We start from the raw sequence: 72,089 nt of genomic DNA, 5'->3' as shown, positions 1-72,089 counted from the left end.
CCATCATTTTCACGAAAGACATTAAAAAGATGAAGCATATGAGGCACCCTCAATTCCAGTTTTTTTGTAGTTTTCTTTTATAGACTAAACAAGTGATAAAACAAGAAACTAAAAGATTCAATTGCAAGATCTAAAGATATACCTTAAAGCACTAACCTCCCCGGCATTGGCGCCAGAAAAGAGCTTGATGTCTACTACGCAACATCTTCTTGTAGACGTTGTTGGGCATCCAAGTGTAGAGGTTTGTAGGACAGTAGCAAATTTCCCTCAAGTGGATGACCTAAGGTTTATCAATCCGTGGGAGGCGTAGGATGAAGATGGTCTCTCTCAAACAACCTTGTAACCAAATAGCAAAGAGTCTCTTGTGTCCCCAACACACCCAATACAATGGTAAATTGTATAGGTGCACTAGTTCGGCGAAGAGATGGTGATACAAGTGCAATATGGATGGTAGATATAGGTTTTTGTAATCTAAAAATATAAAAACAGTATGGTAGCAAGTAACAAAAGTGAGCGAAAACAGTATTGCAATGCTTGGAAACAAGGCCTAGGATTCATACTTTCACTAATGCAAGTTCTCTCAACAATAATAAAATAACTGGTTCATATAACTATCCCTCAACATGCAACAAAGAGTCACTCCAAAGTCCTTAATAGTGGCGAAGAAATGAAGTGATTATGATTGGGTACGAAACCACCTCAAAGTTATTCTTTCCGATCAATCCATTGGGCTAGTCCTATAAGTGTCACAAACAACCCCAGAGTTCATAGTAAAATAACACCTTCAGACACAAATCAACCAAAACCCTAATGTCATCTAGATACTCCAATGTCACCACAAGTATCCGCGGGTATGATTATACGATATGCATCACACAATCTCAAATTCATCTATTCAACCTACACAAAGAACTTCAAAGGGTGCCCCAAAGTTTATACCGAAGAGTCAAGACGAAAACGTGTGTCAACCCCTATGCATAGATTCCCAAGGTCACGGAACCCGCAAGTTGATCACCGAAACATACAACAAGTGGATCAATAGAATACCCCATTGTCACCACGGGTATCCCACGCAAGACATACATCAAGTGTTCTCAAATCCTTAAAGACTCAATCCGATAAGATAACTTCAAAGGGAAAACTCAATCCATTACAAGAAGATAGAGGGAGAGAAACATCATAAAATCCAACTATAATAGCAAAGCTCGCGGTACATCAAGATCATGCCAAATCAAGAACACGAGAGAGAGAGAGAGAGAGAGAGAGCGAGAGAGAGAGAGAGATCAACTCTTTTGGATGGCTCGGGACTCTTCTGGACCAACTCTTTTACTTCGGGGGCTTCTTTTGGTCCATAAAAAATCCACAAAAATTGGCAGGTCAACTGGACTCCGTTTGGTATTCCTTTTCTGTAGAACTCAAAAACATGGAAAAACCAGAAACTGGCACTGGGCTTTAGGTTAATAGGTTTGTCCCAAAAATCATTTAACATAGCATATAAAACATCCAAGATTGATAATATAATATCATGGAACAATCAAAAATTATAGATATGTTGGAGACGTATCAGTCGTCATGGCGGTAGGCTATAGGGGTGGCTGCGACGGGGAGGGAGAAGGCATTGGCGTTAGGGTGCGCACCCACGTGCGGCCGCGCACTCTCGGCGGGCTCGGTGCGCGCACACGGGGGGGGGGGGGGGCATGGGCCGCACTCTCGGACACATGGGGTGGGCTACGACCGCGGCCGGCAAAAAAGGTTTGCGGACGCATGTTGTGCTCGTCCCGGAACCATGTATCCCAGAGGGGCGAGCCGACGGCATACCTGCGGTCGGCTTGGAGCTCGCACTGAATCTTGGCGCAAAGGCGGGCGATCTCCAGGAGGCGGGCATGGCCGGTCGCCGGGACGGGGGTATGGGCACTCGATCCGGGCTCAGATGCCCCCCATTGGGGAGGTGCACATCTGACCACGGCAGCACACTTCGACCTTGACGTAGGGACGGAAGCGTGGCGAGGCCGCCGGCGGGGAGATGCAGAAGGAGGCCGGCGAGGTGGAGTGGCTGGCCGTGCTTCCGTACGAGGCGGATGACAACCCCACCTCGCGGTCGTGCTTGCACTTCTTGCCGGGTGCCACTTCCAGAAGCCCATGACCGGCGGGGAGCGAGGTGGACGGCGGCTAGGGTTTGATGTCTCCGATGGAGGGGGCAATGGTGGGGAAGTGGATGGGGACGGGTAAGTGAAAGTGAAGTCCACGCCTTCGCCATAAAAAAGGATGTGGCCGGGGGCTGTCTGGGTGGCTGATTTGCGAGCCCAACCACCCGTGCGCATTGATTAGGGTCGGTGGGAGGTAGTTGGACGGTCGACACGCAGGCCCAAGACGGACGCCGAGACACCGCATGCCCAACGTTCTTTGTCCACGCGGCCGCAAAGCTCGCTCAACTATGCGCTAGGAATTGGTCAAGCCCGATAAAAAGCGGACGCAATTTGAGAATGAGGTTGCGCGTTGGCATGCTCGTCTGTCCGTTTGAGCCCAAACAGACGCGGCCAGACCATTTGAGGGTCTGAGTTGGAGTTGGTCTAATATTCCCCATTGCTTAATATGCTTGGATCTAAGACTTTTGAAACTTTGCCCCGGTGCCTTCGCCCATCTAGATGGCCACCTATGGCGTGGCGAGAAGATGGAAACAAAGGGCCTGCGTGGATTGTAACTATATTTGCCACATGTTGCCACACTATTTTACCCCATTTGCCTTACTTGAGTTGTTTAAATACTTAGCCACACTTTGCCTCGTCTTAGAGAATTTGCCACACTTTGCCTCGTCTTAGAGAATTTGCCACACTTTTTTTATCAATGACATGTGGGGTTTAGTGCTAACAAAAAAAATTGTTTTAGTTATGGCAAGAATCAAACACACACCTAACTTGATCAAATTTATCTAAATTAAGAGGTGGTAAAGTATGGCAAGTTGTGCCTTCGAACCAAACTCGCCTAAAGTGGAACCACTCATCATGGTGTCCGGAGCGGCTGGGCAGCCTGTGCATCTTAGGGATAGTGCGGTTTACACGTTCACCTTTGGATTTTTCTGTTCAAGAATCTGTTCAGGTTCCTCGATGAAAGAGCAGCTAGCGCTGCAGGCCCATTGTACCTTGACTATTGATAGAAAAGAGTAAATTGAAACGCTGTACTATGACTGGTCACTGATTTGCCCAGCAGGCCAGTATGCCGACCATCGTCGTGTCCAATCCTATTCGTCCTCTCCCATTGGAGGTTCTCCTTGGATGCGATGCTACTAGCTACGGAAAAAAATCTAGGGCCTTGGATGCTGCGGTGACGCCGGTGAATGAAGGAATTACTAGTACTACTGGAATAGACGGGGTGGAAGGTGTTCAAGGGTGTGTGTTTGGATGGTACCAATGTTTACCCTACCGACTTTCCGGTCATGATAAAAAAAATTAGTCTATGCTTAGTTGGTTGCTAAATTATTGACATGCCAATGGCTCAATAAACACTCTAGTTCAGTTTTTCATGTCAATTTTGACCAATTCATGGGCAAGCAAAGAGCTAACCATAATTTTGACAAACCAAATATTTGGTAGGGCAAATTTGGGCTAAAATCATACACACCCTAAATATGAGAAGTTACCGAGTGTGTGGTACGGGTTGTAATGCGAATGCTTTGAATTTCCATTACAAATGGCCTGTTTAGATAGCCTCCACAAAAACAACCTAACTCAGGCATGAATCTTAGGCGTCCGCTTTTGGAGACCTGAAGCAGCGATCTTTGCCTGACAGGCCTCATCCGAACACACTTTAAAATAAGGCTGAATTCACTATTTTTACTTTAAAAAAATTAATCATGATCAAACTCTGGTTCGAAAAAAAATTATGATCAGACCTTTTTCCTACCGTCGTCGTGTTTGACGATAGAGTTACACAACCTGCCACCGAGGTCAATAACGTTAGAATTTAACTACGCCGTCACATTAGTTTGACGTAGAAAATACCCTATCACCAGGCCCTTTGACGTTAGAGCAACTCCAACACACCGACCCAAATGGATGGCGATTTTGTCCGCTTTTCGTCCGTTTGGGTAGGCCGCCCGCTTGGTGTCCGTACTGTTTTTCTTTTGGGTCGGCCATGTGTCCAACGCCCACGACCCACTTCGTGTATGCACACAAATTTGAAAGACCCGCGACCATAGATCATGCCAACGGCCATATCATCGTCCAAAGTTCATGCCAGCACCATGCCAGCGGCCGGCATGTACAATGCTAGCCTTCAAAAAAAGCACAGATTGCTTGTATCAGCGTTCGTATTTCCACGAAGATGAGAGGATGATGCAACACAATAACGGTAAGCATTCCTCTCAGTTATTAAATCAAGGTATCAATCATGTAGGAGGATTCACCAAACTATGTAAGCAGTACCTTCACATAAATAACAAAAACTTGCAACTCAACATGTAAGAGTTGTCAATCCCTCCTCGGTATGAACCTGGATTAAATTGTATGAGATTGTATAACTAGATCAAACAAAAACACAAAATAAAATGAATAAAGAAAAAGTGCAGCAAGGTATTTTTGGATTAATAGATCTCAAAATAATATGGTAGAAAATAGATCCAGGGCCGTAGATTTTACTACAGGCTTCTCTCGAGAAAATAGCATACGGTGGGTAAATAAATTACTATTGGACAATTGATAGAAAAGCAAATAATTATGACGATGTCCAAGGCAGTGATTATATATATAGACATCACGTTCAAGATTAGTAGACCGAAACGATTCCGCATGTATTACTATTACTCCACACATCGACCGCTATCCAACATGCATCTAGTGTATTAAGTTCATGAAAAAACGGAGTGATGCAATAAGAACGATGACATCATGTAGACAAGATCTATTCATGTAGGAATGGACCCCGTCTTTTCATCCTTAATGGCAACAATACATGCGTGTCATGTCTCTTTCTGTCAATGAGATTGAGTAAAGATCGAACCCATCACAAAGCACCTCTTCCTATGGCAAGAAAAATCAATCTAATTGGCCAAACCAAACCAAAGTTTCGGAGGTAAAATATGAGTCTATAATAATCATGCATATAAAAGTTCAATAAAGAATAAAATAATATGCATAGATAGATTTGATAATAAACTCACAATTCATCGGATCCCAACAAACACACCGCAGAAAAGAGTTACAACAAATAGATATACAAGAACATCGAGGAGAACATTGTATTGAAGATCAAAAAGAGAGAAGAAGGCATCTAGCTACTGCCTACCGACCCATAGGTTTGTGGTAAACTGCTCATGTATCATCGGAAGAGCAAGGGTGATGATGTAGAACCCCTCTGTGATCGTTGACCCCTCCGGCAAGGTGTCGGCACTACTAGGGAAAACCCTAGCAGTAGCGCGGGTATTTTGCCTATCAGTAGCGCGAGATGACGCGCTACTGATAAGGCGCTACAGCTAACGTATAGCAGTAGCGCGTGTCGTCCCACGCTACTGCTATACATGGCTAGCAATAGCGAGCTTTAGTTCAGAGCGCTGCTGCTAATATCTACAGCGCTTTTTAGCAGGAAGCGCTACTAGTAAGGGAGCCCTACTACTAACTTTATTCCCCTCGCTACTGCTAGTTTCATTAGTTTCTATTTTTTTCTGCATATTTGTTTTATATTTGAATAGGCTTTATACAATAATCTTTACCATATCATACACATACAAATGTAATCATAGCATATACATACAAATAGTCTCATCAAATCATGTCATCATCATAATCATCATCCAACACAAAGTGGTCTCTCGTCATCATCTCGAAAATAGCGATACAAGTCTCGATTACTTGCAACTACATCGTCATCCATCTAAACAATGATATACGCGAGAAGAGCTATCACAATGAGTGAGAGCGGAACTATGCAGTACATAAGTTAGTATCCCCCTCTCGCATTAGCGTGAACCTAAACTAATTACTGGCTGTCGCTCGGAAACCGAAAACCGGTACACCTGGGCCTGACACTCCGGCCACTCGTCGTATACTCCTGGCGTAGCACTTCTTCGCCATCGATGATCTATGCACCTGCATCATCACATGAGTCGATGATATGCAACATATATAGTTGAGCAACAGAAAGAGACAGACTTGGCAAAAATAGAAGCAACATATCATAAGCATAAATAACAAAGTTCATCGTACCCAAAATGCCCTAACTAGAGTGATCTTTGCTAGTCGAGGAGGACGGTTTAATTACATCACAAATAAAGTTTCATCATGCATAACTCAAAGTTTTGTCATACAGAAAGTATGGACTAAACGGACATATTGTCATATATCGACAATCACTCCAACATGTCGTGTCATCCATCCATGTCAGGGAGATAGTCCCCGAGCTTAGTGAAAGGCTTCAGGTCGACACGCTGGGGAGCTATGCGTGTTCGGACTTCTTCCCGCGACATTTGTCCTTCTTCGTAGAACATCCCTGTTTTTTCGACGACCTCCTTCATGATGATTTGGGCAAGTTCGCGTTGGATGTGATAGAACTCAGCTCGAAGTCGATGATCCTCGATATCTCCTAACTTCTTTGCCCATTGCAGAACATGGTCATCGCCGGATCTAGGTGACATGTGAAGCTTCTGGTGATCCCGTCTGTACTCCAGCATTTGGTGTAGGACATAGAATCCATCATTAAGAGAATCACTCGGTTGCTGGATGCAACAGAAGTCGGTCTTATGGCCGAAGGCGGGCCTGCTGTCCCTTCTCTTCTTGTCCTTGACCTCTCCACCCCGCGTGTCGTAGTAAAAGATAGCACTGTCGAGAACAGACTTGATGTGGATGTAATCCTTTTTGTTAATGTTCTTCGACGAGTCCAAGTAAAGAGCGTGGGAGGTACAGGATGATAAGGACGAGGAGCCCGCCGCTGCGCAAAATAAGTACAACTCAAATTAATTAGCACTAGTGCAGAACCGGGCTTTAGTGCCGGTTCGTCGGCCTAAGTGTGGGGACTAAAGCCCCCCCCCCCTTTATTGCCGGTTCGTCACGAACCGGCGCTGAAGTGCAAACATGTGGCACGAGCCAGGCCCGTGTGCGTGTAGGACATTAGTACCGGTTGGTAACACCAACCGGTACTAAATGTTTGGGTGTTTTTTTTTAAATTTTGCTTTAATTTTGTGTTTTCAATTTGGCTTTATTTTCCATTTAATTCTTTTTTGTTTGCTGGTATTTCACGATACTACAAATTGTACATGTTATGCATATATATTAAATAGATTTTCTCGTACGTAGAACCGCATATATATATATATATATATATATATATATATATATATATATATATATATATATAATATCATCGAATGTCTCACAGCCAACACCATTAACTATTCACACATATACACATGTATATACATATACAACTTCTACTACATGTTGCCTTGGTGCCTTCGGAGCACGATGACAAGTGGTTCATGGGGGCGGTAGCAGGTAATAGTATTCTCCTTTCGGATCTATGACCTGGTCGAGCAAAAATCCGGCTATTTCCTCTTCAAGTGCTTGTATGCGGTCCGATGGTAGGAGCTTATCCCGCACCGATCTGAACTGTTAAGAAGGAGATCAATATGCATGTGCGTTAGTTGTGTGACTAGATATCGATAATGGTGTGAATAGTGTTCTGACAAAAAATGTACCTAGTCCTGTCTATCAGATCTGCTCCTTTCGCACGTCATCATGCGAATGTTCTCGCAAACGTAGAAGGCACACAGATTATTCCTCGACGCCTGCCTCAGGGCCTTTACGAGAATGGAATTGAATCATATAATGATTAATCAAGCATGATAATTAATTAATGATATTGAAACAAGAATTAAAGAGATGGTAGCTAGCTAGTACTACTTAATTACTTACCTTGGGTCGATGCCAAAACAACTTTTTTGGCCACGTGCCTGGAGTCACCTTGATGAACTTTGCCCATGCCCTCCCCGCCGGCAAAGAAAATTAATAAAGGGGTTATTAAATAGTTCATATCAGGAACTAATAGTTAATAATGATTGAAATTACCTGTTGACTATCCCCTTCACGATGGTGTAGTCTTTATCTTCTTTAGTTAGTGAGTCCAGTAGTTCAACTTTTCCTTCCTCAACTTTAATATCTAACAAGACCCAGTGCCAACTGCATACGCACACGTTTGCATGTCTTAATTATGCGGGCATGTGCATAAAATTAATCAACTATCGTAAACCGTATACACTTAATTATTAACATCGCCATGCTGGGGAACGCTAACGTTTTGCCCACAATAATATTTGGGGCGCGTACTACTCCTTTCATGTGTTGTTGGCACAACAAGCGGGGGGATCGCTTGCGCCGCTTGTTCTCCCAACTGGGGAATGGTTTTCCCGCATTTTTTTCCAACTGCTTGTTGGCTCGAGCTTGAGCTCGCTTCCTTCTGTAGTCGTGCTCGATGTGCCTTCCTGATTTGGCGCTCATAGTCCGAGTCAACAGGCTTGGGATCTGGTTCTCTAGCCATACGAATGAAGTGGTCAATTACTTTCTCAGGCACTTTCTCCTTTGGCGGCGGTGCCGGTTTCGGTCCAAAATGGGCGTCCACTTGGGCTTGCACTATGGCTGTGTTTTGCTCCTTAGTCATGTCGTAAGGCCTCTGAGGAAGAGGATCGAGGCTTGGACCATATTTATATTGCTTGCCTTCGCCTGTATTTCCTAAACTACCTCGACTCGTACCGCTATGCACCAAAGCTGCGGGATGTCTCTTCTGCGATTGCTGAGAAGGCGGAGGCGGCTGACATGGAGTTGGACCAGGAGAAGTTGCCTGACGATGTGCCGGACTTGAAGCAGGAGGTGTGGCCTGACATAGTGCCGGACTTGCAACCAGAGAAGTGGCATGACGCTGTGCCGGGCTTGAAACCGGAGGAGTCAGCTCATGCGTTCGGGGACTTGGAGGAGGTGGCGGACTTCGAGGAGGAGTCGTCTCACGCGTTCGTGGACTTGGAGGAGCGGGAGTCTACTGACTCGGTGGCGGACTTCGAGGAGTCGGCATACGACGCGGTGTCGGTGGACTTCGAAAGATGATGCAATCCTTTCTTCATAGGATGATACGATGTATGGCCTCTCCCAGTGTGCGCTCATCTTCACCTCCAGGAATGTCAAGCGTTAGCCCCGAATATGGGTCCACCACTTCATCAACCATGACACGAGCATAGCCCTCTGGAATCGGGATGCAATGGTAGGTTGCTTTGGGGGTAACTGGAAAAGGAACGCCGTCCGCCACCTTCATGGATATGTTCTTCATTTTGGAGTGTACCTCGCAGTTAGTGTTCTCTATGATGTCATCCACAAGATATTTATCTAGCAGTGTGTCGCCCTGGGCAGAACCAATGCTGCTTCTCGGCATGGATGGGACGGTGCTATCCAATGCTGGACGATCATCCGCTTGCTGCTGCCACTGCTGAGACCCCCTTTCCTGGCTAAGTGAGTCGATCTGCTGTTGCTGCTGCTGGAATTTGAGTGCCAGGTCCGTGTGCCTTGCTTCTAGGCCTTGAAGGCGTTCTGCGTCCTGCTTCCTCTGCTCCTCCTCCAGCTTCCTTTTCTTCTCCTCCTCCATACTCCTTCTTGCACGGCTCCTGTAGTCCTTGTTCCATTCTGAAAAGCCCTCATACCAGGGAATAACGCCCATGCCTCGTGTTCTTCCCAGGTGTTCAGGATTTCCCAGGGCGCGCGTAAGCTCGTCGTTCTCTCTGTTGGGCATGAACACCCCCCTTTGAGCTTCATCTATTGCGTCAATTATCTTTTGTTCGGCTCCTTTTAGACTTGCCTTCTTTGAAACTCCGCCTGTCTTCGGGTCCAACGCTCCCCCATGCGCATAGAACCAAGTTCTGCACCTGGGGGGGCCAGTGCCGGGTAACCGGAGTGACCCCTGCATCCTCCATCTCTTGCTCAGACTTATCCCACTTAGGAAATCCCACCGCGTAGCCACCTGGACCCATCCTATGGAACTGCGTCTTTCTTGCGGCATTTGCCTTGTTTTTCATCGACCGTTCCTTAGATATTTCTGAATCCTTGGAGGTCACGAAATCGTCCCAGTGCTCTCTTTGCTTCTCTAGTGTTCCCGTGAATTCTAGAGTCTTGCTTTCATTAGCGAGGTAGTTGGCCCATACAGTTTTCTTGTGGGTCTTGAATGCAATTGCCATCTTCTTAAGAGCAGCGGCCTTGACTTTGTCCACATCTGCTTTAGTGAAATGATCTGGTAGGGTGAAATGTTCCATCAGAGATTTCACCAGGTCTTCTTTGGCTCTTTTATCGACCCAAGTAACACCTGGACGTTTAGTCTTTGGCTCTTTCCATTCTTGAATGGAGATAGGGAGTTTGTCCTTCACAAGAACTCCGCACTGACGAGTCCACTTGTTCGCAATGTTCTTAGGCGTGAGGGGTTCGCCACTAGGTTTGATGGATTCGATGTGGTACTTTACACCATCCTTCAACAATCTGCTCGGGCCTCGCTTTGTCTTGCTGTCTGTAGAAGCATATTTGCTCGATCCGGAGGGCTAAAAGAAGAAAGATCGATTCGTTAATATATCTTCAATAAAAAAACATGTGATGATCACCATGATGCATGCTTATATAAATATACCTCGCCGGTAGTGTTTGTTATTTGAAGATCAGCATTGTCTGTGTCATCACAAACATTGTCTGTGTCATAATCATAATCATAGTTCATGACTTCATCAGCCCAGTCGTCGAGATCGAATATCTTTTCATCACCCTCTCCGGTATTGTTAAGATATTGGGAGCCGTCATCTGCTTCATTCAGATCATCTAGCCTGTGAGGGTTGCGTATGATGTCGAACAATCCCTCTTCTCTCTCTCTGCCGGTATTGTCCGCCATAGCTTTTACTTCACTAATAATGCAGAAGAAATATAAAACAATTTAGTATTCAAATTACAATGCCTGCATGCAATTAATCAATAAGGAAAATCTGAATCTCGAATACATCCTCTCGAATATATAATCTCGAATACATCATCGTCTTATTAAATATAATCTCAAATACATCATCTCGAATACTATATATCGAATACATCACTAGCTAGGTACCTAATAAAGATCGATTACTACAGAAGAATCTAGGGCGCCACTCGCGGTTCCTGGGGCGCGGGCGGTGCACACCCAAAGAGAAGGAATCATCACAGGATCATATCTCCGATCATCTGCCCAACGAACCCGCCAAGTAGTGGAGAACCTGACGTCGTCCATAGCATCCATGTAGCGATGGACGTGCTCATCTTCCTCCCTGACACGGCGACGCACCACCTCCGGCGGGGCCAGCTGCCTCTGCACCGAATGTGGCCCACGCGAATGCCACCAAAGAAGATCAGGGTCGATGACGGCACCCGAGGTCGGGTTCCTCACCAAGCGGCGCGCCGCTCCAGGTAGCACCTCCCAGTGCCAGCCCAGCGGAGCCCAGTCCCGGACATGGGTCCCCTCAAGCAGTACGTCGTCACGAATGGGTCAACGGCGAGGATGCGGGACGGGCATATCGTCGAGAACAAATACTATATGCCCGCAAAAAGTAACATTTTTTAAATGATTGGATTGTGATAACTAAAATTCTATATATATATGCAAATTCTAACAATTTGACATTAATCTAATTCATCTAACTAAAACTAATTCTAAAATTTCCTGATTATATAACTAACATTTCCATAACAATTCTAATATTTATATAACTAAAAAACAGAAAAATTGCTAACATTTCTATAAATATTTCTATAACTAAAAAACAGAAAACATTTATAACATTTCTATAAAACTAACATTTCTAATATTTATATAACTAAAAAACAGAATAATTTCTAACATTTTTATAACTAAAAAACAGAAAAATTATAACAAACAAACTAATGTGTGTGTGTGTGTGTGTGTGTGTGTGTGTGTGTGTAATGTGTGTGTGAGTGGACATGGCGGCCGGGGCCAGCTCACCGGCGAGGCGACGACGGGCCGGCGACGACGGGGCGACGGGACGGGGCGGTGACGACGGGGCGGCGACGACGGGGCGGGGCGGCGATGACGGGGCGGGGCAGCCGGGGCGACGGGACGGGGTGGCGACAACGTGGCAGGGCGGGGCGCGGCAACGGGGACGGGGACGGCCGGGGCGGCGACGTTGACGGGGCCGACGACGAGGGGCGGTGATGGCCAAGGTCGGCGACGAGGGGCGGGGGCGGCAACGATCGGGGCCGGCCGGCGCGACGGAGGGAAACAGAGGGAAGAATAGAGGGAAACTGAATTTTTTTCAAGTGTAGTATATATAGGATGGACCTTTAGTACCGGTTGGAGCCACCAACCGGTACTAAAGGTCTGTTTTGGCCAGGCCAAGCGGCGGGAAGCGCACCCCCTTTAGTACCGGGTCGTGGCACCAACCGGTACTAAAGGGGGGGGGTCTTTAGTACCGGTTGGAGCCACGACCCAGTACTAAAGGGGGTGCGCTGGCTCCAGGCGGTGCGCAAGTTTAGTCCCACCTCGCTAGTCGAAGGGCTACCGCACTGGTTTATAAGCCCCAGTGCGGTAGCTCTCTCGAGCTCCTCTCCTTACCTGGCCTACTGGGCCTACCTGTCCTCTTCGCCCAGTGGGCCTACTGGGCCTTTGCGGGCCTGCATCCTGGCCCAACAAAAGGTTGTGTTGCTAGTCGTATGCAGGCCGCTTTGGCCCAGTAGGCGGGCTTTTTTTTCTTAATTTTTTTCGCTTTATTTATTTTTGTTTTATTTATTTTTGAGTTGTTTTTTGCTGTATTTAGAGTTTCTTTGTGAATATTTTTGCTTTAGGTACAAAAAATTACAAACTTTCTGTTAGTGCCGGTAGTTTTCAAATTTGAATAGTTTAAATTTTGAATTATTTGAAATTTGTGTGAATCACTAGTTTGTGAATAACTTAACTTTGAAAAAAGTTTTTCAGTGATTCTTTTTTCTTATGTTTAATATTAGTGTGTTTTATCATTATATTCAATTTGGTAATGCTTAGGTTATTTAAAAAATGAAATGCCTTTGTAACAGTTCAGTTTTCGTCGGAAACCCTGATACTTCGAAAGAGATTGTCCATTTTATACACGAAGTGCATCCAGTTTTTGCCGTAACCCTCTCTACTTTCTTGCACATGCTATTTGTATGAAATTATGATACCATGCCAACTTTCAACCTTTTCTGAGTTCATTTGAAATGCTTTTCAATTTCAGGGTCATTTAGCTGGAAAAAATCAGTAAATGCATGAAAAGAATTTGTTTGCACATAAAATTTCTTCGCGTTTCAAATGCCAAAACACATAACTACCCTAACTATTACAGACATTCCCTCCTGGGTGTGAAACACAGAAGAAAGTGATGATAGTGAAGCCGATCACATCCCAGATCTTTCGGTGTGAAACTTTTTCTTCGCGTGTGTCCCTTTGCGCCGTAACCATGGAAAATCTTCATCATTTAACAGGATGCTCGTGTCAATATTCACTGTGAATGGAGCAATTTCATCAAACTTTTCATAATCTTCTGACATGTCTGTCTTGTCATCCACTCCCACGATGTTTCTTTTTCCTGAAAGAACTATGTGGCGCTTTGGCTCGTCGTATGATCCATTCGCTTCCTTATCTTTTCTTTTTCTCGGCCTGGTAGACATGTCTTTCACATAAAAAACCTGCGCCACATCATTGGCTAGGACGAATGGTTCGTCTGCATACGCAAGATTGTTGAGATCCACTGTTGTCATTCCGTACTGCGGGTCTTCCGTTACCCCGCCTCGTGTCATATTGACCCATTTGCACCGAAACAAAGGGACCTTCAAATCACCTGATCCATAGTTAAGTTCCCATATGTCCTCTATGTAACCATAATATGTTTCCTTTCCCGTGTTGGTTGTTGCATCAAAGCGGACACCACTGTTTTGGTTGGTGCTCTTCTTATCTTGGGCGATCGTGTAAAATGTATTCCCATTTATCTGGTACCCTTTGAAAGTCATTATATTCGAAGATGGTAACTGGGACAGCGAGTACAGGTCATTTTGAATATCGCCATCATTCAGGGCACGTTTCTGCAACCAACCGGCGAAAGTCCTCGTTTGTTCGCGTGTAATCCAGTCGTCAGACTTCTCCGGGTGTTTGGACTGTAGAAAATTCTTGTGTTCCTCCATATACGGAGCCACCAAGGCGGAATTCTGTAGAACTGTGTAGTGTGCTTCAGTGAGAGAATGCCCGTCCATACATATTATTTGATGCCCTCCTAGCGTGCCTTTTCCTTCCAGTCTGCCCTTATGCCGCGATTCAGGAACACCAATCGGCTTAAGGTCAGGAATGAAGTCAATACAAAACTCAATGACCTCCTCATTTTCATGGCCCTTCGAGATGCTTCCTTCTGGCCTAGCACGGTTATGAACATATTTCTTCAAGACTCCCATGAACCTTTCAAAGGGGAACATATTGTGTAGAAATACAGGACCCAAAACGTTAATCTCTTCGCAAAGGTGAACTAGGACGTGCGTCATGATGTTGAAGAAGGATGGTGGGAACACCAACTCGAAACTGACAAGACATTGCACCAAATCATTCTGTAACCTTGGTATGATTTCTGGATCGATTACCTTCTGAGAGATTGCATTGAGGAATGCACATAGCTTCACAATGGCTAATCGAACGTTTTCCGGTAGAAGCCCCCTCAATGCAACCGGAAGGAGTTGCGTCATAATCACGTGGCAGTCATGAGACTTTAGGTTCTGGAACTTTTTCTCTGCCATATTTATTATTCCCTTTATATTCGACGAGAAGCCAGACGGTACCTTCATGCTGAGCAGGCATTCGAAGAAGATTTCCTTCTCTTCTTTGGTAAGAGCGTAGCTGGCCTGACCCTGATGTATGCCGTCTTTTCCGTGCATACGTTGCTGGTCCTCCCGTGCCTCTGGTGTATCTTTTGTCTTCCCATACACGCCCAAAAAGCCAAGCAGGGTCACGCAAAGATTCTTCGTCACGTGCATCACGTCGATTGCGGAGCGGACCTCTAGGTCTTTCCAATATGGCAGGTCCCAAAATATAGATTTCTTCTTCCACATGGGTGCGCGTCCGTCAGCGTCCTTCGGAACAGGTTTTCCGCCAGGACCCTTTCCAAAGATTACCTCCAAATCCTTTACCATATCATGTACATCAGCACCAGTACGGTGGCGAGGCTTCGTCCGGTGATCCGCCTCACCTTTGAAATGCTTGCCTTTCTTTCTTACGGGATGCCTTGTCGGAAGAAATCGACGATGTCCCAGGTACACATTCTTCCTACAACTATCCAAATATATACTGTCGGTATCATCCAAACAGTGCGTGCATCCGCGGTATCCCTTGTTTGTCTGTCCTGAAAGGTTACTGAGAGCAGGCCAATCATTGATGGTCACGAACAGCAACGCCTTTAGGTCAAATTCTTCCTGTCCGTGCTCATCCCACGCACGTACACCTGTTCCATTCCACAGCTGTAATAGTTCTTCAACTAATGGCCTTAGGTACACATCAATGTCGTTGCCGGGTTGCTTAGGGCCTTGGATGAGCACTGGCATCATAATGAACTTCCGCTTCATGCACAACCAAGGAGGAAGGTTATACAAACATAGAGTCACAGGCCACGTGCTATGGTTGCTGCTCTGCTCCCCAAAAGGATTAATGCCATCTGCGCTTAGACCAAACCATACGTTCCTTGGGTCACCTGCAAACTCCTCCCAGTACTTTCTCTCGATTTTTCTCCACTGCGAACCGTCAGCGGGTACTCTCAACTTTCCGTCTTTCTTACGATCTTCTGCGTGCCACCGCATCGCCTTCGCATGCTCTTTGTTTTGGAACAAACGTTTCAACCGTGGTATTATAGGAGCATACCACATCACCTTGGCAGGAATCTTCTTCCTGGGGCGCTCGCCCTCGACATCACCAGGGTCATCGCGACTGATCTTATAACGCAATGCACCGCATACCGGGCAAGCGTTCAAATCCTCGTACTCACCGCGGTAGAGGATGCAGTCATTAGGGCATGCATGTATCTTTTGCACCTCTAACCCTAGAGGGCAGACAACCTTCTTTGCTTCATACGTACTCTCGGGCAATTCGTTGTCCTTTGGAAGCATATTCTTTATCATTACCAGCAACTTTCCAAATCCCTTGTCAGATACACCATTCTCTGCCTTCCATTGCAGCAATTCAAGTGTGGTGCCCAACTTTTTTTTGTCAGCTTCGCAATTCGGGTACAACAATTTCTTGTGATCCTCTAACATGCGCTGCAACTTCGTCCTCTCCAGATCACTTGCGCAGTTTCTCTTTGCATCGGCAATGGCCCGACCTAGATCATCAGCGGGCTCATCTGATGCCTCTTCTTCAGCTTCTTCCCGCATTGCCGGCTCAGCTTCTTCCCCCATTGTTGTATCATCATATTCAGGGAACCCATGGCCAGGATAGCCATCGTCGTCCTCTTCTTCTTCATTGTCTTCCATCATAACCCCTATTTCTCCGTGCTTGGTCCAAACATTATAGTGGGGCATGAAACCGGACTTAAATAGGTGGACGTGAATGGTTTTTTCTGTAGAGTAACTGTGACCATTCTTACAGCCAGCACATGGACAAGGCATAAAACCATCCGCCCGCTTGTTTGCCTCAGCGGCCCGCAGAAAAGTATGCACGCCATTAATGAACTCGGGAGAGCATCGGTCATCATACATCCATTGTCGGCTCATCTTCATTACACAACACCAAATAGACCAAATTAATACAAGTTCATACATAAAGTTCATACATAAAGTTCATATACAGCACTTAATTAAATGCAACATACAAATAACTCTCTAGCTAAAGAATTTAAATGCAACAACAAATGCGATGAAGATCGCAACTAAGGTAACAATTGATCCAACAGCATAATGATACCAAGCCACACTATCAATGGCATATTTTCTAATCTTTCTAATCTTCAACCTCATTTTCTCCATCTTGATCTTGTGATCATCGACGACATCGGCAACATGCAACTCCAATTCCATCTTCTCCCCCTCAATTCTTTTCAATTTTTCTTTCAAATACTCGTTTTCTCTTTCAACTAAATTTAACCTCTCGAATAGGGTCGGTTGGAATTTCCGGTTCACATACCTCCTAGATAAAAATATCTATGTCAACTTGATGGGCATAATTTGTCATAAACACGAAATGCAACAACTAGTTTTAAAAGAGAATATACCACATCCGAATCATAACAAGGACGAGGGCCGACGGGGACGGATATCAAAACCATGGCACTATGTATAACAAACAACGTACGGGTAAGATAATTATATGAGTAACTATATATCCAAATCACATAAACATCAATTTGGTAATGTAAAACATTCATGAACAAGAGCCTCACCACAAGGTGGTGCCGGCGACGGGACGGTGCGGGCGATCGACGGTGGTTACGACGGAGATTTAGAAGGCACTAAGTAAACCACACCTACATATGCAAACTAAGTGTTATTTTTGACCTCAAATTGCATATAAATCAAATACTAGCAAATATAATTCCTCCCAAATTAATCACTATACAAAGCATTGCAAGAGCTAATCTAGCAATGAGAGTTGAAAGGACAAAGTTGCTAACCTTTGTGATCATTTGAATGGATGGGGGCCTTCAAATCTTGACAAATTTTGGGCAAAATTTGTGAGGAGCTCGAGGGGAAAGGGGAAGAACAGAGGAGAAGTGAGGGGAAATGGGAAGAACAGAGTGGCTCCGGTGGACGAAGGGTTTATGTACGTCGACCTTTAGTACCGGTTCGTTCCACGAACCGGTACTAAAGGTGCTGGACGAGCCCCAGACTGACAACACCCTGCCACCACCCTCATTAGTACCGGTTCGTGGCACGAATCGGTACTAAAGGTTCGCCACGAACCGGTACTAATGAGAACGGCCGGCTAGCCGTTGGAACCGGCACTAATGGACATATTAGTGCCGGCTCAAAACCAAACCGGCACTAATGTGTCTCATATTAGGTGCTTTTTCTACTAGTGTAGCCTCCACCGTGCAAATGAATGATTGAAATCGAAGGAAGGATATCCATGCGGATGACTTACAGGGGATGATAAGGCACGAGAATCGCCTCCTTGTCCTTATTGGCGAGCATGAAATTGACGAGGTAGTCCCTCGCGTATTCACAGTGCTTTGCGCAGACTGCCAAGCAGCCCTCGTGCATGAAGTAAGGGTCAGCGACACAGATATAAGGTATCTGCTCAACCCCGATGAGGTAGTTCATGTGCAAGGCGTAAAGGCGGACAAACGTAAAATCCAGCTTCTTCAAGTGAAACATGTCCAAGATGTAATCGAATCGAAGGAAGAACTTCTCTGCGGGGAATGTGTCGAAGTACGACAATTGCCGCGGCACGTTAACCACGTAGAGTGGGTATCCTGGATTTCTCGCGGCGATGAGGCCTTTCTCTATCCGCAGCACATCATCATGAAGTCTGCTTACATCGCTGAATCTGGCCCCTATCGCTGCTTTAGGTAGGATTGGTTCACCGCGGATATGCCATTTTGCCGCACCGGGGATATCTATATGGTCTTGAACCCGAGGCTCCTGAGGCGGCTGGATCATAGAAGCATCTTTGTTGCCTTTCCTCGGTCTCTTCCTAGACTTCTTTGCTACCGGAAGGTCGTCCATAATACGTTCAGACTCCGGAGGCGGCAATTGAGGCACCGACTCATGATGCTCAAACCCTAAGTAGGCGCCAGTATTGACATACTGTTGAGTGTCATCGTCATCCTCATCCTCATCTATGGCGATGTCACCAGCGACTAATGGAGCCTCTTGCTCACCCCGTCCGCTATCACCTAGTACGACAGCTGACGCTAATTGGGTAGGTGGGGTGTTGATGTTCATACCTAACTACGTGCTCATGGCTGTGCTCCCGGACGCCTCCAGACAAAGCAGACTCTTTGGCCACAACATGACCCACCCATTGCAATCACCAAGCCGCCGTGGGGTCTCGTTGTCATCTCCCCTAGTACCAGAGGAGCCAAATTCTCGTGGCCCGGTTTGACACTGGCCATAGAAACCTTAAAGACGTCCGGGGGGATCGGCTGGCTGTGGAACAATGGTTCCTTCGGCTCCATTATCGTCGCCTTCCCCACGTCCACCTTCTGGTCACCGATAGTGTACAATATGGTGCACGGGGTTACGTCGGCCTGCAAAGAAATGTCTGCGACGTGAAACATCCGAAAGGCAACAAAAATAGGAGATTATACATTTATTGAAGAGGGCCGGCGTGACAGATACCGTGAGGGCGTCAAGCTCAGCCAAAGATGAAGCACCGCCGAGCACGTCTGGTGCCAGAGCAGGTGCGGGAGCAGATCCAGCTGTAGGTGCTGGTGCAATGCTAGTCGAGCTGCTCCAGAAGAAGCCAGCAAGGGGAAAGTCTACTACATTTTTCTGGATTTTGCCTGCTCCAAATCAATACGACCGGAACCAAGACAGTAGACATATCTGCAACCACCTGTTTTGCGGTAGCTACTGCTGTTGTGACTGTCTCAGATGATTTCTTCTCAACCGCAATCTCAACCTTCTTGTCGATGTTTTCTTCAGTTAACCTCCATCTTTCCTTTCTCTCCTCCGTGGTCTCACGGTAGTACTTCTTCCACGTGGCGCCGTCTCAGACACCGTGCACGCGTCCATACGACGGTCGAGTCTCCACCGGCAGTCCTTTCAATATGTTCAACACCCGGTTGAATGGAGTGTCCCACTTGGGCCTCGCCAGCGCCTCAGACGGTGATTCTCTCTCAGCCGCAATCCTGTGCTGCTCTCTCTGCAAAAGGCACAAGGATCGTTTACAAATATGACTAACATGCAGTCAAATTGATTAGAAACTAAAATTACCAGCAGTCTCATGAACTCCGTCGTGACCGCATTCGTTTCGAAAACCTTCTTCACTGGGTCCCAACGATGTCGGGCCCTGAGGACGCCACGCTCCTGCAGGACATTGAATTCCGCCAAGGGGTCTGGGATGCCCAGACTCTCATGTTCTGCATCCTCCTTGGCCCATATGGACCTCTTCCCGTCGTAACCACGACTTCCGAGGTGGTGGTACCCCATGTTCCTTTGTTGAAGCCCCTTCATGTACTTCGAATTTTTTGGGCATCTTCGGCCTCGCAAGCCGCCTTGAATATTTCAAAGTGCTCTTCCGTGATTGTCGGATTATCCTTTACAATCTCGGAGTAGGGTTCCTTTTTGTTGACGATCCGATGTTTCACCCTTGCTTTCCAGGCGGCCAACGCGTTGCTAATCTTGGTCATGGTGTGTTTATTTATCTTCTTCATTGTCGGGTCCTTATCTGGATCTTTATAATCCTTTTCATTCCGGCCCGGGAACAAGAATATCTGGTGTAGCTTCTTTACGAGGGAGGGCCTCATATTATCTATCTTCTTTAATTTCTCATCATTGATGGTTGCGGTTGTCCATACGATGCAGCCTATTTGATTGTCGTAGCACGTGCGCGCTTCCGCGGGCGCGTTTGGCTCAAAATTGCCGCCGTCCACCTCCGTGACCACCAGTCTAGTAGTCCCGAGCTTGCTAGGAAGCCGTTATCTCTTTGCTTTCGGTTCTATACCGGCTCCGCTAGTCTCGGCGCTGGTCTCAGTCTCAGCACCGGTCTCGATGCCGGTCTCGATGTCGGTCTCAGTCTCCGATGTGACAAGTGGACCCAGCAACATGAATCGTTGATCGTCGGCTTCCCTCAAAAATTCCTCTGCCGCCAGGGAGACGTTGTCGCAGTCACCAGAACCGTGTCCTTCATCTTTGCTAGCCATGTTTCCTATGATTAAATCTAGTCAATTAATTCTAGACCTAATAAAATGAATAATGACATAAAAAGGCATGTGCTTTGCAGGAACGTTGACTCCTTCCCGATGCAGCAAATCCCAGGCACTCGATATGTCATAGTTTGTAGCACAAGTCATGCCAAAATTCATGAAAAATTTCGGCATGACTTTTGCTAAAAAGTGGACAAATCGAGAAGTGGTGGCCGGGGGGACGGAAACTGCTGGTTAAGTGAAACATAACACTAGCGCGTTACTGAAAATGCGCTATAGCTAAGTTAGCTATAGCGCGTTTCCGTAAACGCGCTACTGCTATGCCTTCCTCCTTTTCCCCTTTTTCATTTATTTTTCTTTACATTTTATTTTTTTTCCTTTCTCCTTTGTCTATTTATTTCATTTTCATTTACTTTTCTATTTGTTTTTCATTTTATTTTCTTTTTGTTAGCAGTAGCACCTTACACCTAAACGCGCTGCTACAACAATATTAGTTGTAGCGCGGTTTACGAACGATCGCTACTACTGTATGTAGCCTATCGGCTTAGTGGTGGGAATTTTAGTAGTAGCTCTTTTACAATGAGACGCGCTACTTCTATATATGTATCTGCAGCGCGCTTTTTCTGCACGCACTACTGATGTGTAGCAGTAGTGCGTTTTTTAACAAGCGCTACTGCTAAAGTTTTGTGTATAAGGTTTTCCCTAGTAGTGCAGAAAAGGCCTCTAGATTGGATCTCGTGGTTCTCGAACTTGCGGCAGTGGAAACTCTGATCTCTCGACTTCCCTAGGGTCTCTAGAATATTAGAGTATTCATAGAGCTGAGAGGTAGTGGAGGGGGTGCCTGTGGGCCCCACTACCCACCAAGGCACGCCAGGGACCTCTAGCACACCCTAGTGCCTAGTGGGCCCCTCTGGTGCACCTCTTGGGCCTCATGGGTGTCTTCTGGGTAGAAAAAATTCTACAAAATATTTTGCTACATTTCGACTTCGTTTTATATGGATATTCTGTGAAGTAAAAAACAAACAAAAAACATCAACTGGCACCGGGCACTATGTCAATAGGTAAGTCCCAACAAATGATATAAAGTTGCTATAAATGAATATAAAGCATCCAAAAATGTTAATATAACAATATGCAACAATCAAAAAATATAGGTACGCTGGAGACGTATCAAGCACCACACAATTCATGTTGGCTCACTTACCAGCTCCCAGCACACATGCCAACACACAAAAAGGCTCGGGAATTCGACCATGCCATCTCGGCCGTGGTCAGCACACTTGCTAGTATACAAAAAATGGATGGCGCTCGCCACCATAGATCACTCCTCGTTGAACTTGACCATGTCGGACTGCATCTTCAAGAACCATGGCCTCTTCCTCGGCGACACAATGTTGAGGTCCACCTTCATTATCTCCACCTGCATCATCATGCTCGCGAGCCCCACTTCTTTCGCCTTGGTCTTTGCATTGGCGGCCTCAATCTCGAGCATCTTGGCTTGCTTCGCCGCCTCCATCACAAGCATCTTGGTTTTCTTCTCCACGTCCATCTCTAGCCTCCTCCTTTGGATCTCCATGAAGGCGTTCATTTGCTCTTCCTTGTCTTGTCGGCGCTTCTCCTCCCTTGAGTCCTTTTTGCTCATCATGTCCTCCACGGTCGCAAGCAAGGCGATCAACGCCGAATCCCGCTTCTCCTCCTTCTTGGAGTTGGTCTTCCCCCGCGGCCGTGGCTTTTTGCCCTCCCCAACCTCCTCCATGGATCCCCCCCCCACGCGCCAAGAGGGCGGCATATTGTGCCTTGAACTTCTCCTCCCCGTTGATAACCATCTAACAATGGGAGAGGTTGAAGGATTTGCTGTCATGTTGGGCCTTGAATGCCTCCAAAGCTTAGAATGCCTACATATGAATACCATGCGAGCATATGAGCAAAATGGATATGGAAATGGACATGCAAGCATAATGGTAATGGAAACAAAGAGGGGCGCATATACCATATCTTGCATGCCGATGCCGCTCATGGGGCGTGCTTTGATGCTCTCAAGGATGTGATACGTCTCCAAAGTATCTATAATTTTTTATTGTTCCATGCTATTATATTACCTGTTTTGGATGTTTATGGGCTTTACTGTACACTTTTATATCATTTTTGGGACTAACCTATTAACCGGAGGCCCAGCCCAAATTGTTGTTTTTTTGCCTATTTCAGTATTTCGCAGAAAAGGAATATCAAACAGAGTCCAAATGGAATAAAACCTTTGGGAGAGTTATTTTTGGAACAAATGCAATCCAGGAGACTTGGAGTGGACTTCAAGAAGCAAATGAGGTAGCCACGAGGCAGGAGGGCGCGCCCTAGGGGGGTGGGCGCGCCCCCCACCCTCATGGGCCCCCCGTGGCTCCCCTGACCGACTTCTTTCGCCTATATATACTTGCATACCCTGAAAATATCCAAGAGCACCACGAAACCATGTTTCCACCGCCGCAACCTTCTGTACTCGTGAGATCCCATCTTGGAGCCTTTTCTGGCGCTCTGCCGGAGGGGAATCGGTCATGGGGTGCTTCTACATCAACGCCAAAGCCTCTCCGATGAAGTGTGAGTAGTTTACCACAGACCTTCGGGTCCATAGTTATTAGCTAGATGGCTTCTTCTCTCTCTTTGAATCTCAATACAATGTTCACCTCGATCTTCTTGGAGATCTATTCGATGTAAATCTTTTTGCGGTGTGTTTGTCGAGATCCAATGAATTGTGGGTTTATGATCAAGTTTATCTATGAGACATATTTGAATCTCCTCTGAATTCTTTTATGTACGATTGGTTATCTTTGCAAGTCTCTTCGAATTATCAGTTTGGTTTGGCCTACTAGATTGATCTTTCTTGCAATGGGAGAAGTTCTTAGCTTTGGGTTCAATCTTGCGGTGTCCTTTCCCAGTGATAGCAGGGGCAGCAAGGCACGTATTGTATTGTTGCCATCGAGGATAAAAAGATGGGGTTTATATCATATTGCTTGAGTTTATCCCTCTACATCATATCATCTTGCCTAATGCGTTACTCTGTTCTTATGAACTTAATACTCTAGATGCATGCTGGATAGCGGTCGATGTGTGGAGTAATAGTAGTAGAGGCAGAATCGTTTCGATCTACTTGTCGTGGACGTGATGCCTATATACATGATCATGCCTAGATATTCTCAGAACTATGCACTTTTCTATCAATTGCTCAACAGTAATTTGTTCACCCACCGTAATACTTATGCTATCTTGAGAGAAGCCACTATTGAAACCTATGGCCCCCGGGTCTATTTTCCATCATATAAGTTTCTGATCTACTTTATTTTGCAATCTTTAATTTTCAATCTATATCATAAAAATACCAAAAATATTTATCTTATTATTATCTCTATCAGATCTCACTTTTGCAAGTGGTCGTGAAGGGATTAACAACCCCTTTATCACATTGGTTGCGAGGTTCTTATTTTTTTGTGTAGGTACGAGGGACTTGCGTGTAGCCTCGTACTGGATTGATACCTTGGTTCTCGAAACTGAGGGAAATACTTATGCTCCTTTGCTGCATCACCCTTTCCTCTTCAAGGGAAAACCAACGCATGCAGTGCTCAAGAGGTAGTAGGATGGAACAAAACTTGTTGCTTTCTTGTTGTGTCACCCTCCATCGCTTCGAAATGGACACCCACCCACGTGAGCTATGCATTTGGTACGGCGGAAAGTTCTTGCGTTCATAGAACTCACGATGGACACGAATCCAACAGGTTGATGCCTTTTGTTCGGTGCCAACCTTGGGGTCTTGCCCAATGTCCCTCCAACACTCACAAAAGGAGTTTGTCCTTGGACGGCGTGTATGCCTTTGTCCGCTTGCTTTTGCGCTTTGACTTCGCCCCGGCGGCTTGGTTGGCAAGCTCTTCCTCGAAAAAAGGCTCCCCGTCGATGCTCAATTCATCCTCTTCCTCAAGGCCGTAGTCCTCCAAAAAACTCATGGTCGAGCGGGAAGTCGTCCATGTCCAGGACGACCTGATCTTGCATGAAGGCGCCGTGCATGGCAGCTTGATTATAGGTCGTCGGCGGGAAAGATGCTCAGCCGTCTTGGCTTTGGGTCTCATAGAGATCGTAGGCAGCCGCATTGGCACCGCACTGGAGCCAGTGGCCACAACACCACCTTCGAAGATGATGTTCTCCATGATGAAACGGTTGAACAGTATGCCATTTCCTGGTCGCTAGCCGCTGGCATTCTATCGAACAGGTTGCGGGCGCCGGGGAGCATGTCGGCTGGCATTTCCCGCATGCATTTTCTTGTCCCTCCAGGTGATGATCTGTCGGCCGCCGGCGTGGCATTGAGGTCGATGGACACGGGCGGGGGCGTGGAAGGCACCACCACGCTTACCTCCGTCGAGCACTCCCTGAAGAGTCGAGAGGCTTGCGGATAGACATGGAAGTCGGGAATCGGGTGCGTGCTTGACACGCGTGGTGACTCTGGCAGCACCATTAGAGGAAACGAGTATGAGCCCGTGCTAGCCGCGGCAACGGCGGCATTGATAAGCCTGTGCTGGCCAGGGTTTACCCCTAGGTTGATCAGGGCCTCCCTCGTTGCCTCCGCCACTCAGGCGTCGGTTTCCTCCTACTATGCGGCGCTGGTGAGGGCGGCGACGGCCGCTGCTTCGTCCCGTGTGTCCGCTGCGTGCCTCCGGCCCTTCCTTTTGTCCGACTCCATGACCCGCTCCTTGGGCGTCGGTTTCTTCTTCTTGGGCGGCGAGGCGGTCTTGCGGGGGGGGGGGGGGGGGGTGCTTACCTTTGCCGGAGGGGACGGAGGTGAGGCCCGATGAGGCGAGGGAGGCGAGGCCGGCGGCGGCATCGAGGTCGGACAGGAGAGAAGCAAAAAGTAGCAAAAGGTTGACCGTACCGGACCTCTCAAAGCCTCCTTAATTGCCCGGGCTGTCCGGGAGCCCTCATATTCATCTTATATATGGAATGAGTATGAAAAGTGTTCGGGTGTGTCCGGTCAGTGGTTCTACGTCCGTCACATAGGATTGGGCCCCATAGAGCATTTTTTTATTTCTTTATTACTATTTCTTTTCTTTAACAAAAAGGCTTTTGCACCGCTTTATATATAAAGCAAACCAGCGAGCCACAAACATCCGAAACGAGTTCACAACACAAATGCACACACGCACGCACAAAGTAGCACAGACACCCAGGTCCACAGTACTGAGGGTTCTGCTGAGGACACAGTTCAACAAGTCCTAAAACAGAAGAGACACAAAATGCAAGACAACGGCCACCAAGTGGCTAATCCGGCTTCGGGGGTGGCGTAGGAAGCCGCCGCGCCAAGTGGAGTGCCGGCGCGCGCAGGTCGGTGATGAGAGTGTCGTTGACGTCTTGATCCTACGAGCGGCTAAAAGTTCACAACATTTCTTTTCTTTCTCTCTCTTCTTCTCCATCAATCACATCCATGTGACCGGACATATAAAGAAAAAAATGAGAAACATAACTGCGTGAACGAAAAAAATTGGGAGTCAAAGCGGACGCGTGGGCGTTTGAGGTGCCATAATTGTTCAGTCCAGCCCGGATTTAACAACTATGTAAAACTTACAACTTACCCTCCATTTACTGCTGGTGTGCTGTTTGGTCCCTGGTCCACATCGCTCGATAAGTTCAGAGGGCAAGCTCACACAGAGCTGGGCATAGTCGTCGCATCCAGATCCACTATTGATCATCGACCTTTTGCCCTGATCCGGTGAGTTCCCAATTCTTCCATTACTTGATTTCTTCTCTCTCCGGTACAGGTAGAACAATATTTCTCTCCCCGCAAAAAATGAAAAAAAAAATATTCCTTCGTGTATGTTATTCGTCCATACCAATGTTGCTCTTAAGGAGAAACTAATAGTGTCTGGTTTGATTCGGTTCAGGAAGGAGTCCGGAGATGGAGGCTCCGGTCAGCGCTTCCCAGGGAGTCATGCGGTCCCTCCCTATGAAGATGGAATCGTTGCTGTCGGGACCGGAGCACGGTCTGCGGGCAGAGGAGAAGAAGAAGCTCCGCATCCTCCAAGGCGAGCTCCAAGAACTAATAGACAACTATCTGCTGGAGCCATCGGAGGTGGAGTTCCCTGCCTCGACGGCCAGCACCTGGATGGGATGCGTGCGCGACCTGTCGTACGACATCGACGACTTCATCTACGAGCTCGCCCACGTCGCCGGCGGCGGTGCCAGGTTCAACGTCGTCCAGAAACCCCCCCGATTCAAGATCTCTCGGAGGTTTCCGGAGAAGCCGATGCGGCGCCAGTGGATCGCCATCGAGATCTCGGGGTTCAGGACTCGCGTCAAGGAAGCGATTCGACGGCACAATGATTATCTCGGTCGTAACTGCAAGTGGCGGCCCAGCAGCAGCGGCCAGCCTCCTCCGTCACCACCATCCGGCGTGGCTGCCATTCACCTTGTCGGTGTGGACAGCTCCATCAAGCAGCTCTGCGGCTGGCTGGCTAACGACGGGCAGCCGGAGCACAAGGTGGCGTGCATTGTTGGACCTGGTGGGGTTGGGAAGACCACCCTTGCCAAACAAGTGTACCGTATGCTCCGAGTCGGAGGTCAGTTCCAGTGTCTGGCTTTCGTGCGGACATCGCGGAAACCAGACATGAAGGGCCTTCTCACCAGCATACTCTCCCAAGTTCGGCCGCAGCAGCTCACGGACGACGCTTGCGACCTGCATAATCTCGTCCTTAGCATCAGGGCACACCTCCAAGATAAGACGTGAGTGTTTTCCTATTCTGGAGGCATATACGCTTGTTTTACTACATAAATAAAAAATTGTATTTGTATTTATACTACTCCTAAATTAAGGCACGATTTATTTTTTTTTGCGGGAAAATTAAGGCGCGATTTCAGATGGACACGCTACATTTTCTACTAGATGAATGGAATACTAAATTTTTTTGTCAGTTTTTTAAGGTGTGCATTGCCATTTGAATCCTAAATCCATGCCGCTATCACTCCATGTTACCAATAGGTGGTTCTTCCATATTGTTTTGCATGGTAAATGATACAATACAAATATTTTTGGCAGGTACTTAATTGTAATTGAAGATCTGTGGGCATTGTCAACCTGGGACCTTGTTAATCGATCATTGCCAAAGGGAAACTGTTGCAGTAGAATATCAACGACATCCGAAGTTGAAGTAATAGCCCAAACATGCTGTGCAAAGAAAGAAGATAATTCCACATATATGCCTTTCAAGAAACAAGATGACTCCAAATACATCATCAAGAAGGAACCACTTAGTGAAGATGAGTCAAGAGTGCTGTTTTTAAGTAGAGCTTTCGGCAAGCAAGCTGAACGTCCTCAGCATCTCAAGGAAGTTTCAAATGAGATTTTAAAATGAAGTGGTGGCTTGCCGCTAACAATTAATATATTGGCCAGTCTCTTGGGACGTCAGCCAGCTAGCAGCATAGAGCAATGGAATTACATAAAGAATTCACTAAGTTCCGCTTTCACCACAAATGCTAGTTTGGAAACGATAAATCAAGTTCTTAACCTTGGCTATGACAACCTTCCTCATGGTTTGAAAGCATGCATGTTATCTCTGTGTATGTATGAAGAGGACTGCATAATCATGAAGGATGATCTGGTGAAGCAGTGGATGGCCGAAGATTTCATCTCCGCAGCGGAAGGGAACGACAGGGAAGAAGTTGCACACAGCTATTTTTGTGAGCTTGTTAACAGGGGAATGATCCAACCTGTGGATATCAACTGCAACGACGAAATTCTGTCATGTAGAGTGCACCACATAGTACTTCAGTTTATTAGGGACAAGTCCATGGAAGAGAATTTCTGCATTGCAATAGCTCATTCTCAGACAACTATAAGGCTTGCTGACAAGGTTCGTCGGCTGGCCCTCCACTTGGGCAATGTGGAGGATGCCATGCCGCTGGGGCCCGAGAGCATGAGACTGTCAAAAGTTCGATCAGTTGCCTTTTCTGGATTTCTCAAGTGGATGCCTTCAGTTGTGGAGTTTCGGTTTCTTCAGGTTCTGATCCTTAAATTATTGGCTGATTCTGATCAAATGAGAGACAGCCATACTGCACCTGATGACCTGAGTGGCAATATCAGTGAACCTGATGATGACCTGAGCGACAACCTTACTGAACCTGATGAGCCGAGTTACAGCCTCACTGGAATTTCGGAGCTCTTCAGACTGAGATATTTTCATCTTGATGCATGCCATATGAGTGTGGAGCTTCCAACTCAGATGCAACAGCTGAAAGAATTGATGGCATGGGAAATTGATGCTGAAGTAGCTGCACTTCCAGCAGACATTGTCGATCTGCCGGGCTTGTTGTACCTCACCATTCCTAGCGAGGCTGATCTGCCCGCTGGTATTGGCCGTATGACCTCTCTTCGCACTCTGGGAGTTTTTGATCTCAGCAAGAACTCGACAGAAACCGTTATGAGCCTCGCTGAGCTGACTAATCTCCAGGAACTTCGTCTATCATGTTCCACACTACAACCTGGTAACCTGGAAAAGAACCTGGAATGCTTGGGGACGATAGTTCGGAAACTAGGGAATCTCAAACGTGTAACTCTAGTACCTGCAGCCTCCTCTCTTGTAAAAAGTCAGGATGATGATGCAGGTTCTTCAAACATGAGCATTTCCTGGCTTGGCTTCAGCATCCAGCCCCTTCCTCCGGCCCTTCTTCAGACACTAGAGTTGTCACGGCGCTGCTGCATCTTCTCCACCCTACCTGAGTGGACCAAAGAACTTACCAACCTTTACATTTTAAAGATGGCAGTTAGAGAGTTGTCAAGAGAAGATATTGCTATTTTGAAAGGATTGCCTTCCCTAGCGGCTCTCTCCTTGTTCATCTCGACTGCCCCTGCAAGCAGGAGCAGGATATTGTTTGATGATGAGGGATTCTCGGTTCTCAAGTACTTCAAGTTTGTGTGTGCTGCACCATGCCTGGCTTTTATGCATGGAGCAATGCCCAAAGTCCGAAAGGTCAAGATAGGTTTCAATGCCAATAGAATGAAAGAGTACGGCTTGAATGATGCTGGGTTTGAGCTCCTAATGAGCCTAACTGAGATCTCCTTAAAAATTAGGGGCACTGGTGCTGATCGACACAACAGAAGGTCTACACAGCTGGTCTTGACCGGCGCCATTGGCAAGGATCCAAGAACCTCCACCATCAATGTGCAATGGGTGGGCTGGGATCCTTTTGGTGACGAGGAGATCTACATCGAGGCTCAAAAGGAGATGAGGAAGTGGACTTCGGCAAAACAAGGCATGACCGCTGGTGAGAGCTCAGATGAACATGCAATTGAAGAAAAGAACTTGGAGGAAGATGCGCAGAAGCAAGCAGATACAAGGTGTATACTGCTAGACTAAGTTTTCCTTGTAGTATATTTATTTATATATGCACTTTAATTACCATTGAAATATACATCCTGATCCGGTTTTGACGACGTGTCAATGACTTGCTATCACATTGCAGGACTTATGCGCCACCAGAATCCACCTTGCATCCGCGGAATAAAGGTATTCTCTTGTCTTTCCCTCTCATTTCGCTGCCCGTCCCGAGTTTGTTGCTGCAAGTTTGGACCACCACCAGTCATAAAGTCAGGTGTAAGACTAGCCACAATGGAGAGTAACATACACTAGTAACATACACATATCCCTAGACTATGTTACTACCTTTAGAGCAAGTACAATAAGGTGACATAAGCAGACTATAAGGACTAGAATATTATATCTTTGCTTAGTTGGAGGAGAGAGAAGATGAGAGAGAAGATAAGCAGGCTCTTGGTTAGTAGCCGGCTCTAGCACGAGACCCAAGACGCTTGTGAGGTTGTAAGATGGGCCAACTACGAATAAAGTAGTACACATATAAAACTTACTATTATATATGTCGGCTACAAGGTTGGCTATAGATAACATGTCAACTCCTTATAGCCGATTGTTGGCTGTATTATTAACCATGCTCTTATAGTGGGTAGTAACATAAGTGTGGTAACATGCAAAGCTTCATTTATTAGGTTATAGACTCATATTGCATTGGGACATGTGATGTTACAGTAACTAGTTAAGTTACTCAAACTACCTCTCTGCTCATTAACTCATTGTCACATAAGCAAATTTGCTGAGTTGGACTCGATGTTACTGCTGAAGTTACTCCCACTGTGGCTAGTCTAAAGACTAGCTTTCAGCCTAGTTTTCTATACAAACTGAAAAAGGAATTTAGCCTCGAGTACTACTTCTTAAAATAAAACTGGAAAAGTACTTCTCCAAATTCCTCCCAAAAAGCACTCGTGTAGATACGAGTATACACTTTGAATCTACACTGTTTTGTGAAAAACATGTTCCCGTTTGTAGGGTCAAATGACAAATATGATGATTTAAAATGGCAAATAGTAGTTCGTGATGTGAGTGTATCCATTACTCTTTTAACGAATTTGCTTGTAGTTACATCTCATTCACTTTTGTGACCGTTTGTAGATGCGCTGATATTCGTACGTCTTCGTGTGTGGCTGCTTGTGCATTGGCTGTTTGCGGTTTTGTGTTGTGGGCGTTTGTTGTTAGGACGGCAGGCCTTTCTTTGTAAAACAAATAAAAAATTCCACTGGTTCAGGGACGAACTATTTCTTGTTAGGTGAAACGAATGATTATTTTTCTTGTTGAGTCGTAACACATTCATTTTCTTTTGTGTGTTGTTCTTTTTTTTCAACTGTTTTCAGTGGGGTTTTTCTTTTGCTTTTGTATTACCTTTTATTTCTTCATTTTTTAGTCATTTTCTTTTTAATATCAAACTTTGAATGCAATTAAATTTTATTCTATCATTTTTATTTTTATTTATTTTAGACTCTAATGAAAAATGGACCATTAGTTGCATGCCCATCTACCCACATGCAAATACCCATTATTTTTTTCTTCTTTTTTATTGACTCATGACGTGTTATACTTCTTTTTCTTTTTGTTGCTTGTATTTTTCTGCTTGTACAATAACACAATTGTGCAATTTCATAGTTTTTATGTTTTTTTATCATGGAAATACCCAAAAGTGCGCCCATGTCTGTCATTACACATGCAATTGCAACCGTTGTAAACTGACCGCAACTGCATGGGAACTGAATGAACGCAATTGGGGCCGAGAGGGGTTGTCGGACCAATTGCATAGCCATCACTTGACATGCAACTTCAAGTGTTGTAACCCGATTGCAACTGCATGGGTACAAAGCGAGTGCAACTGGGGTCAGGAGGGGACTTGTCGGGGCCAGTTGCATGTCCATCACTAGAAATGCAACTACAAGCATTGTAATCGACTGCAATTGCATGGATACAAAACGGCTGCAACTGGGGTCGGGAGAGGAGTTGTCATAGCCAGTTGCATTCCACCACTAGAAGTATCCCGACTGCAACTCCTAGTGTCTGCAAGCGTTGTATCCCGACTGTAACTGCACATGCCACAAAGTGACTGCAACTGAGGGGTGCAAGTGGAGTTGTCGGGGCCAGTTGCATGTCAACCACTAGACATGCAACTTCAAGTGTAACCGGATTGCAACTGCATGGCGCCAACACGTTGCAACAGGGGAAGGTAGGTTTTTTTTTGCAGATCAGTTGCATGTCCACCACTAGAGTTGCAACTCCAAGCATTGTAACTTGATTACAACTTCACAGGCCCAAATATAGCTCCAGCTGGGCTAGTAGGAGGGTTGTTGCCCATTTGCATGTTGAACAATAGACTTGCGACTGCAAGTGTTGCAACTTGATTGCAATCGCATGCCCACAACGTGACTGCAACTGTAGCCGATAGTTCTTTTGTTGGCCTGTTGCATGTCGACCACTAGAGTTGGTACTGCAAGCGTTGTAACATGGTTGCAACTGCATAACCCCCAAACGTCGCAGCAACTGGGGCTACTAAGTTTTTCGGTCAGTTGCATGTCCATACTACAGCTGTAACTATAAGCGTTGTAAACCAATTGCAACTGTGTAGCCCCAAAGACGGCTATAACTGGGTTGTCGGCCCAGTTACATATCCATCACTAGACTTAAACTGCAAGCATTACAACTCGACTGCAACTGCATGCCTCCAACACGACTACACCTAGGATAGTAGGGTTTTTTGTCAGCTAGTTGCATGTTCACCACTGGAGTTGCAACATGAAAGTGCGTTATATCGACTAGAGGGGGGTGAATAGGCGATTTTTATGACTTCTTCACCGAGGAATTTGCCGGTGAGGAAATTCCTTAGCGAAGAACTACTTGCAGCGGAATAAGTACACAAGAGTAAGCATAACAGAATACAGGCATGGTCATCATGATGAAATGAAGACAAGCACAGAGTACAGAAAGCGTAATCACAGGATAACACAAGATGAAGACAAACAGACTGAAGAAATTGAACTGAGGAAATTGAGAAAGTCTTCAGTCAAAGTCTTCAAACACAGATATGAACAATCACTCAACACAGTAATGAGGAAATGAAAGAATTGAGGAAATAGAACCAGTAGGGTTGGTGAAGACAATGATTTGGTAGACCAGTTCCAACTGCTGTCTCAGTTGTACATCTGGTTGGAGCGGCTGAGTATTTACACTCGAGGACACACAGTCCCGGACACCTAGTCGCTGAGCACGCAGCTCAGGACACCAAGTCCTCACCGTATTCTCCTTGAACTAAGGTCACACAGACCTCGTCCAATCACTCGTGGTAAGTCTTCAGGCGACTTCCAAACCTTCACAGACTTCGGTCACTCGGCGATCCACAATTCCTCTTGGATGCTCTAGACCATGACGCCTAACCGTCTGGAAGAAGCACAGTCTTCAAAGGTAACAAGCGTCGGATCCACGCAGGATCAATCTCTTCAGTGATGCTCAATCACTTTGGGTTTGTGGGTGTTTGGGTTTGGATTTTCCTCACTCGATGATTTTCGCTCAAAGTCCTCGGAGGATGGGTTGCTCTCAAATGACAAGTGTCAGTTTCTCTCGGAGCAGCCAACCAGCTAGTGGTTGTAGGGGGCGGCTATTTATAGCCTAGGGAGCAGCCCGACATGATAAGACATAAATGCCCTTCAATGATATGACCGTTATGTGGATAAGATATTTTGGGATAGCTAGCGCGTAGCACAGCAACGGTCGGAAATTTGACTCTCAAATTCCTCAGGGCTATCATGTTCCTCACTGTGTAGGCAATCCGCACTGGCGAATTCCTAACTCCTCAGTCAGAACAAATTCCTCAGCGACCAGAAGAACTTCGTCTCTGTCTCTGAAGAAATTGACTGAACTGTATGAGATTTCCAATGGCTTCACTCGAAGGGATTGGTAGGTGTAGGATTTTGAGTTGAGCATCACATGGAAATTTTTCCTTAGTATTTCCTAGACCCCCTTCAACAGTAAGATGTTTCCTATGACTCAAGAAAGAGAAAAACAAAACTATGAAAACGAAAGTCTTCAAGCTTCACATTCCTCGCATGAATATCAAGTCTTCACGGACACACCAATTTCTTCACTTTCAAAGTCTTCATGAAAGTCTTCAGAAATACCAGAATCTTCAGTCGAAGATATTCATTTTTAGGGGTCGACTTTCTCTGTAAATATCAAACTCCTCATAGACTTATAGACCTGTGTACACTCATAAACACATTAGATCCTTAACCTATAAGTCTTCAATACACCAAAATCACTAAGGGGCACTAGATGCACTTACAATCTCCCCCTTTTTGGTGATTGATGACAATATAGGTTAAGTTTTCAACGGGGATAAACATATGAAGTGTAAGTACTGATATTGAGGAATTTGATAGCAAGATATAGAAGAACTCCCCCTGAAGATGTGCATAGTGAGGAATTTGCTTTTGAAGCAATGCACACTTGAAGAGTTGAATCATGGAGATCTCCCCCTATATCTTGTAATTCATACATGCATTTGCCATATAATATGAAGAATTTGAAATGCATGATGAAATATGGTGCCTGAGGAGATTCAGCATGCGAGTAATAATATTAACGAGGAATAAGCATGCAAAATCAGAGCACAGTGCATCAAAAGTATCAGAGCACCATCGGGTTTAAGATTACAACTCGATCCAATAAAAGTTTCAGAAGAACGAGAGTTGTAACTTAGCAAAAAAACGCCCATATAATAGACCCGCTTGAAGACTAACTCAGATTTCTCCCCCTTTGTCATCGAATGACCAAAAGGATCGAAACTGAGGACTAACGCCCCTGAAGAATATCAAGTTGATGGAGGAGCGCCAGCGTTGCCGGGGTCGGTTGTCGTAGTAGGGCCTGCCGCAGTGTCGTCCAAGTCTTCATTTTCATCAGTGTCGCGCGATGAAGAATAGGAGCTGGCCACCAAGGAAGGAACCTTGACCTTCTTGAATTTCTTCGGTGGAGGTGCAGACCAGTCAAATTCTTCCTTGAGACCCATGTTCTTCAGATCTTCGGCGCTGTAGATATGAGATAGAACAGCCCAGGTACGGTTGAAGGTTTCATGGAGGTAGTATTGGTTTTTCTTCACAGCATTGTGGGTTGAGGTCATGTTGTAAAGAATGGAACCAAACTGACGCTTGACCCATTTATGGTTGCGATCAACTTTCTGATGAAGACTGAGGAGTAACTCACGATCAGTCATCACCCTGGGTGCTGTGGCTTGAGGAATTTGCTTGGCAGAGGTGTTGGCGGCAGAATCATGTGTGGCAGAGTCATCATTGGCGGAGTAAGATGCAGCCTTGCAAAATTGACCATCCAATGGACGAATGCCTTCATCTATCACAGCAGTTGCCTTGCCTTTGTCATCAGCTGAGGAAAATGTCCGTTTGAGGACTTCAATTGGAGGCAAGAAACTGCCATGGTTCAGAGTATCAGCTTTGTAGTTGAGTGAAGACCTTGTCCTGATGAATTTCATAATCCATGGTGCATAAGGCTTCAGCTCAAACGGTGACATAGCAATGTTTGCCAGAGTCCTCATGAAGAAATCATGGAAGTTGACGGGAACGCCATGAATGATGTTGAAAAGCATATTCTTCATGATGCCAACGACTTCTTCATCATTTGAGTCGTGACCTTTGATAGGACTCATTGTCTTCGTCAGAATGCGATAGACAGTCTGTGGCACATATAGTAATTCCTTGATGAGGAATTTGGTTCGAGGAGCTTGCCCTGGCTTCAAAGGCTTCATCAGCACTTGCATGTAATGATCTGTAAGCACAGGCTCATTGTAGATGCAACGAGCACCATCAAGGGGAGGACTGAGTGGGAGGACACGAAGCAATTCAGTTGCTAGTGCCTTGTAGTGAGTATTTTCAGACATCCAGTCCAACACCCATGAATTCACATCTTCAGAATTTCCTGTGATGTGCAGCGTCGCATAGAATTGAAGAATGAGTTCTTCATTCCAATACAGATGTCAATGCAGAAATTCAGTAATCCAGCATCGTGAAGAACACCGAGGACTGGCTGGAAGCACGGCAAAGATTCCATGTCCACGTGAGGAATGTGTGCATGCTCGAAGACTTTGTCTTTGTCGAATAGCATAGAGGAATAAAAGTTTGCTTGACTAGCAGTCCAGAAACGCCTCTTCCTTATGCGAGCAGAATCATATGGATTATAAGCAGTGAAGAACACATGCTCGTTGAAGAAATCAGCAGCCTTGAACTTTTGCTTCTTTGAGAATGGATCCTTTGGCTTGGGCACAGGAGTGTCAGTGAGTTGCATCACAACCTCAGGAATCACAATCTCAGGTTCTACAGGCTGAGGAATTTCTGGTTCTTCAGGCTGAGGAATTTCTGGTTCCTCTTCAGTGGCAGTGTGCATGTGCAACATATCAGCAGCAGCAGTTTCTTCAGCACTAGTGGCTGGAATTTCTTCATGCACAGACGAGGTGGGATGAGTTTCTTCAGAGCCCAGCTGAACGGTTGGTGCGGGGGACTGAGGTATCTGCTGTAGTGGGGTGAAGAGTGGAGTATTGGGATGCTGACTTTCCCAAAAGTCACCAGTCATCACAGGCGTGGAGCATCCAATGTCCACGTCTTCATCTTCAAGTTCTTCAACGCCGGCCTCTTCAGCTGTGAACCAAGGCATGGGCGAGGAAGCAGCAGGAGTTGAAGGGATTGCATCCACTTCAATTTCTTCATCAATCTGCTCTGACGAAGCAGCAGAATGATGTTCATCATCAGATCCACTAGGGATCGCATATTTTTCACCATAAGGAACAAGGTCCTTAGATGGTATGGTGAAAATTGGAACAGCATCATAGGGTTCTCAAAAGAGCTGGTCATGGTCTTCATTTTCTTCGGAGTTGAAGAATCTGAAGCAAATGATGCTTTCCTTTTCTTCACTGCAGCTTTCTCTGCAGCCTTGGTATTCCTCACATCTGATGCAGATGGAAGGGTAGGAGTTGGTGTAGGTGCAGGAGGAGCTGAGAAATCTAGTTGAATTTTTTCAGGTGCAACTGATGCAGTTGCCCTGACTTCTTCATTTCCTTCAGGCGCGCCACTAGTGGATGCCCTGGCAGTTTCATCAGTGGTTGGAATGGAATCATCAGCCCTGGAGCCAGCATTTTCTTCAACAGGCTGAAAATCATCAGCGGTACTGGCATGTTCTTCATTTTGCTGAGCAGCGGCTGCAGCATGAGGACTTTCTTGTTGCGATGGGGCTGCAACATTGGTGAACTTCTCAGTCAGTTTAACAAACCTGACTTTGGCTCTTGAGGGTTTTGATCTCAGACTGGATCTTGAGGAGTTCATCAGGTGTCATTTTGACAACATTGTTCTTCAGGAACTTCTCTTTCCTGAACTGAGCCTTCTTGATTTGTCTGGCCTTCTCAAATTTCCATTTCTCTTCAGAGATGAAATGGGTCAGCATGTGACTTTGGACAGGTGTCAGATGAAAATCAGGCATAGGAGTGTTTGGGTCCTTGTGCTAGAGATCAATGTAGTCGAGCATCAACTTAGGATCCAAAAGCAGTGGCACATTTGTGCCTTTGGCTCTAACGGCCCTTTCTTGCCTGTCTCTGATGATTTCTTCAAGTTCATCATCATCAGCATGATCGTCAGATGGCACATGGAAGGCAACTTGTTTCTTCTTCGGACTAGGCCGAGGACCTCGTCCAGCAGTGGCCTTTGTCTTCAGCAGAGTGGGGCCTGATGAAGAGTTTGGTGCAGCTGAGGAACTTGCTGAGATACCAGAGGCAATGGAGATGTCTGTAGTCCTTTGGCATGTGGCCAGGTGAACAGGTGTTGAGGACTTTGCCGGAGCAACTGAGGACTTTGGAGGAGCAGGTGCAGCGTGAGGAATTGGCCGTGAGGGCATTGAAGATTCTGGCCATGAGGGCATTGCTGAGGAACTTGGCCGTGAGGGCACAGTTGTTGAAGCACTTGGCTTGTGAGCGGGCTTCTTTGCCATTGATTTCCTAGGCTTGTTAGAGGCCTTTGTGGCAGCAGCAGCAGCAACAGAGTCTTCATTAAATTTCCTCACTGCTTCTTTGGCGTGTCTAGCCAACTTGGCTTGGCGCTTGGCCCATTCATCAGGAAAATCCTCACCGCGCTTGAGGCTGGTGGGATCAGCTCTTTGACCAGGTGCCAATGGAGCTCTTGGGCATGGAGGATTTAGAGTGAATTTCTTCATATACTTTGGAGTTACATATCTGTACTCCCTCCATTCTCTTGCCCATCTTCTTTCAATCCTTTGTATGCGCACCTTGCGCTGAGTTTTGCTTTCTTTTCCGAACTCGGCCTCATCAGGTGTGCAATAGTCAGCATAGATGTCCTCAGGAATTTCAAATGCAGTCATGACCTCAGGCTTCTTTCCTCCTTTCTGTGGTTTCTTCCCTTCAGCCATATTCTTCAGATGAGGAATTTGAACAATTGAACACTCTGAAGAAGTATGCAACTTTTCTTCAAGGAACGCTGCAAATGAGTTAAGTTGATGAGAACCTAGTGATTCAGCAGCGGACATGAGTACCTGTGAACAGAGTATAGTTGCGAGGAATTTGAAGAGGTCATATGCGTTCTCAGAAGATTTTCAAAATGAACAAGTTTGAGGAATTTGACCAGATGAGTCTTGAAGAATTTCACTAAGCGTACTTTGTCTTAGGTTCCAGAGTTGTATAGATCGACAATCCACACAATTGAGGAATCTTGAAGAAATTGATGCTTAGGGAAACGAATCAAGAACAGATGACTAGTGAGGTGTTATGTGTGTGAGGATTTGAAGAATAAAACACCTTTGAAGATTTTGTAGAGAAAATTAGAATCAAGGAGGGTAGTAAAAGTAACTTTTAATTACCCTTGATGACGAACACGATGAACTGAGAAGTGTAGATTTGAAGTTCGTCAGTTCAGATCTTCCACGCCCTAACTTGGCGGAGGAAGACAGCTACAGCGGCGGCGGAGTGAAGATTTCCGCAGCCGGCGCGAGTACGACGACGAAGAGGTCGAGGCAGAAGCTCTTCCTCACCGGCGACGATGAAGTAGAGGCGGCGCTAGGGTTTGAGAAGCTCGAGCGAGAGAGAGCGGTCGAGCGGAGTAAAGGAAGTGAGGAAGGGTGAGGGGGTATTTATAGTCACGGTGAAAAACTGTTCGCCCGAGATTTAGGACGAACGTGCCCCTGGCCCTTCTCATTCGCTTGACATGTGTCACCCACGTACTGAAGTTGTAGATCGTGTTAGATCGTGGGTGAATAGATAAGTCTATCGTGGGATACGGGGACGGTTTGAGCGGCAAAACCGAAAATTTGGATAAGATAGGTCTTAAAGTTTTGTTCCCAATTTCTTCAGCTGACAAGGACACAGTGAAGATTTTGAACGAGTTTCAAATAGAATGCACATGAAGAATTTGTGAATAGATTGGGTTGAGTATAGCATAGAGGGGGAAGGGCCCGATCACATTCACTTAGCAGAAAATGCAACTTGAAGAAATAGCCATAAGTGAATGATGTAGAGGACATAAACCCATATATATATATATAGCCAATGAAGAAAAACGACGGAAGCAATGAAGATTTTGCAAAGTTGAGAATTTAAAAAACTGAGGAATTTCAAAAACTGAGGAAAAACTCAAATTGAAGATTTTCAACTTTTGTGGTGGCGTGACCCACCGTATAAGAATGATGATTTCAGACACTGCGTACAATTGTCGTAGGGTTCTGAAAATCAAATTCTTTATTAATTTCTTCACACTTAGAGTGTTATTCTACATTGATTGAAGAAAAACGTTTCTTCATGTGTTGCACATCTAAGTCATCAATTTTGCATAAGTGTTAGGATGTGTGTCATTTTCAAAAAACATTCGAAGACTCTAAGATATTTAGCTCACACCGCAACTTGCTAAATCTTTTCTCATCCAAGGGCTTTGTGAAGATATCGGCTAGCTGTTCTTCAGTCTTCACATGCTCAATAGAAATGTCACCCTTCAACACATGATCACGAAGAAAATGATGACGAATCTGAATGTGCTTTGTCTTCGAGTGCTGAACTGGGTTGTGAGCAATCTTTATGGCACTCTCATTGTCACAGTAGAGAGGCACATTCTTCATGTTGATGACATAGTCTTTGGGAGTTTGCTTCATCCACAGCAGTTGAGCACAGCAAGAACCAGCAGCAATGTACTCAGCTTCAGCAGTAGACAGTGATACGCAGTTCTGTTTCTTCGAGGACCAACAGACCAAGATCGTCCGAGGAAATGACAAGTACCAGATGTTGACTTGCGGTCCACACGATCACCAGCATAGTCAGAGTCAGAATATCCAATGAGATCAAAAGTAGAGCCCTTGGGGTACCATCGTCCTAGTGTTGGTGTGTGAGCTAGATATCGAAGAATATGCTTCACAGCCTTATGGTGTGATTCCTTCAGTGTAGCTTGAAATCGGGCACACATGCAAACACTAAGCATTATATCTAGCCTAGATGCACATAAGTACAATAAAGAACCAATCATGGAGCGGTATACCTTGTGATCGAAGACAATACCATTTTCATCAGTGCATAGATGGCCATTTCTGGGCATAGGAATTTTGACTTCTTTGCAATCTTGCATGCCGAATTTCCTCAGAACTTCCTTGAGGTATTTCTCCTGAGATATGAATATGCCATTGTGATGTTGACGAATTTGAAGACCTAAAAAGAATTTCAACTCTCCCATCATAGACATTTGATATTCTTCACTCATCATATAGGCAAATTCACCATTATAACATTGGTTAGTACAGCCAAAGATAATATCATCAATGTATATTTGGCACACAAACAGTTCACCATCATAAGATTTAGTAAAGAGAGTAGGATCGAGTGAACCGGGTGTGAAGCCATTCTTCACGAAGAATTCCTTCAAAGTGTCATACCATGCCCGAGGGGCCTGCTTGAGGCCATAGAGGGCCTTGTTTAGTCTGAAGACTTTGTCAGGATTCTTTGGATCTTCAAAACCTGGGAGTTGAGCAACATATACTTCTTCCTCAAGCTTACCATTGAGAAATGCACTTTTCACATCCATTTGTTGTAAGATAATATTATTATGGTTAGCATAAGGAAGTAATATGTGAATAGCCTCAAGTCTAGCAACAGGTGCAAAAGTTTCATCTATCACAGAAGGTAGGTGCTCTCTTTGCGAGCCATTAGTTTCATCGAACCGCACATCTACAGTTTCAACAATCTTGTGAAGAGTGATGTTGAAGACTCTGTAGGTGTGCGAGTCCTTTCCGTAACGAAGCATAAAACCTTCATGTGCTTTCGGTGCAAATTTAGCATTGTGATGAGGATCTCTAATCCAACATTTAGCACCTAAGACTTTGAAATAACTCACATTGGGTTTCTTGTCAGTGAGGAGTTCATAGGCAGTCTTCTTGAAGAATTTGTGAAGATATACTCTATTGATGATGTGTCATGCGGTATCAATTGCATCAATCCAAAACCGATGAGGTGTTTTGTATTCATCAAGCATAGTGCAAGCCATCTCAACAAGAGTTCTGTTCTTGCGCTCCACGACGCCATTTTGCTCAGGAGTATAAGGAGCAGATAACTCATGAGTAATACCGAGTTCATAAAGATAGCCATCAAGACCGGAATTCTTGAACTCAGTTCCATTGTCACTCCTGATGTGCTTGATCTTCACACCAAAGTTGGTTGAAGCCCTCAAGGAAAATCGTTTGAAGACTTCCTGCACTTCATGTTTGTAAGTAACAATGTGTACCCATGTGTAACGAGAGTAATCATCAACAATGACGAAGCCATATAGAGATGCATCATTAGTCATAGCAGAATAATGATTAGGACCGAAGAGATCCATGTGAAGCAATTCAAATGGACGAGTAGTGGTCATAATACTCTTTGCTGGATGCTTGGCCTTAGTCATCTTCCCAGCTTCACAGGCACCACACAAGTGATCCTTGAGGAATTTGACATTCTCAATGCCAATGACATGCTTCTTCTTCGCAAGCGTGTGCAAATTTCTCATGCCTGCATGATCAAGTCGTCGATGCCATAGCCAGCCTTCTGAAGCTTTTGCAAGTAAGCACACGGCAGGTTGTGGTCCTGTAGAGAAATCAACAATGTACAAGTCTCCTCTCCTAAAGCCTTCGAAGACTTTGGAATTGTCAGCTTCCATGATCACAACACAACGATACTTGCAAAAGACAACAACCATATCAAGATCACAAAGTATTGAGACAGACATGAGGTTGTATCCTAAGGACTCGACAAGCATGACTTTGTCCACGTGTCGATCCTTAGAGATCGCAACCTTACCTAGACCCAATACCTAACTTTTGCCTTTGTCAGCGAAGATGATATGCTTCAGATGTGACGGAGTTAATGGAGCATCCATCAATAGATTCTTGTCATCAGTCATGTGATTTGTACAACCACTGTCGAGGACCCACTCGTTTGCTTTGGGTTGATCATCCTGCAGATGAACTAGTGCAGCTTACAAACTCATATACTTCATCAGTGAAGAATATGACATCAGTATCATCAGTTCAATTTCATCAAGTAATTTGATCAGATAATCAGTATGAGGACGTGTGAAATGAAATTTCATTTCATCATGATTCGCCTGCGTCCTTTCAGGCATTGTTCAGGTCTCCAGGAAATTCTTCAGCCGTTTTGAGCACGACTGGAGACCTGACCCTGCATAAGAAATTAGTTCTTTTTCTTCACCACCCACATCTGGATGGGTGGCAAATAGTTCATCACTCTGCGAGCACCATATGAGAAAGGTGGCAAAGATGCCAAACCATTTCGTTTCACATAAGATGGGTTAGGGTAAGCATATGAATAAGCAGAGAAATTCTTCGAGAACTTATGGACATAATGATTTGAAGAATAATGCTCATATTCATAGCCCTTAGCTCTACCTTGCGAAACAGAGTTATTATCACAATGATGTTCATATGAGGATTTTGATCCTTTTGAGGAATTTGGTCCGTATGAGGACTTGGATCCATATGAAGAGTTTGATCTGGGGTTCCTATTCTTCACTGGTGGTGTCATGAGGACATTCACCTGAAGACTTTCAACATAGCTTTCGGGAACCCAGATTTTCTTCATAGGAGAACCGTTCCTGCAGTTAGTGCCAACATATCTAGCAAATACTTCACCATTCTGATTTTTGAACAGTTTATAGTTGGAGTCAAATGACTCATCAGAAGAATGAGGAGAATCACATGTAAAGCCAGATAAGTTAGATGGATCAATTGGAGGTCCCTTTGCAGCAACCCATGAGGTTTTGGGGTACTGCTCAGGCTTCCAATATGTTCCATCAGCATTGAGTTTCCTCTCAAAGGCAATACCCTCTTTCCTAAGGTTTCTGTTGAGGATCTGCTTTTTAAGCACATCACAAAGAATCTGATGCCCTTTGAGACTTTTGTACATGCCTGTCATATACAATTCCTTCAGCCCTGCATCGTCAGTGATACTAGCAATGTCCTCAGATGAGGAATTAGTGATAGCAGAGGCAGGTGAAGAATTTGTAACATTTGAAGCATTTGAACATTCAGGTGAAGAATTAGCAGATTCATGTTCAATGCACTTTAAACATGGAGGATCAAATTCTTCCTTAGTAGCGCTGATTTGTTGAGCAAGCAATGAATCGCGCTCCTTCTGAAGATCTTCATAACACACTCTTAGCTTCTCAAGATCTTGCTTTCTTTGAAGAAATTCATAAGAAAGCTTCTCGTGATTAGTTAAGAGGGTTTTATGATGACTTTGAAGGTTGTCAAGCTTAGACTGAAGTCTCTAAAGATTTTCAGTTAAGTCTTTAGTGCGGTCCATTTCTTCACCCAACATATCATCACTTTTGTGTAGCATGTTTTGAAGTTTTTCAATAGCCTTTTGTTGTTTCACAGCAATCTTAACAAATTTAGAGTAGCTAGGCTTAAGATTTTCATCAGATTCATCCTCACTTGATTCAGAGGAGGGGTATTTAGTTGCCTTTGCAGCCTTTGCCATGAAGCAATAGGTGGGGGCATAGTCATCATTTCCTTCATCGGCGTTGTTGGTGTTGCCATTTTCTTTAGAGTTGAAGATTGACTTGCTGACGAATGCGGTAGCAAGAGCTAGACTTGCCACACCTGACTCAGACTCCTCGGACCCCTCTTCTTCCTCATTATCCTCAGATTCAGCCTCAGAATCCATTTCCTTGCCAATGAATGCCCGAGCCTTCTTGGAGCTGCTCTTCTTGTGAGATGAAGACTTCGAGGATTTTGATGATGAAGACTTTGAAGATTTCTTCTTCTTCTTGGCATCATCAGAACTGTAATCCTTGTATTTCTTCTTCTTTAGTTCCTTGTCCCACTGAGGACAATCTTGAATGTAGTGACCAGGCTTCTTGCATTTGTGGCATATCCTTCTCTTATAGTCACTTGATGAGGAATCACTGCTCCTTGAAGATTTTCCAAAGCGACCACGTCTTGAGAATTTCTGGAATTTCTTCACTAGTAGCGCTAGCTCCTGGCTCAATTCTTCAGGGTCACCAAGGCTGCTACCAGAATCTTCACACTCAGATTCAGACACTGCCTTGGCCTTCAGGGCACGTGGTTTGCCATAGCTTGAACCATAGAGATCTCTCTTTTCAGCAAGCTGGAACTCATGAGTATTTAGCCTCTCGAGGATATCAGCGGGATCTAGTGACTTGTAGTCAGCACGCTCTTGAATCATTAGTGCCAGAGTGTCAAATGATGAATCGAGTGATCTCAGCAATTTCTTCACCACCTCATGATCGGTGATGTCAGTGGCACCGAGCGCTTGAAGCTCATTTGAAATATCAGTGAGGCGATCGAAGATTTGCTGAACATTTTCATTGTCGAGTCTTTTGAAGCGGTTGAAGAGATTGCGAAGAACGTCAACACGAGAGTCACGTTGAGTTGAGACTCCTTCGTTTACTTTGGAGAGCCTATCCCAGATAAGCTTGGCAGTTTCCAAAGCACTCACTCTGCCATACTGCCCTTTACTCAGATGACCACATATGATATTCTTCGCTTGAGAATCGAGTTGCTTGAATCTCTTCACATCAGCAGCATTCAGAGAAGGTGTGACTGAGGGAACACCATTTTCCACAACGTACCAGAGATTGTTGTCAATTGCTTCAAGATGCATTCGCATCTTATTCTTCCAATAGGGGTAGTCCGTGCCATCGAAGGTAGGACACCCAGCAGAGACCTTGATCATACCTGCGGTCGACATAACTAAAACTCCAGGCGGTTAAACCAAAATCACACAGAACAAGGGAGTACCTTGCTCTGATACCAATTGAGAGTGCATTATATCGAATAGAGGGGGGTGAATAGGCGATTTTTATGACTTCTTCACTGAGGAATTTGCCGGTGAGGAAATTCCTTAGCGAAGAACTACTTGCAGCGGAATAAGTACTCAAGAGTAAGCATAACAGAATACAGGCATGGTCATCATGATGAAATGAAGACAAGCACAGAGTACAGAAAGCGTAATCATAGGATAACACAAGATGAAGACAAACAGACTGAAGAAATTGAACTGACGAAATTGAGAAAGTCTTCAGTCAAAGTCTTCAAACACAAATATGAACAATCACTCAACACAGTAATGAGGAAATGAAAGAGTTGAGGAAATAGAACCAGTAGGGTTGGTGAAGACAATGATTTGGTAGACCAGTTCCAACTGCTGTCTCAGTTGTACATCTGGTTGGAGCGGCTGAGTATTTAAACTCGAGGACACACAGTCCCAGACACCCAGTCGCTGAGCACGCAGCTCAGTACACCAAGTCCTCACCGTATTCTCCTTGAACTAAGGTCACACAGACCTCGTCCAATCACTCGTGGTAAGTCTTCAGGCGACTTCCAAACCTTCACAGACTTCGGTCACTCGGCGATCCACAATTCCTCTTGGATGCTCTAGACCATGACGCCTAACCGTCTGGAAGAAGCACAGTCTTCAAAGGTAACAAGCGTCGGATTCACGCAGGATCAATCTCTTCAGTGATGCTCAATCACTTTGGGTTTGTGGGTGTTTGGGTTTGGATTTTCCTCACTCGATGATTTTCGCTCAAAGTCCTCGGAGGATGAGTTGCTCTCGAATGACAAGTGTCAGTTTCTCTCGGAGCAGCCAACCAGCTAGTGGTTGTAGGGGGGCGGCTATTTATAGCCTAGGGAGCAGCCCAACATGATAAGACATAAATTCCCTTCAATGATATGACCGTTATGTGGATAAGATATTTTGGGATAGCTGGTGCGTAGCACAGCAACGGTTGGAAATTTGACTCTCAAATTCCTCATGACTATCATGTTACTCACTGTCTAGGCAATCCGCACTGGCGAATTCCTAACTCCTTAGTCAGAACAAATTCCTCAGCGACCAGAAGAACTTCGTCTCTGTCTCTGAAGAAATTTACTGAACTGTATGAGATTTTCAATGGCTTCACTCGAAGGGATTGGTAGGTGTAGGATTTTGAGTTGAGCATCACATGGAAATTTTTCCTTAGTATTTCCTCGACCCCCTTTAACAGTACGGTGTTTCCTATGACTCAAGAAAGGGAAAAACAAAACTATGAAAACGAAAGTCTTCAAGCTTCATATTCCTCGCATGAATATCAAGTCTTCACGGACACACCAATTTCTTCACTTTCAAAGTCTTCATGAAAGTCTTCAGAAATACCAGAATCTTCAGTCGAAGATATTCATTTTTAGGGGTCGACTTTCTCTGTAAATATCAAACTCCTTATAGACTTATAGACCTGTGTACACTCATAAACACATTAGATCCTTAACCTATAAGTCTTTAATACACCAAAATCACTAAGGGGCACTAGATGCACTTACACAATAGTGTCACAACCCAATTGTAACTGCACGCCGACCAATACGACCGCAAGGGTTGCAACCCTGACAGCAACTGTGGTGCCCCCAACAAGATTGCAAGTAGTGGTAATTTATTTTTCATTTTTAACAAAAGAATCATGAACTTTTTTTAATTGATATTTTTTTTTGAAAACCTGTCTTTGAAAATTCAAACTTTTTTCATATTGTGAAATTTTTTTAAGTCCATGACCATTGTTTGAATTCACGAACATTTTTTTTCGAAATTCACAAACACTTTTCAAATATGAGATAAACATTTTTTTATACATGTGGTAAACATTCAGAAATAGACGATGACATTTCAAACAGTTTTGAATACTATATAAGCACTTTATGTGAATATTTCCTAAATGAATGACATTTTTTCTTTCAAATATGCGACTAATGTTCTTAGAAACACGTCGTGAATTCCTTAAAATATGTTGGGGGCACGTAATGTTCATAAGTATTTAAAGCATGTTTGTCGTGTATTCAAAAAATATTCATCACGTATTTAAAATGTGTTCAGCCTAGCAATAAAGTATGTACATACAAAGGCTGCTTATACGTAAAATAGTTGCGGCCTGTTTGTTCACAAAATTACAAAGAAAGCACATTTTTTAAAGACAAAGAAAACACATACAAATGAGAAAACGGAAGCATTGTTGGAGCCCCAAATGCACCTCATGCCAGCCCATCTTACCAAGCCCACAGCGCACAACGCCCAACCCACAACAAAACAACACGAACAAAGCGCTTTCCCTCTAACTATCCAACCACAGGTTGGTTCGTGCTCTCGCACCAAATAATATATTCAGCCTAGCAATAAAGTACATACATACAAAGGCTGCTTATACGTAAAATAGTTGCGGCCTGTTCGTTTACAAAATTACAAAAAAACACATTTTTAAAAAAAGAAAACACATACAAAATGAGAAAATGGAAGCATTGTTGGAGGGCCAAATGCACCTCATGCCAGCCCATCTTACCAAGCCCAACAGTGCACAACGCCGAACCCACAACAAAACAACACGGGAAAAGCGGGCAGCCGACATATGTGATGGCAATCCTGAAAGAAAAAGAACATATGTGATGACACCCCTAAAAAAACATATGTGAAGACATCAGCCCAACATCAGCTGAATGAGACATAACTATATCTCATTAGGCAAGATGGGCTAGATGTATGGAGTGCCACCAACTTCGTGGAAATTTCACTAGCAGCACATGTGTGTTATACATCACGTTTGATGACCTTGAATGAATCTAATTTGGCGTGACATCGCGTTTGATGACCTTGAATGAATCTTTGAATGTGGCGTGGAAGCTTGTATCCTGGCAAATAGACACCCAAGAGGCTTTCAGTTTAATGGTAATATAAAATTTTAGTTAAGTGACAGAATGCCCTTGGGCTTGTGGTATGCAGCCAACCTCAAATTTATCGGTAACTATATCTGTTCTAGACTTAGTGTCTTAAAAACTGAAATTCAATTTATTTATTTTTGCTTATCTATGCAAAAGATAAAGCATGGACTACAAATTCTTTTGTTTTTGGTCCTGAAAATTCATCAGTCCCTGATCCTACTATATTTATATGATAATAATGCCATCCTTCATATCATGCTATGTGTTCTGTTCAAATTTTGTACGCTCGTTCTTCAAAAAGAAATGCCATCCTTCATATCATGCTATGCAAAAACTTCCATTTCAAACTCATCTGCGGGATTTAGTCACGTTATGCCTGTTTGAGCATCCCTGGGTTATATCTTGATTGAAACAGTAACGAACAATCATAACAGAGAATATATAAATTCAAAAAATGAAGTCAATCTGCCACCTCATCATCATCTAGACCACCGTAGCACTCTATTTTTTTAAGGATGAACTAGGCTTGGTTCTCTATTCTAGATGTCGGGGTGCATTGAAATAAAGCACACACCTGTACTACTAGTTTGCTTCAAAAGCCTCTACTCGTTAAAAGCACTATCAATGTATAAATTATTAAATAGGGAGACTGCAATGAGCAAGGCAAGTCAAATAAAAAAGGCAATCAACTTTTCACTAGGTATTGGTCTCTGCAGAGGCCGGGGGTAATCCTCTTCTAAAAAAAACTAGGTATTGGTCTAAATATTTTGAATGATGGCGACCAATATCATACTCTATAGTCTATACCTTGAAGTTAGATTCCAAGGCGTCTGGATCTCATAACTCCTGATATCATGAATGCCTTCAGCACTTTGATTGTTAGTATATATCATCAGTTCACCCAAGTTCACATCTCAAACTAGTTTAGCTTGTCCAGAGCGTAACCTATTGTTACTCAATCCCCAAAGATTTTTAATCTTCACTAACCATGTCAGGGGAGACACTTGCTATAGGACTTGTTGGGGATATTTTGGACCCATTCGTCAAAGCAGCATCACTTAAGGTTCTATACAACGGCAAGGAACTAATCAATGGTTCTGAACTCAAGCCGTCGCAAGTAGCATATGAACCAAGGGTTGAAATTGCTGGGAGCGATCACGACATGAGGAACCTTTACACTCTGGTAAGTCATAGCTACATCATTACTTCAACGAACGATATTAAGTTTGTGAATGCATCTTTCGGTTCAGCATCACAAGTCAAACAGCTTTACTATTTGTCTTCTAGAAAGTACTTAGTACACAATGTCCCATCCAGAACATAAGCTTTCTGTGTCATTGCACACCAGTTGCTACCTGTACTTATATAGAACTGAAAGTAAAGAATCTCTATATTCTGTAATTTGTACTCCCTCCGTCCGGAAATACTTGTCATCAAAATGAATAGAAGGGGATGTATCTAGATGTATATTAGTTCTAGATACATCCCTTCTTATCCATTTTGATGACAAGTATTTTCGGACGGAGGGAGTACAACCTCATCTATATGAACTGAAAAGAACTTTGCACTTCCATTTCTTTAGTTCATGTGAATCCTATAAAGATACTATTCTACTTAATTTCTGATGGATTCTGCACATATAACTGCATCTTTTCATTCAGTGATGATGATTGGTAATCAAAATTATGCACTTCATCGATGAAAAGTACAAGAATATTAATTATCATGACTAGACACGGCAATAAATGCTTACAACATGAATCTACACATTTTGCTTACGTCATGAAGATGCTCTAGCAGCAATACTACCACCGAAACTTACAAAGTAATTTGAGTTAACTTGGTTTATTTTTAGATTCCTTAAAATTTGTCTGAAAGGTATCCAGTTCATGGAAATATTTGTAGTTGATAATTTCTTAATACCGCTCGGTCGTCTAGCCCGCCTAAGCACCAAGGCCCCTCTTACCTAGCCCACATAGGCTCGCCTAATTGGTGATTATGTGCTGGTGGCTAGGAAGTGATCTTCCTCCTGACTAGCATACAGCGTCTTTGTGGGCACAGCTTCTTAATTACAAGGCAAAAGTACATTTCAGGAAGCGCATATCAATCTGTCTGCAAAAAATATCATCTTTTTGCTTCTGTGGTAACTAGTACTCCCTCCGTCCGGAAATGCTTGTCGAAGAAATGTTTAAAAATCGATGTATCTAGAACTAAAATACATCTAGATACATTCATTCCTCCGACAAGTATTTCTGGACGGAGGGAGTATGTTCTTAAGATAACTTGATATTAGGTGATGGTGGATCCTGACGCGCCAAGTCCAAGCAACCCAACAGCAAAAGAATACCTTCATTGGTAAGACCTGAAACTTATAATAACTAGTACAAGTTATTACTCAACTAAATTACTTTTCTGTTTTTACAATGTAACACCTTCAGAGTTAAAAGTGATATTTATGGTTATATACATGCCACAGGTTGGTGACAGACATCCCAGAATCAACAAATGCCAGTTATGGTGGGTTCTTCATATTCTATTTCATTTACAAATTTGAATGTTTTATATGAGTTGAACAGTTGTCTAAGATTCTAAAATAAATGTATATTGAGCTGGTTCAGAAGTACAGACGAAGTTAACATGTACTAGCTTGTTGTATTCAAACATAACTATACCATCGGTGATTACTTAGGGGAGAAAAACTCGAGATGACAACTATAGTAACTGCTTAGGGTGCAAAATTAGAAGAAAAGGCACGTAAATAGCATACCAGGGTAGTAAGCAGAACATTATCCTGTCTTTCACATTATTTCATGGCAGAAATTTCTTTGAATTTACATACTAGAATGACCTCACTTTAACAAGTTAGCACACATTTTGTTACAGGAAATAAACTCTTCAGTTATGAAAGACCAAACCCAACTGCAGGAATGCATCGCTTTGCTTTTGTACTCTTCCGCCAATCCGCCCGACAAACTATATATGCACCAGGATGGAGACCAAATTTCAACACAAGAGACTTCTCAGCAGTTTATTCTCTTGGACCTCCTGTGGCAGCAGCATTCTTCAATTGCCAAAGGGAGAATGGATCTGGAGGCAAGCGGTACATCAGATAAATATGGAAGCACTATCATCCTCTATAGGCTGGGAAGCTATATACACATTTGTACAGTGTTTCTGTATAAGTGCGCACGTATCAGAAATTCGTTTTGGCACCCGGGTCCAAATGCTCCTGCAATCTGTACCACACCCTTTTATCATGATCTGTGCTATGTCGGCTATGTCCTGTACAATGTGATGTATTCACGGACATATCACCATTTTGGAACAGTGACATGGCCCACGGCTGGCTACCATTTAATGCACGCATGAGCTCTGCCCGTCGTTGGTCCAGGCGGATATTGACGTTTCTGTGCTGTTTCCACGTCACCTGTGCCCTCCACCCCGTCACTACCTAGCCACCACCAGATTCAGAGAACTGGAAGGCCTGCACTAATGAACTAACCTACTTAAGTAGTGCACGCGATCGCCATGCTTACTCCTCAACAGGAACTGGTCTCCTGAGTGTGCCACTCTCAATAATCCATATATACAGGGGGTTGCCTTGCTCCGTAATCTCCCCGGATTTCCCTCTCAGGCCTTGTTTGGCACAAGAGGTTTTCAAGCCCCAAGGGGGCTATGTATTGTAGGGGATTTGGTGAATCCCTCCCCTTCACCATTCCCTTACTTTCCCCTCTCATCCCCAATCCCCCCCCCCCCCCCCCCCACCCACACACACCTAAATCCCCTTTTCACAAAATACTGTTTGGTAGGCAGGTCTTGCCATAAGATGACACAAACAATAGCACCACGCTTAAAATTTCAATCTTTGCAATCTTAAACAACTCATAGAAGAAGAGAACTTGCTACAGAATTGTAACACCCATACATAAGATGAGAAACTAAATAAATTGCTAATGATCATCATCATGTCAAATTAACAAGTGACACCCACAAATAGCAATCAGCCAAGTTAAAAGGCCACATCAATCTCGCAATATTGATAACTAAGGTGCCATGTAACATTCATCTGTTCCATCTCAAAAGCATGTAGTTTGAACTAGCATCTCAAGCATGCATGTCACTGCCATAAAAAATTTAAGAACTAATGCAAAAGGAATCCACAATACTTTTCAAGAAGATTTTACTATGTGTTAAAAACCAACAGAAACTTAGCCAAGACAAAGTTTAAATTGTAATAACTATGGTGTTAAGAAGATAAGGAGACAGTTGATTCAGCTGGTGTCTGTCACTTGGCTCATCGCTTTATCTTGCCGGCTAATGCTTTAATACGACTCCCTAAGTTTGGGCTTCTTCTCTATCCTTATCTAAAAATAAGGATGTCAAAACAGAACTAAAATTATTACTGAGCCAGAGGTAGAATAATTTCATCCTTATTCATATAAACTTAGAATAATGGCAGACCAAGCAGAACAAACCACTAGGTCATACAACAGAGAACTTAGATTACATAGTTATTAACAGGAATAGTAGTTCAGCAACAACCTTATCTTTTGTCCAAAAAGAATTCTAAGGAAGCGAATGTAATCCTAGCAACAAAGTACATGGAACATCTCTTTCCTTTACATGGCATAAGAAAATATGGCATATTCTGTAATCTTTCAATAAATTACACACTAATTAACAGCAATTGTAATCATATTATGTAATTTTGGAAGCAACTAGAAGGCACAACCTAGCACTTATCAGCATCATCCTGATGCTTTTTCAAGATTTAGTGAAAAAAAGAATCTGGCATGAAAACCAAGCTGAACTGCACATAAAGAAGTAAATAAGCAACATGGTGGAGATACATACCGGGGGAAATGCAAGCTTGCCATGCAAAGAAGGGAATGCGGCTTCTCCATCCTGTTAAATTAGGAGATACTGCGCCCCAAAAAATACAAATCATCTATGTGAGATGTGGTGTCTAGCAAAGGACATTAATTATATATGGGAAAATTAACAAATCAGTTTGCCTTGTAGGAACATTAGCATTCTAGGTAGGTACTGGACAATCATTGCAAATAGACACAAATGTTCAACAAGTGTGTGGCAGGTAGCTGATAGTCATTGCAACATTTGCTGATCAAAAATTAAGGTTACAAAAACAAGTCACACACTCATGTATAACACCAAGCTGCTGCTCGAGACAAGCTGATGTTGATATACTAACCGCAGAATAAATCACATGCCTCAAAATGGGTCTAATACTTCTCAGAAAAACTGTTAATGAACTCTCTTTCCATCCCTAAACAAAACATAACTAATTTTCTGTTTTGTCTGAGCACAATTAAGAGTTATTTCTTGTTGCCGCAATTTCAATTGGACAATCTAGCATCCGTGTAAAAGAAACTTGAAACATGAACTAGTTATCTATTAAAAAAGCAGTAAGAAACTAACAATAAGAAACAAGTTTGGCTAGGGGAAGAACAACTTATTGTTGCATTTATCTGCGCACTTACTAGAAAAGCAAGGCACGGTTATGTCCACTGAAGCATCATCCCGAGATATTTATAAGTTTCGAACTAACAAATTTATATTCCCAATTCTTTTGAGCATGTGAGCAATACACTAACTCTTGATAAACATCAGCCAACTGCAATTACTTCTGTACACCAAAAAAACTGCTGCTTCTTTTCATGTGGTAATTCACCTCCATGCATCCATGTATATTAATAGTTAAATATATTCATATTAATGTAGTAATCCATCACACACTTTAGTCTAGCAAGGTATGTTAACACTTGAACTCTCAACAAGAAAAGGAGGAAGAGGAAGCATAAGTAGACAAGGAGGAGTCCAAGAGCTCGTCTGCTTCGGTGCAGCTAGCGTCGTAGATGGCACCGATGGAGATGGGGCATGGCAGGTTAAGCAGTGGTCGGAGGAGAAGGTCCATTGTGAACTAGGGATAGCAGACGACGCTGCTGGGCGAGCTCGCCGGGGAGGACGAGGCGGTCGGAGGCAGATGCAAGTAACCCAAGGGAGGACTTACCTCCGGCGAGAAGATCAGCTTGCCGGGGAAGAAGAGGAAGCCGCCGCTAGCGGCTCGCGCCAGCTATATCTTGCGGTGGCTCTTGCGGCGGTTTCGTCTCCCGTCTCATCCGGCTCCACGCGAGCCGCGAGCTCACCCTCGATGCTCAGAAACCCCGTGGATTGTGGGGGATTTTCATGGGACCGAGAGGGGCAGCCCGGTCAAGCCTTGTGTGCTAAACGGTTGCTTTGGGAATTCTGAGGCTTTCCAACCCAACAGGGATAAACACCCCCCCCCCCCCAGGACTCAAGTGGTGGGATCCTCACAACAAGGGGGGTCCTCCCTGGCACCATCGTCTCGATCAGGGACGACGGATCCTACGTCGTCTTCATGGATCCCACATTCTTCCGATAGAAGAACTGCCCTTTCGTCGTGAATCTGCTGATTGCTGGGGGATCCAATGATGTTCCAGTGTTTCCATCTAAGAAGTTCTTGGAACAAGAATTTTTCACATTGGTTCTTCAGGTGCAAGCAAATGTATATGTGCAACCAGTCAAATTTGAGACAAGCTCTGTTGGAAATTTGGAGAATGTGTATGCTTTTATGTTTCCGCAAGAGGCTTTTTTCACGCCAACGAATTATTGTCCAGGATACATCGTGTACTTTTTTGTTGACGGATCCAGGATACATCGTGTAAGCTTTACCATATCATCAAACTTCTTATATCCTTCATTTTTGTCTGATTGGAGAACTCTCATGTATTGTGTTGTTTGTTTTGGGCAGCCACGGAGAAGAAGGCCAGTGGGGCAAATTCATATTTGATATCCCTTCTCATCATATGCTCGTTTCGGATCACCTATATTCAACAAAAGTGGCCATCTTGTTGGGAACTTGGGATATCCTATCAAGATATGAAGTCATGGTCCGTGAGTTTCCTACGACAAGTTGTTTTTAGGGGAGCAAAGATCAGGAGGTACAATCTGGTCCACACATGAATATAGTGTTACAAATACTTTGTACCACTTACTCAAAGTACTAAAATTCGAATGGGTTACATAGACATGACTTTAACAGTATCAAGTATAGAATCAATACGATGTACCTAGCTAGTTATAGTTGTATAGATTAGTTCTACTTTTGATTTCAGTAAATTTGGTGACAAATTTTCCTTACATTTTTCTCTATATATATAGCGCATTGGGTAGTGTTTCCTATGTATCGGATGGGAATCCAATCCCACCTGAAGGACCAGTCCCGCCCGAAGGTCCAGTTATACCCGAAGGCTCAGTCCTGCCCATCTAGGAGCAGCGAGATGTAAGTACTACTTGGATCAATTTTGTAATATACAGTTTGATAGGGGAAATCATTACTTCCTGCTACCAATTTTTAATCCAGAGTTGGCTGCTGTGCAGGACAGGAGATAGCTGTGCGACTTGCGGTAAACGTCTTAGCCTTCCTGGCCGACGTGCTTCGTGTTATATAGTCGGGGTGCAAGCCCAGATATGCGTACAAGTGGTTGAGGAGATACATCTTGGAGGAGAAGAATACAAGAGATAAGAAGATAAAGATTACATGAGTATCTAGCCTAACTCCTCCTCCTTCGGTTATACCAATGATCTCCTTCAGGCGTACGTAGGTGCATATACAACCTCATATCACGTTTAACACCCTTCCTTAATCACAACTTCATCAAGTTGAGATTATGCTTGAAGTCTTCAAAACTTCTTGTGGGAAGAGCTCTGGTAAAACCATCTGCAACTTGGTCTTGAGAGTGAATAAACCGAATATCCAAAAGTTTATTTGCAACTCCTTCTCGAACAAAGTGAAATTCTATCTCAATATGTTTAGTTCTTGCATGAAAAACTGGATTTGCTGATAAATAGGTAGCACCTAGATTATCACACCATAAACATGGAGCTCTAGTGCTTTTCATACCTAGTTCCTTTAAGATTGACTGTACCCGTATGATCTCTGCTGTTGCATTTGCCAATGCTTTGTATTCTGCCTCTATACTGGATCTTGAAACTGTGGCTTTCTTCCTTGCACTCCAAGGTATCAAATTAGGCCCAAAAATTACTGCAAAGCCACCAGTTGAGCGTCTGTCATCTAGACACCCAGTCCAGTCTGAGTCAGAGAAGGCACTGATAAGTGTAGAGGATGACTTGCTGAAATTTAGGCCAATGCTCAATTTATTTTTCACATATCTTACTATACGTTTTGCAGCAGTCATATGAACAGTGGTAGGTGCATGAAGAAACTGACATACTTTATTAACAACAAAGGAGATATCTGGTCTGGTTAGTGTCAAGTATTGAAGTGCACTGATACGTCTCCAGCGTATCTATAATTTTTGATTGCTCCATGCTACTTTATCTACTGTTTTAGGCAATATTGGGCTTTATTATCCACTTTTATATTACTTTTGGGACTAACCTATTAACCGGAGGCCCAGCCCAGATTTGTTGTTTTATGCCTATTTCAATGTTTCGAGGAAAAGGAATATCAGACGGAGTCAAAACGGAATGAAATCAACTAGAGAAGTTATTTTTGGAAGGAAACCCACCTGATGAACTTGGACCCCACGTCAGAAGATACGGGAGGTGCTCACGAGGGTGGGGGCGCGCCCCCTGCCTCGTGGGGCCCCCGTAGCTCCACCGACGTTCTCCCTGCACCCATATATACCTACGTACTCTAAAACTTCCAGAACAGAAGATAGATCGGGAGTTCCGCCGCCGCAAGCCTCTGTAGCCACCAAAAACCAATCGAGACCCTGTTCCGGCACCCTGCCGGAGGGGATCCCATCACCGGAGGCCATCTGCATCATCCCGGCGCTATCCATGACGAGGAGGGAGTAGTTCACCCTCGGGGCTGAGGGTATGTACCAGTAGCTATGTGTTTGATCTCTCTCTCTCTCTCGTGTTCTCTCTCGTGTCCCTCGATGGCACGATCTTGATGTATCCCGAGCTTTGCTATTGTAGTTGGATCTTATGATGTTTCTCCCCCTCTACTCTCTTGTGATGAATTGAGTTTCCCCTTTGAAGTTATCTTATCGGATTGAGTCTTTATGAGAACACTTGATGTATGTCTTGCCGTGATTATCTGTGGTGACAATGGGATATCATGTGCCACTTGATGTATGTTTTGGTGATCAACTTGCAGGTTTCGTGACACTTGGGAACCTATGCATAGGGGTTGGCACACGTTCTTGACTCTCCGGTAGTAGCTTTGGGGCACTCTTTGAAGTACTTTTATGTTGGTTGGATGAATCTGAGATTGTGTGATGCATATCATATAATCATGCCCACGGATACTTGAGGTGACAATGGAGTATCTAGGTGACATTAGGGTTTTGGTTGATTTGTATCTTAAGTTGTTATTCTAGTACGAACTCTTTTATAGATTGATCCGAAAGAATAGCTTTGTGGTGGTTTCGTACCCGACCATAATCTCTACGTTTGTTCTCCGCTATTAGTGGCTTTGGAGTGACTCTTTGTCGCATGTTGAGGGCTTGTCATATGTTCTATCTATGTTATTATTGTTGAGAGAACTTACACTAGTGAAAGTATGAACCCTAGGCCTTGTTTCCTATCATTGCAATACCGTTTACGCTCACTTTTACCACTTGTTACCTTGCTGTTTTTATTATTTCAGATTACAAAAACCTTTATCTACTATCTATTTTGCACTTGTATCACCATCTCTTCACCGAACTAGTGCACCTATACAATTTGCCATTGTATTCGGTGTGTTGGGGACACAAGAGACTTTTTGTTATTTGGTTGCAGGGTTGCTTGAGAGCGACCATCTTCATCCTACGCCTTCTACTTGAGAGAAATTTGCTACTGTCCTACAAACCTGTGCACTTGCAGGCCCAACAACGTCTACAAGAAGAAGGTTGTGTAGTAGACATCAAGCTCTTTTCTGGCGCCGTTGCCGGGGAGCATAGCTCTATTATTTGAGTCACTTGGGATTTATATCTGCTGGACACTATGAAGAACTTGAAAGACGCTAAGACAAAAATTTATCCCTCAACTACGAGGGGAGGTAAGGAACTGCCATCTAGCTCTGCACTTGATTCACCTTCTGTTATGAGTAAGCTAGCGACACCTAAACCTACTACTGCTATGAATTCTGATATGTCGCATGTTATTGATGATGCCACTTCTGCTATGCATGATACTTATAATGAAACTACTTCTATGCTTGATATTACTGTGCCCCTTGTTGAATTTCTAGATGAACAAATTTCTAGGTCTAGAGAAAGAGAAATTATTGAATCTGAACACGATGATGTTAGCGATGATGAACCTATGCCTGCTATTCCTGAGGGTTATCTTTTTAATGTTGAATCTATTGAAGTTGTTCTTGCTTGCCAGGATAGTCTTGAACGTAAGAGGTTGCTAGTTAAGTGGAGTAAAGAATCTTTTAGAGATAGGATGAGACCTGACCCTGCTTTTGCTACTTCACCTATCTATGTTTCTGATCAGGATTATTATGATTTTTCTGTTCATCCAGATATAATTACTTTGGTTGAATCTGATCCTTTTTATGGCTATGAATCTGAAACTGTTGTGGCACATCTTCGTAAGTTAGATGATATAGCTGCCCTGTTTACTAATAATGAGAGATTGCTCTACCTTTATTTACTCAAAATATTTCCGTTCTCATTAAAGTGTGATGCTAAGAAATGGTTTAATTCTCTTGAATCCATAGGATATGATTTATTACTTCTCTGCTAAATATTTCCCTGCTCATAAGAAGCAAGCTGCTTTGAGGGAAATATACAACTTTGTGCAAATTGAAGAAGAGAGTCTCCCACAAGCTTGGGGGAGGCTTCTCAAGTTACTTAATGCTCTGCCTGATCATCCTCTTAAGAAACCTGAAATATTTGATATCTTTTATAATGGACTAACTGATGCTTCCAGAGATTACCTGGATAGTTGTGATGGTTCTCTTTTCAGGGAAAGAACACTGGATGAAGCTGAAATTCTATTGAATAATATGTTGACAAATGAAAATAATTGGGCACCTCCTGAGCCAACTCCTGAGCCAGCCCCAGAGCCAATTACTGAGCCTATCCCTAAACCAACTCTGAAGAAGAGAGGTGTTCTATTTCTCAGTCCCGAAGATATGCAAGAGGCAAAGAAATCTATGAAAGAAAAAGGTATTAAAGCTGAAGATGTTAAGAATTTACCTCCTATTGAAGAAATACATGGTCTTAATTTACCGCCTGATGAAGGAGTGTATGATCTCAGTTACTTATTTACTGAAGAACCTCCCGATATCCTGACACAGGTAGTAAAGGTAAATTCTCTCTATAGATATGATAAGGCTGAAGTCCCTCCTACTAAAATTGCTAGTCGGTGCTTGGATGAGTTTGATGACTTTATGTTTAAGCAAGATGACTTTAATGCATATTTTGGTAGACAATTAAAACAGAATACCTTTATGATTAAACGCTTGAGTGACTATATGGCTAATATTAGAGGTGAACTTAAACTTGTTAGCAAACATGCTTCTATGGTTACCACTCAAGTAGAACAAGTACTTAAAGCTCAGAAAGAAGTGCTTGATGAAATGAATAGTAAGAAAAATGATTATGATGTTAGAGTGGCTACTAGAACTGGTAAAATGACCCAGGAACCTTTGTATCCTGAAGGCCACCCTAAGAGAATCGAGCAAGACTCTTAGAGAAATAATATTGATGTACCTAGTTCTTCTAAGAGGAAGAAAAAGAAAAATGATAGGACTGTGCAAACTTCTAGTGAACCTATTGTTGAACCACCTGAGAATCCAAATGATATCTCTATGTCTGATGCTGAAACACAATCTGGTAATGAACATGAACCTAGTAAAAATGTTAATGATAATGTTCATGTTGATGCTCAACCTAGTAATGATAATGATGTAGAAGTTAAACCTGTTGTTGATCTTGATAACCCACAATCAAAGAATCAACGTTATGATAAGAGAGACTTCGTTGCTAGGAAACATGGTAAAGAAAGAGAACCATGGGTTCAGAAACCCATGCCTTTTTCTCCCAAATCATCCAAGAAAAAGGATGATGAGGATTTTGAGCGCTTTGCTGAAATGATTAGACCTATCTTTTTGCGTATGCGATTAACTGATGTGCTCAAAACAACTCCTTATGCTAAGTATATGAAGGATATCGTAACAAATAAAAGAAAGATACCGGAAGCTGAAATTTCCACTATGCTTGCTAATTATACTTTTAAGGGTGGAATACCAAAGAAACTTGAGATCCAGGAGTACCTACTATACCATGCTCCATTAAAAGAAATTATGTTAAAACTGCTTTAAGTGATCTTGGAGCCGGTGTTAGTGTTATGCCTCTCTCTTTATATCGTAGACTTGACTTGAATAAGTTGACACCTACTGAAATATCTTTGCAAATGGCTGATAAATCAACTGCTATACCTGTCGGTATTTGTGACGATGTGCCTGTCGTAGTTGCAAACGTTACTATTTTAACGGACTTTGTTATTCTTGATATTCCCGAAGATGATAGTATGTCTATTATTCTTGGAAGACCTTTCCTTAATACTGCAGGGGCTGTTATTGATTGCAACAAAGGCAATGCCACTTTTCATGTTAATGGTAATGAGCATACGGTACACTTTCCGAGGAAACAACCTCAAGTTCATAGCATCAACTCTATTGGAAAAATTCCATCGATTATATTTGGAGGTTTTGAATTCCCTCTCCCTACTGTCAAGAAGAAATATGATATACTTATTATTGGGGATGTCCATATCCCCGTTGAGGTAACATAGTGTTATTCAAAATTTCTCCAGTTTCATGTTAATCGGAATGAGTTTGTTAACAAGACTTGATCAACCTTGTTAGTGGATTCTTTTTGATGAGCATGAGATGGATGAAACTAGAAGCACAACCTTCTGTACCCTCTTTATATTTTTTGTTCTTTAGTAGAAATAAAGTAAAAATAGTATTTTTTTTGTCTGTTTCCTGACTTATCCGTGCAATATAAAAATATCCCGAAAATAAAAGTCCTCAGAATGCCATGCCAATTTAATATGATTTTTTCAGGAATATTTGAGGATTTTTAGTGCAAAAATTACCGCGGGGGAGCTGCCACCTGGCCACAAGGGTGGAGGGCGCGCCCTACCCCCCTGGGCGCACTCCCTGCCTCGTGGGCCCACGGTGGCCCTCCTCCACTTATCCCTGCACCCATCTTCTTCCTCTGCCTCGCACAAACCCGAAAAACCAACTCAAGCTCGTGTTCCAGCCGCTTTTGCTGTGATTTTCGATCTCCTTGCTCAAAGCACCTCTCACAAAACTGCTTGGGGAGATTGTTCCTTGGTATCTGACTCCTTCATTGGTCCAATTAGTTTTTGTTCTAGTGCTTTATTCATTGCAAATTTGTGATGCATAGGTGACCATGTTCTTGAGCTTGCATGTAAAATTTATATGGTTCCAAGTAGTTCTAATGCTTGATATATGCTCTAGGCACTTGTATGAGTAGTTGCTATCAGTTTTATTGAAGTTGGTTCACTTTTGTTTGAAGTTACTAAAAATTTCAGAATTATTTTTCAGAGAAAACAATATGCTTAGGAAGATGTTCCAAGGTGGTTCTTCAAGGAAGCAAGGTCCCAGGCTTGCAATGCGTGATGGTGACGAGGAACCACCAAGAGACGCTCTCGTGAGGCCCAGTGAATGGCCTTTGGAAAATTTTATGAATCAAGTGGGAATTAAAGAAGAATTCTATGCATATTTGCGTAATTCCGGTCTTGAGGACTTTGAAGCTGATAAATGCCCAAAGTATCGTGACCTCACAAGTTCATTTGTGGGGAGGTTTGATTTTTCATCTTCGCGTAATTCTCCTTCAGTCATGTTTGACCTTTATGACAAATCTTATACCATGGACTTAGATGATTTCACTCTTGCATGCAAACTTCCATCTTGGGGTAGTATCAGGGATCCCCCTAAATCTGAATATAGAGACTTTCTGGCTAGAATAACTGTGGGGGAATCTAGAGATATAGCGCATGCCACTATAGGGAGCATTCACTTTCCTGCTATACATTATTTTGCTCTCTTCATTGGTAGATGCATAACTGCTAAGGATGAAGCATGTCACATGTGTGCCCCTGATCTCAGCATTCTCAGAAGTGCTGTGTTAGGGGACCAATCTTATCATTTGGGATCCATTGTAGCTCATAGGTTGCATCAGAATAGGCATAACGGAGATTTCTTTGGAGGAATTTATGCAACCCGCTTAGCTAATTTTCTTGATGTAGACATTCGTGAGGGTGATATGGAGTTACACTCTTCTTATTTAGATCTTGATTCTATGTTTTCCCACCAGTTCATTGAGAGGACTGGACCACCTTACCAGTATCGACTAATCTTTAACAAACGGCATGTGGTCCGTGTTGCTCTTCCTGCTCCTACCTTCTTTGATTTTCAGGCGAGAGGAAGATATATTATTACCAGAGAGGAGGCAGATGAGTACGAAAGGAGAGTGGAGGCTGCTCGACTCCATGCTACAGCTCAGGCGGCGATAGCCGCTACGTCACACTACGACCCCAGCTTCACCTACGGATATCCGCCAGGCCATCCCTGGCAATAGACCAACTTAGGCCAAAAGCCTAAGCTTGGGGGAGTACGTATTTCCCACCGACATTACATTCATGTTCACACACACTCATTGCTAGATGTCGGTGCTCATACTCTTTCACTGTAATATCCATGCTAGTTTATTTTTCTTTTTCCTGCTTTCTTCTTGTGTGTTTAATAAACCTTAGAAAAACCAAAAACAATTACTAGTAGTTTATTCTTCCTGCTGTAGTAGTAATAATTAAAAAGAAAAACCCAAAAATATTTCCTGTTCTTCTTTTTTCTTGTTGGGAGGTTTCCCTTGTAAATAGTTTTTATTTTTCTTTTCCTCTTTTTGGGGGTCGAGAAGACCATATTGAAAATGCTTGGTGGCTCTCATATGCATGATCATTTATTTAACTTATAGCCCATATTACTTATCTTCTCTCTTGAGTTGAATGCTTGCAAATTCCATCTTAGTCCAATGCACGTGCGCTCTTATTATTATTCACACCGTTCGGTCGTGCAAGTGAAAGGCAATAATGATGACATATGATGGACTTATTGGGATGAGAAAAGCTGGTATGAACTCGACCTCTTTTGTTTTTGTAAATATGATGATTCATTGTTCCTGATTCAGCTATTATGAAGTAAACATATTTGCAATGACATTTAGAGATTATAGTTGCTTGTGCCATGCTTGATTAGCTATGAGTTATAATGGTTTACCTTGCGTTCCAACATGCTATTAGAATGATTATGATATGGTATGATGGGATGGTATCCTCCTTTGAATGAATTGAGTGACTCGACTTGGCACATGTTCACGCATGTAGTTGAATCAAATCAACATAGCCTTCATGATATTTATGTTCATGGTGGATTATATCCTAGTCATGCTTATATTCGGTGTAAATTAATTTTAATGCATGTTTACGACTGTTGTCGCTCTCTCAGTTGGTCGCTTCCCAGTCTTTTGCTAGCCTTCACCCATACTAAGCGGGAATACTGCCTGTGCATCCAAACTCCTTAAACCCCAAAGTTATTCCATATGAGTCCACTATACCTACCTATATGCGGTATTTACCTGCCGTTCCAAGTAAATTTGTATGTGCCAAACTCTAAACCTTCAAATACACATTCTGTTTTGTATGCTCGAGCAGCTCATGTGCAACCAGCGCTGCCTATATCTTCCATGCTAGGTGGGTTATTCTCAATAGGAGTGGACTCCGCTCCTCATTCACGAGAAAGGGCCGGTAACCGGGATGCCCAGTCCCATGATCCAAAAAGATCAAAGAAAATCAAAATAATTAGACAAAACTCCCCCTGGGACCCGTTGAATGTTGGAGGTACTCGTTGTTTCGAGCAAGCCATGGATTGATGCTTGTGGAAGAGGGGGAGTATAAACATTTACCATTCTGTTTGGGACTTGCCTATAATGCATATAGTATGGAAGATACATCCATCTCATAGTTGTTGCGTTGACAGTGAAAGTATGCCGCTCAAAATATAATTTATCTCTATTTCAAAATCAAGCTCTGGCACCTCTAAAAATCCCTGCTTCCCTCTACGAAGGGCCTATCTATTTACTTTTATGTTGAGTCATCACCCTTCTTATTAAAAAGCTCCCGCTGGAGAGCACACTGTCGTTTGCATTCATTATAATTGGTTTATATTGGGTATGACTCGACTTGATCTGTTTTACCATGAATTACAATGTTTAGTCAGTCCTTGATCTTTAAAGGTGCTCTGCATTTATGTTTTGCGGTCTCAGAAAGGGCTAGCGAGATACCATTTTGTTATATCATGTTATGATTATTTTGAGAAAGTGTTGTCATCCGAGTTTTATTATTATGGCTCGCTAGCTGATTATGCTATTGATATGAGTAATTGTGAGACCTACGTGTTATTGTGAGTATGGTTAGTTCATAATAATTGCTGAAACTTGAATGCTGGCTTTTCATGTTTACAACAACAAGAGCAAACAGAGTTTGTAAAAGTTTTTCTTTTTCTCTTTCAGTTTGTCAACTGAATTGCTTGAGGACAAGCAAGGGTTTAAGCTTGGGGGAGTTGATACGTCTCTGTCGTATCTACTTTTCCAAACACTTTTGCCCTTGTTTTGGACTCTAACTTGTATGATTTGAGTGGAACTAACCCGGAGTGACGTTGTTTTCAGCAGAATTGTCATGGTGTTGTTTTATGTGCAGAAAACAAAAGTTATCGGAATGACCTGAAACTCCACGGAATATCTTAGAATAAATAATAAAAAATCCTCGCCAAAGATGAAGACCAGGGGGCCCACACCCTGTCCACGAGGGTGGGGGCGCGCCCCTCCCCCTGGGCGCGCCCCCTACCTCGTGGGCCCCCTGGTGGCCCTCCGACGCCAACTCCAACTCCATATATTGGCTTTCGGGGAGAAAAAAATCAGAGAGAAAGTTTCATCGAATTTTATGATACGGAGCCGCCGCCAAGCCCTAATCTCTCTCGGGAGGGCTGATCTGGAGTCCGTTCGGGGCTCCGGAGAGGGGGATTCATCGCCGTCGTCATCATCAACCATCCTCCATCACCAATTTCATGATGCTCACCGCCGTGCGTGAGTAATTGCATCATAGGCTTGCTGGACGGTGATGGGTTGGATGAGATTTATCATGTAATCGAGTTAGTTTTGTTAGGGTTTGTTCCCTAGTATCCACTATGTTCTGAGATTGATGTTGCTATGACTTTGCTATGCTTAATGCTTGTCACTAGGGCCCGAGTGCCATGATTTCAGATCTGAACCTATTATGTTTTCATGAATATATGTGTGTTCTTGATCCTACCTTGCAAGTCTATAGTCACCTACTATGTGTTATGATCCGGCAACCCCGAAGTGACAATAATCGGGACCTCTCCCGGTGATGACCATAGTTTGAGGAGTTCATGTATTCACTATGTGCTAATGCTTTGGTCCGGTTCTCTATTAAAAGGAGGCCTTAATATCCCTTAGTTTCCAATAGGACCCCGCTGCCACGGGAGGGTAGGACAAAAGATGTCATGCAAGTTCTTTTCCATAAGCACGTATGACTATTTACGGAATACATGACTACATTACATTGATGAACTGGAGCTAGTTTTGTGTCACCCTATGTTATGACTGTTACATGACGAACCACATCCGGCATAATTATCCATCACTCATCCGGTGCCTACGAGTTTTCCATATACTGGTTTACGCTTATTTACTTTTCCGTCACTACTGTTATCATCACTACAAAAATACCAAAAACATTACTTTTGTTGTCTTTACTTTTGTTACCGTTACCACTACTATCATATTACTTTGCTACTAAACACTTTGCTGCAGATACTAAGTTTCCAGGTGTGGTTGAATTGACAACTCAGCTGCTAATACTTGAGAATATTCTTTGGCTCCCCTTGTGTCGAATCAACAAATTTGGGTTGAATACTCTACCCTCGAAAATTGTTGTGATCCCCTATTCTTGTGGGTTATCAAGACCTTTTTGCATCCAACTTGCTTGCTCATGAAGACCTAGGGCATTTGAGGAAGCCCATCATAGGAATATACAAGCCAAGTTCTATAATGAAAAATTCCCACTAGTATGAAAAAGACAACTTATGAGACTCACTATATGAAAAACATGGTGCTACTTTGAAGCATAATATATGAGACTCACTACGTGAAGAACAAGGTGCTACTTTGAAGAACAAGTGTGGAAAAAGAGATAGTAGCATTGCCCTTTTTGGGGCCTTTTTTTGGGCAATGCTCTAATAATGATGATCATCACACTTCTATTGATTACAACATGAGGATTACAACTCGAAGCTTAGAACAAGATATGACTCTATATGAATGCCTCCGGCGGTGTACCGGGATGGTGCAATGAATCAAGAGTGACATGTATGGAAAATAATGCATGGTGGCTTTGCCACAAATACGATGTCAACTAAAAGATCATGCAATGGCAATATGACAAAAGTAATGTATGTCATGATGATGATGGTGGAAGTTGCATGGCAATATATCTCGGAATGGCTATGGAAATGCCATGATAGGTAGGTATGGTGGCTGTTTTGAGGAAGATATAGGGAGGTTTATGTGTGATAGAGCGTATCGTATCATGGGGTTTGGATGCATCGACGAAGTTTGCACCAACTCTCAAGGTGAGAAAGGGCAATGCACGGTACCGAAGAGGCTAGCAAAGGCGGAAAGGTGAAAGTGCGTATAATCCATGGACTCAACATTAGTCAAAGAACTCATATACTTATTGCAAAAATTTAGAAGTCATCAAAAATCAAGTACTACGCGCATGCTCCTAGGGGGATAGATTGGTAGGAAAAGACCATCGCTCATCCCCGACCGCCACTCATAAGGATGCACAAGCCAGGTACACTTCATGTTTCAAATTTGTTACACAACTTTAACCATACGTGCATGCTACAGGACTTGCAAACTTCAACACAAGCATTTCTCAAGTTCACAATTACCCAACTAGCACGACTTTGATATTATCACCTCCATATCTCAAAACAATTATCAAGCATCAAACTTATCTTAGTATTCAATTCACTCAAAAGAAAGTTTCACATATCTTGAATACCAAGTATATTAATATTAAGCAAATTACCATGCTATTAACGACTCTCAAAATAATCTAAGTGAAGCATGAGAGTTCATATATTTCTTCAAAACAAATCCACCACCGTGCTCTAAAAGATCTAAGTGAAGTACTAGAGCAAAAATTATCAAGCTCAAAAGATATAAGTGAAGCACATAGAGTATTCTAGCAAATTCCAATTTATGTAAGGCTCTCTCTCATTAAAGAATTTCAGATCTTGATACTTTATTCATAAAGCAAGCAAAGCTAAAGGAAACTACATTGCAAGGATAGCACAACTCATGTGAAGAAGCAAAAACTTAGGCTCAACCGATACTAACCGATAGTTGTTGAAGAAGAAAGGTGGGATGCCTACCGGGGCATCCCCAAGCTTAGATGCTTGAGACTTCTTGAAATATTATCTTGGGGTGCCTTGCACATCCCCAAGCTTGAACTTTTGTGTCTCCTTAATTCCTCTCATATCATGGTTTCTCTTTTTATCAAAAGCTTCATTTACAACAAACTCAACAAGAACTCGTGAGATAGGTTAGTATAAACCAATGCAAAACCTTATCATTTTCTACTGTAACAAATCACTAACATTATTATTCAACATTGAATACTCAATGCCTCTGCATATTTAATACTCCTATCATCAAATACAATCATTAAACAAACAAACATATGCAAACAATGCAACCATAACAGCAATCTGCCAAAACAGTACAGTCTATAAAGAATGCAAGAGTATCAATACTTCCCTAACTCCAAAAAATATGAACTAAAATTACCACTGTAATAAATTTATCAGGACTCAATATGAAAAAAGATTCAACGTTAGACCATGCTCTGACTTTTCTAGGGAATTTTTGCAACAGCGGCAAACTTTCTGTTTTCAAACAGCAACATGCAAACTAGCAAAATAAGCATGGCAAAGGCTATCCTTGACTTTTTTATTGAAACTAAAGATGCAAAACATTATTCTAACTAACAGAAAACAAAAACTAACACAAGAAAATGACGCTCCAAGAAAAACACATATCATGTGGTGAATAAAAATATAGCTCCAAGTAAAGTTACCGATGAGCGAAGACGAAAGAGGGGATGCCATCCGGGGCATCCCCAAGCTTAGTTGCTTGGTTATCCTTGAATATTACCTTGGGGTTCCTTGGGAATCCCCAAGCTTAGGCTCTTGCCACTCCTTATTCCATAGTCCATCGAATCTTTACCCAAAACATGAAAACTTCAGCCACACAAAACTCAATAGAAAACTCGTAAGCTCCGTTAGTATAAGAAAATAAAACAACCACTTAGGTACTGTAATGAACTCATTCTAAATTCATATTGGTGTAATATCTACTGTATTCTAACTTCTCTATGGTTCATACCACTTAATACTAGCCATAGATGCATCAAAATAAGCAAACAACACATAGAAAACAGAATCTGTCAAAAACTGAATAGTCTGTAGTAATCTGTATCAAACGTATAATTCTGTAACCCCAAAAATTATGAAATAAATTTCTGGACCTGAGAAATTTGTCTATTAATCGTCTGCAAAAAGAATCAAGCTAAAAGCACTCTCCAGTAAAACATGGCAGCTAAACTCGTGAGCGCTAAAGTTTCTGTTTTTCACAGCAAGATCACATAAACTTCACCCAAGTCTTCCCAAAGGTTCTACTTGGCACTTTATTGAAACAAAAGCTATAAAACATGATTACTACAGTAGCATAATCATGTGGACACACAAAAAAAGTAAGGATACATATTGGGTTGTCTCCCAACAAGTGCTTTTCTTTAATGCCTTTTAGCTAGGCATGATGATGACAATGATGCTCACATAAAAGATAAGAATTGAAACACAATGAGAGCATCATGAAGCATATGACTAGCACATTTAAGCCTAACCCACTTCCTATGCATAGGGATTTTGTGAGCAAACAACTTAGGGGAGCAATAATCAACTTGCATAGGAAGGTAAAACAAACATAACTTCAAGATTTTAAGCACATAGAGAGGAAACTTGACATTATTGCAACTCCTACAAGCATATGTTCCTCCCTCATATTAATTTTTAGTAGCATCATGAATAAATTCAACAATATAACCAGCACCTAAAACATTCTTTTCATGATCTACAAGCATAGAAAATTTACTACTCTTCACATAAGCAAAATTCTTCTTTATAGCATACGTATCATCACAATAATCATCATAGATAGGAGGCATGCTTTCATCATAGTAAATTTGCTCATCAAAGCTTGGGGGACAAAAAATATCATATTCATCAAACATAGCTTCCCCAAGCTTATGGCTTTGCATATCATTAGCATCATGGATATTCAAGGAATTCATACTAACAACATTGCAATCATGCTCATCATTCACATATTTCATGCCAAGCATTCTATGTAATTCTTCTTCTAGCACTTGACCAGAATTTTCCTTTCCATCGTACTCATGAAAGATATTAAAAAGGTGAAGCGTTTGAGACAAACTTAATTCCATTTTTTTGTGATTTTCTTTTATAAAATAAACTAGTGCTAAAACAAGAAACAAAAAGATTCGATTGCAAGATCTAAAGATATACCTTCAAGCGCTAACCTCCCCGGCAACGGCGCTAGAAAAAGGTCATGATAACCCACAAGTATAGGGGATCGCAACAGTTTTCGAGGGTAGAGTATTCAACCCAAATTTGTTGATTCGACACAAGGAGAGCCAAAGAATATTCTCAAGTATTAGCAACTGAGTTGTCAATTCAACCACACCTGGAAACTTAGTATCTGCAGCAAAGTGTTTAGTGAAGGAAATATGCCCTAGAGGCAATAATAAAGTTATTATTTATTTCCTTATTTCATGATAAATGTTTATTATTCATGCTATAATTGTATTAACCGGAAACATAATACATGTGTGAATACATAGACAAACATAGTGTCACTAGTATGCCTCTACTTGACTAGCTCGTTTATCAAAGATGGTTATGTTTCCAAGCCATGGACAAAAGAGTTGTCATTTGATTAACGGGATCACATCATTAGGAGAATGATGTGATTGACTTGACCCATTCCGTTAGCTTAGCACTTGATCGTCTAGTATGTTGCTATTGCTTTCTTCTTGACTTATACATGTTCCTGTAACTATGAGATTATGCAACTCCCGTTTGCTGAAGGAACACTTTGGGTGCTACCAAACGTCACAACGTAACTGGGTGATTATAAAGGAGTACTACAGGTGTCTCCAAAGGTACATGTTGGGTTGGCGTATTCCGAGATTAGGTTTTGTCACTCCAATTGTCGGAGAGGTATCTCTGGGCCCTCTCGGTAATGCACATCACTATAAGCCTTGCAAACAATGTAGCTAATGAGTTAGTTACGGAATGATGTATTACGTAACGAGTAAAGAGACTTGCCGGTAACGAGATTGAACTAGGTATTGGATACCGACGATCAAATCTCGGGCAAGTAACATACCGATGACAAAGGGAACAACGTATGTTGTTATGCGGTTTGACCGATAAAGATCTTCGTAGAATATGTGGGAGCCAATATGGGCATCCAGGTCCCGCTATTGGTTATTGACCGGAAACAAGTTCTAGGTCATGTCTACATAGTTCTCGAACCCGTATGGTCCGCACGCTTAACGTTTCGTTGACGATATAGTATTATATGAGTTATGTATGTTGGTAACCGAATGTTCTTCGGAGTCACAGATAAGATCATGGACATGACGAGGAACTCCGGAATGGTCCGGAGATAAAGTTTGATATATGGGATAATAGTGTTTGATCTCCGGAAGAGTTCCGGAATTCACCGGAAGGGGTTCCGGATGTTTCCTGAAATGTTTGGGAACGAGAACACGTTATTTGGGCCAAAGAGGAAAGCCCACAAGGTTTTTGGAAAGTGCAAAAGGAAGTTTTGCGGAGTCCAGGGGCCAGACGCTGGGAACCCTAGCGTCTGGCCCTGGAGTCCGAGAAGGACTCTTGCCTTTCGGGTGAAACCGACTTTGTGGAGGCTTTTACTCCAAGTTTCGACCCCAAGGCTCAACATATAAATAGAGGGGCAGGGCTAGCACCAAAGACACATCAAGAAACACCAAGCCGTGTGCCGTCAACCCCGTCCCCTCTAGTTTATCCTCCGTCATAGTTTCCGTAGTGCTTAGGCGAAGCCCTGCGGAGATTGTTCTTCACCACCACCGCCACCACGTCGTCGTGCTGCCGGAACTCATCTACTACTTCGCCCGTCTTGCTGGATCGAGAAGGCGAGGACGTCATCGAGCTGAACATGTGCAGACCTCAGAGGTGCCGTGCGTTCGGTACTTGGATCGGTCGGATCATGAATACGTACGACTACATCAACCGCGTTGATAAACGCTTCCGCTTGGCGATCTTCAAGGGTATGAAGATACACTCCTCCTCT

The 72,089-nt window shown here is 43.4% G+C and overlaps 1 pseudogene; it reads left to right on the top strand.

The window, feature by feature from the left end:
- The first annotated feature begins 26,575 nt into the window (after positions 1–26,575).
- LOC123110164 (disease resistance protein RGA5-like) lies at positions 26,576–51,851 on the top strand (annotated as a pseudogene).
- The last annotated feature ends 20,238 nt before the right edge of the window (positions 51,852–72,089 follow it).

Source organism: Triticum aestivum, chromosome 5B, assembly GCF_018294505.1.
Source record: "Triticum aestivum cultivar Chinese Spring chromosome 5B, IWGSC CS RefSeq v2.1, whole genome shotgun sequence".
Taxonomy (NCBI): Eukaryota; Viridiplantae; Streptophyta; class Magnoliopsida; order Poales; family Poaceae; genus Triticum; species Triticum aestivum.
This window is presented reverse-complemented; position numbering and strand designations above follow the sequence as displayed.